Here is a 60,948-nt window from a genome sequence, read left to right on the forward strand (position 1 = left end):
TTTCAATTCTGATTCTGATTCTAATTTTTCCTTCTATGTTTTGAATCTATTACTGTATTTTGTGAAAAGATGTTCAATTGGTAGGTTTCCCCAAATACAACTATGATTTGCAAGCCCAAATTCCAGAAGCTTTGATATAATTCATTTAAAATAAAGAGTAATGAAGGTAGAGATCTAGCTACCTACATCTCATATGATATATTGTTTAGTATTCGCCTACTGGCATTGCGCTACCATAAAGTTCTCTATGAAATATTTGGTTGCATATATATATATACACATGTATTTATGAGTATGTATCCTTTTGTTTGGATAACCCTTCTTTTTAACATCTAACAAAAGACTTCGTAGAGTAGAACTAGGGTGCTCTTAAGCTTACCAAAGTTTTGGTGAGCTTAACTCTAAAACTCATCAAATCAATTTCAAATGACGAATCCGAACCGTTGAAACCCGCCTACCTTACGTGTGATGCATATACATGTGAAATTTTAAACATTTGAATTAATTTACTATAAAGTCAATGGGGTCTATTTTATTGAGGTTCTTAAGACAAAACGCAGCCAGGCCGTTCTTTGTCTAATTAACCCAGCGACACTATTCCACATTGTCAGAGTCCAAGTCACACCCAAGTTACACCCAGAATAGTTTAGATTGATTTTGTTAGATGTACCTCTTACGTTGCCCCCATATTTGTCTCCAAAAATTAGAAAAATCATAAAAATCCAACCCTTTGGAGATTTTTGAAGTCCTCCATATGAAAATTCATCGTATTTTAAGTAGAATGTCAGCATGAGTTTTATTTCAAGAAAATCATTGTCTATGTATAATGATCTTCAAGAAATTAGGGTTTCAGACCATTTATTTCACCAACTTTTAAATAATTTTCATGGCATTAAATTCCTTAGGTAAATTCCCAAATTTTTCGGGTTCAACAACTGTACTGAGGTTAGAAGTGTCAATGACTACTGTCCGTGTGGAGTGAATGTATTTTCATGTTTGTACATGTCTAAAATTAATTAGTCTTGTCTATATCATATCTTAATCTGTCAAGTATTAGTTTTACACATAATTGTTGGGCTGCCTTGTACCAGTAATTAGGTTCACTTAGGCAATACCACAAACACCTTGTGTGCAGCAAAAAAAACAGAATCGTACCAGTACTGGTACAGGCAGAAATCAGTACCAATTTTCAGCAAGAAAGTAAACTGAAAACAACTAAAAACATTCACACAAATTCTGAAAACAAAGACACTTTCAACTGATGAATATCAAGGTTTTATGCTTACAAACCATACACACACATTTTCATCATATGAGATAAACAAAGAGAGATAACTATAAGGCTTGTACCAGCTTTCTAAAACAACCTGTGTATTTCTCTCTTTTTCTTCATGTCTCTATTATCTTTTTCAAGAAGGACATACAAAACAAAGAGGAAGAGGCTAAACTTGTAGAATACGCTAGAACCTCCTGTAGGAAATATCAAGACACCTCAAATTCCTCTTTTACAAAATAGACCTTAGACTTAACAAAAATATCAATATAGCCCTCTCTCTACTAAATTGGAACTTTTTTCATAAACCATAATTGAAAAATGGATTCTTAGGGAACCAATATGATTACAACTTTTTTTTCAAAAATCATAAGAACCGTGGGAACGTCACGGTCTGGCATTTTTTTTTTCCAGACCGTGTGCTTCTCACGGTCTTGCCAAATTTTTTTTTTTTTTTTTTTTTTTTTTTTTTTTTTTTTTTTTTTTTTAAAACAGATTTTTTTTCAGACCGTGGGGTTCCCACGGTCTCAATTTTTTTTTTTTTTTTTTATAAAACAGAATTTTTTTTTAATTTTTTAATTTTTTGTATTAAAATATTAGAAATGTTGAATATGTTTCTTTGAAAATAGATGAAATACAATATAATTTGATTTATTAGAAATACTGCAATAAATAACCCGGATCAATATTTTTCAGGTCGGATTTTTTGCGGCTGTAAGAAAAATTAATATATTTATTTGTGTTATTAGAAAAAAATAAAAATGCTTAGATTCTGAGTTATTGATCCCGGTTCAAAAGTCACTTCTAGGTAATCCAGAAAATATTGTGATCCCTCTAGGACATTTAATTTATAAAAAGTTATATCTATTTTGAGAATTCTTTTTGAATAACAATTATTAAATAACTTAAAAAGTTATTATTATTTTCAAAAATATATACAACTTTTCATAAATTAAATTTACTAGAAAGATCACAATATTTTATAGATTACCTAGAAATGACTTTTGAACCGGGATCAATAACTCAGAATCTAAGCATTTTTATTTTTTTCTAATAACACATAAATAAATATATTAATTTTTCTTACAGCCGCGAAAAATCCGACCTGAAAAATATTGATCCGGGTTATTTATTGCAGTATTTCTAATAAATCAAATTATATTGTATTTCATCTATTTTCAAAGAAACATATTCAACATTTCTAATATTTTAATACAAAAAATTAAAAAATTAAAAAAAATTCTGTTTTATAAAAAAAAAAAAAAAAAAAAAAAAAAAAAAATTTGAGACCGTGGGAACCCCACGGTCTGAAAAAAAAATCTGTTTTTTTAAAAAAAAAAAAAAAAAAAATTTGGCAAGACCGTGAGAAGCACACGGTCTGGAAAAAAAAAAAATGCCAGACCGTGAGATTCCCACGGTTCTTATGGTTTTTGAAAAAAAAGTTGTAATCATATTGGTTCCCTAAGAATCCATTTTTCAATTATGGTTTATGAAAAAAATTCACTAAATTGACCCAAAATTAGCTCAAATCAATTGGGCTGAAATGAGGAGGGACCCAACAATAATGCACGAATAAGCGAATAATTAGATAACTTGTATAATCCAACCAAAAATATAGCAAATAAATAATTATACGTAAATATCATAAAACTATATTTTATAAAAAATATCATAAAATCATATAAAGTATTATATAAATTATTTTTGACATATTAATAAATATTATATTATTAAATGTACGAACATAAAATTATCATATTTGATTTGTATTTATCGATTAATTTTTAGAATAAACTATTATCTACTGATAAATATGATAAATACTTATTCACAAACGGGTGGTCCATATTCCCTCGTTGACCAGATATGTAAGTCAAGTCTTCCCATTCATTCCTCAAATCCTGTTCTAACTTCTAAGCCCCACTAATCTGCAACCTTGCACTCGATCTAACTCCAATTTGCTTCTGGTAATTCCTTTTGCTCATCATGGAGTTCGTAGCGTCAATATTTGAAAATGTCTTCCGTCCTTTGAAGGACCTTTTTACCAAAACCTATGGATATGTGGCATCCTCTCACTACTACATCAACGTTATGGAAGACGAGATGAACGAACTGAAGAGCAAGAGGGACGATGTAAGGAGGATGGTAGTTGCGGCCGAGCGCCAAGGCCTCGAGGCCATTAGCCAGGTAATTACAAGGAACATATATAATTAAATAGAAAATTGAGATTCTAGAGATTGAAAAATGTAGTGTATTGTAATCTAGCTAGGACTTTCTCATTTTCCCTCCTCTAGCATCCGCCCATGAATATGTCAAATTTTAACAAGGAAATTAATTATTTGTTTGCTAGGAATTTGGTATACAAGTTATCATAAATTTGTTTAGCATTGCTTGGGACAATAATGGCACCCACATTGACAGCCAATTATTTGGCAATTTTACTGTGTAGGTTAAATGGTGGCTGGAGAGCGTCGATAGGCTCGAGGATAAAGTGAGGTTGATCAAGGCTGAGTACGAGGTTGCCAGTATCCGCACTACGTACCTGCTCAGTAAGAAAGCTGATGAGACCACAGAAGAGGTGCGCACTTCGAAGGAGAGGACTTTTGCTAAAGTTGCTGATGAGCTCGTTCAGGTAATTTGTGCATCACTTTCCCAATCAGTACATAGATCAACCATTTTTTAAGAATCCGATATATAGATAATGTCATTTGGAGCATAGTTCAAAAAATCGGCTGATTCAACTCGGAATCAGACGGGACCGAGCCGATTTTTGCCCGATTCTCGAGTTTGTACGATTTTTTCCAAAAAAATCGGATGAACAGTGCTTGACTCGGCCGATTTTCCGATTTTTCGGCCGAGTTACACCGAGTTTTACTCCGAGTTAAGCCGATTCAAAGAAAAAATGACAGATTCGAACCAACCTGAACAGTCTCAACTGGCGGGGCTGTCGTGGGGTGACTTGGACCACATGGAGGCTTGACTTGGACCGAGTCTCAGCCGGCTGTGCTGGGGAGCAGGGGCGTTCCGATACCCATCAGACCACTTTTGGGTTCGATGGGTTTCCTCACCGTCAGATCTGTTTTAAAATTCGCACCCACAATTTTACATCTGCTTTAATATCCGTACACACGAATCCTAAAACAGATCTGACGGTGAGGAAATCCATCGAACACAAAAGTGGTCCGATGGACATCGGAACGCCCCTGCTCCCGCTGTGCTGTCGTAGATTGAGCAAACAATCGGCCGTAGAAAATATTTCAATCGGTGCCATTCGAATTTCAATTTGCGAAATGAAAAAATTTTAATCGGCAAAGGAGAGAGATGAGGCAATGGGATAGGGGACAAAAAGACGGAAACTTACAATCTGACCCCTCATCTTTTTACTATTTACTATTTTGCTACTTTACTCCAAAAGTAGTTGCAAAGGATGTTAAAATTCGGCTACATCTATTTTACTGCAACAGTAATTGAAAAAAAAATGGAATCTTTATATTCCCACCCGTGACATATATTACATCTATTTTTTTAGAATAGTTTTTTGAAATTTTGAAAATTTTGACTAAAGTAAAATTAAATGACTGATTTAACTAAAATTGCACGTTATGTTGTCGAAATGAACTAAACATTGCTCAAAAAATTATTCGCTAATAAATGACAATCTTTCTTTTATCGATAATTATTTTTAGGACATTTTCATTCTAACAGGCAATGCTATGTGATATATATTTTCAACGAAAGAAATTAAGCTAGTTTAATTGCTCAAGAAATTATTTTCAAGGCATTTCCAATCTTTCTTTCATTGATAATTATTTTCAACGCTATGTAATATATATAAACAATACACAAATTATGCTGCATTTCCACAAATGGTGTGACTTCTATATTTTTTTTACAAATTATTTTTATCAAGTTTTTTCTATTTTTTGGCTACAAAACAAGCTTCTGTCAAAAAAACCCGAGTTACTGATCTGATTCTTCCGATTCAGGCCGATTCATCCGATTCTGACTCGGCGGTCAAAAATCCGATTCCGATTCCGATTCCAATTTTTTGAACCATGATTTGGAGACTTTTTGGCTAAGATGCTGAATTGGGAATCTCTTTTCCAATTGTACTTTGTATGGATGCAACTACGTACAGCTCCAGGTGGATGTGTTGTAATATTGTCAGACCAATTTGTCGAAATTGTCACTGGGTACAACCATAGTAACAAGGTTCGCGTTTTATTCGCGAATAAAACGCAAATAAAACGCAAATAAAACGTTTTTTAGATATTACCGAATCGATTCGCGAATAAAACAGTTGACCGAACTTTTACCGATTTATTCGCGAACAAAACGCGAATAAAACGTTTTTTACGAATTATTCGTGTTTTATTCAAAAATTCGTTGCTCTGTAATCCGTGCTGTTGAGTTTTGAAATGAGGCTGATGCACCACGTGGGTCATTGGTGAGGCAGATTTTTTGAAATTTGAAAGACATGTGGATCCCACCATGTGGCTAAGTACTTATACTCACTTTAGATTTCATGTGGCAACTACTTTATGTACCGTAATTTGTTTTTTTTTTTTTTTTGCAATTCTTATAAATCAAGATCTCTGGTTTGGATTCAATGTACGATCCCGAATCATTCCCGAATTATACCCGAATTATACCCGAATCACGAATTTTTGACCTCGCCGAACCGAACCCGAATAATTCATTTGTTACTATGGGTACAACTACTTATAATTGATCACTTTATATTATCTAATTGAGCATAGTTCATATTCATGATTCTGAAACTCATAATTAGGATCGGAATTGGATGCTTGACTGTGGAATCGGAATCGGATGAATAAGCCGGAATCGGAAGAATCGAATCGGGAACTCAAATTTTTTGACAAAAGCTTGATTTGTAGCCAAAATATAGAAAAAAAATTGGTTAAAAAAAATTGGTAAAAAAAAAATATATAGACAAACGACTATACTCAAATAATCAACTAATTATTTAATATAATATAAGCATGACAAATAGAACACATCTTTTATGCAAGCTAGCTATAATTAATGCATAGAAAAACAAGATTACATTGGCAACATAAATATCTTGACAAGGTATATGTTAATTTGTTTTTCTAGTTCAAATTTTGTTTGCATAATTTGATTTTTTTTGTTTGATTTGAAATCATAGATTAACAACTGTCAGGAAAAAAAAAATAAAATAATCAAAGGACTCGGGCTTGACTCAGCCTGACTCAGACTGACTCGGCTTGAAAATCAGATAACTCGGCCGAGTCAAACACTGTTGAAGCGAGTTTTGATGAAAAAATCAGATGGGTAAGATCGAGACTTGGGTGAAACTTGGATCGGACCCGACTGATACCGAGTTGACTCGACCGAGTCAACTTGGACATGGCCAAGTTTCCAAACCATGAATCATATCATTAAATTAACAAGAATTATCTGAATGCAACATTTCAATTATTGTCTATACTGTTGGAGAGCATCCAAATGGACCTTTGGTATACCAAGGAACTCTAGATAATCAATGAAATTAGTGGATGTAGTATGGTCAGGATATAATCTCAGAAAAAAAAAATTATCAGAAACCTAAAGCTAAAATTGCGATTATTTATGCACATTATCAATTTCTATTTAGCTACCACTAATTTTTAACAATTGTTTATTTAAAAAAGGTTCGCTATGAAGAGATTCCGACAGTGCCTGTGGTCGGAATGGGCCCAATATTGGAGCAGCTTAAGTCATCCCTAGAGGATAATGCTATTGGCATCATCGGTATCTTCGGCATGGCCGGTGTTGGTAAGACTGCCTTACTAAGCAAGTTTAATAATGAGTATTTAGTGGCAGCTGAAGAAATCAACCTGGCTATCTATATCGAGGTAACTAAAAATTACGACCACAACGAGATTCAGGCGATCATTGGTGACCGGCTGGGACTGTCATGGAAAAAAAAAGGCCCCAAAGAGCGTGCAGCCATTTTGTACAAAATACTCAGCAAAATGAACTTTGTGATAATACTGGATGACCTTTGGGAGCCAATCAACTTACGGATGGTCGGCATCCCGGTGCCAAAGCTGCAGTCAAAGAGCAAAATATTCCTATCCACGCGAATTGAAGCTGTGTGTGATCGAATGGATGTGAAACGAAAGATAAAGTTTGATTGTTTACCAGGGGAACATGCATGGCAGCTGTTTCAAGAGAAGGTTGGGGATGCGCTAGCACATCCCAACTCGGAGATCCGTCGTCTGGCAAAGACCATAGCGATGAAGTGCGGGGGCCTCCCTCTTGCACTAATCACAGTAGGAAGGGCTATGGCAAGCAAGCGCACGCCTGAAGATTGGAAGCGGGCCATCACTGTGTTGAATATTGCACCATGGCAGCTTGTTGGAATGAAGAATGACTTGCTTGTGCCCCTCAGGCACAGCTATGACAACCTTCCAAATGAAAAGTTGAGATTCTGCCTCTCGTATTGCTCCTTATTTCCAGAAAATTGTTCAATTTTTAAGGAGTGGATCATTTGTTATGGTATCGGTGAGGGTGTCATTGATGACATGCACACTGAGATTACTGAGAGGCATGATCTCTTTAATGATCTTAAGACAGCCTCATTGTTAGAAAGTGAAGATGAGGGGCACTTCAAGATGCATCCCATGGTCCGTGCTATGGCCTTGTGGATTGCATCTGATGAAGGCACCAAGGAGACCAAATGGCTGGTACGTGCTGGTGTTGGCCTGAAGAAAGCCCTTGGGGCTGAAAAATGGAGGGAAGCTGAGAGGATTTCTTTCATGAATAATAACATTATTGAGCTGCATGAGCAGCCCAAATGCCCAGCCCTCAAAACTCTTATGCTCATGAACAACCCGGCACTGAAGAAGATATGTGATGGATTTTTCCAGCACATGCCAATTCTACGTGTGCTGGAGCTTGCAGGTACATCCATTACTGAGCTCCCATCAGGAATAGGGGCATTAGGTCAACTTCAATACTTAGATCTGAACAGAACAAAAATTAAAGTCCTACCAAGTGAGCTTGGAGAATTGGTCAATCTCAGATGGTTAGACCTCTCCATCATGCCACTAGAAACAATCCCAAAAGGAGTGTTGTGCCGTCTGACACAGCTTCAGGGTCTATCCATGTATCTCAGTTACGGTGACTGGAATGTTGGCACCAGTGGAAGTTGGGAAGAATTTCAGGAGCTAGAGAGCTTGCCACGGCTCAGTAATTTTGATGTCACAATCAAAACTATTGCCGCTTTGAATATGCTAGCCCAATCACATCTTCTTGCAGGGTCCATACATTGGCTTGTGATCAAATCTGCAGCTGGTTTGAAGACTCTCGAGCTTCCATCGAGTAACTTATGGAAAAACATGACTAAATTGAAGAGGGTTCGCCTATTGAATTGTGTTGATCTAAAGGAGGTGGTAATTAATGGAACTGATGTCCAGGAGGAGAATGATCCCAATATGTTGAGTAACATCATCGACTGCACAATTCCTGATGAGAACAAGTCAGTTCTTCCTGAATTGGAGTGCATCATCCTCCACTGGCTTCTAGAGGCAAAGATTATATACAAGGGAGGCTGCTTACAACAGCTCCGTTCACTTTACATCTGGTACTGTCCTGGGTTGGAATATCTGATCACTTGTGCAGATAATGAAGGTGAAGAGCCACTGGTCATTATCGAGGCTTTTCCGAAATTGAAGACGCTGGTACTAGAAGGATTGAATCAGCTTAAGAGCTTTAGCCATGCAAGAAACCGCCTCTCTTTTCCTTCTTTAGAAAGCCTCAAGGTGATTGAATGCCTCATGCTAAAGAAATTTGAGTTATCTGCTGAAAATTTGATGGAGATTCATGGAACAAATGAATGGTGGAATGCACTTGAATGGGATGATGATATGGAGGTCAAAGAGAGATTCAGGCCTCTATTCCAGCCTTTGCAGTGATTATGGAAGTGCTTTACTGCCCTTCTTTTATTTAGGAGGAAATTTTTTTTTTTTGCTTCAACTCTCTTTGAGTTGCTTCATTTTGCATGTTTGCATTATTGTAGTTGGTGCTATTTCAGTTCTCTTCTATTGATCCATTTGGAAGCTCGAGACAATGCTGTTGATATTTGAATCTGTTAGTGTTTTATGAAAATATGGTCAATTGGTAGTGTTTTCCCAAATACAACCATAATTTGCAAACCCAAATTCCTGAAGTTCTGATATAATTTGTTTTAATATAAAAAAAAATACTGTGTTCAATGAAGGTAACTAGAAACCCAAAAATTGGAATAAATACTGTTTAGTACTCATCCAATGGCATTGCTCTACCAGAAAGTCCTCCTATGAAATATTGTAATAGAAGGAAAAAATCGGCCGATTTGAACCGAAATCGGCCGCCGCCGATCCGATTTTGGACCGAGTTACTCGGTTTCCAATTTTTCAGTGAAAATCCGGTTCAAAACCGGCCGAATCAAGCAATTTGTCACTGATTCTTGACGTTTTAGAGCAGATTCTCACTGTTGAGCGTGATTCTTCAAAAGAAAGCGAAGGAATTTGATTGTTCAATGAGGCTGGAATGGGGCGAAATCGATTTTGACTCGGTCAAAAGTTGATTGAGAGAGATGAAGGTGCAGTCATCAGGGAGAAAGGAACTCGGGCAAGTTGATTGGGGACCCTCCTCTAATTATTATTTGACTGCTGCTGGAGCCCAGCTTATGGTCATTGCAGAAATTTTGTACTGGAGGTAAATAACCAATCTGGAATGGAGAGGTCATTACAGAAATTTTGTACTGTGGTCCACAGATTTCAAAAATATCATTATTAGCCTCTGACTAATTATAGAACTGTTGAAAAAACATAAATTGTTCCTATTTTTTCTCCTCTTTCTTTCACTACATTTCGATTGTTAATCGACACCTTCATTTTGGTATTTTTTATTTTGTGATATATTTTTTCCTATAACTGTTTATTTTTTATTTTTGGTTTCTATTTTTTTTTTATTCGTTTTTTATATTTTCTTTTTTAAGGGTCAACAAGCGGGTCTTAACATGTTTTGGACTAATTATTAATTTATAATTTTATTCCTATATTTTTAGTACAAAATAAGTTTCTGATAAAAAAAATCTCAGTTTCTGATCCGATTCGGCCGATTCTGACCGATTTATCCGATTCCAATTTTACGGTCAAATAATGGATTCCAATTCTGATTCTGATTTTTCCTTTTATGATATTGTTTGTTTATATCCAAACTTAATTATTGGGCCTTGGATTATGGGCCTTGAATTAACCAGTTTAAATTACATATTTTGGTTTATGTAAAACTTTTGGTTGAATTATGTTCGAAATTAGCCCGTTATAATCTGAAATAACTTCGGAAGTTAATTAAAAGTATTCTCAAAAACAGAGAATAAAATTTCAAAACAGTGAGAATTAAATCTTCTCAAAATCGATTTTATATATTCATCAAAGCATTTCATTGGGTTCTCAGAATCAAATTTTTTTTTTTTTTTTTGAGAGAGAATTTCCAGTGTGCCCATGTATGCTTTCGAAATAACTAATTTGCCCATGAAAAGATCACAATATCAAATATCCACATAAAAACTTAATATTTTATCCAATGCCCCCTTTTATTAATTTAATATTTTATTTAATGATTTAAATATAATTTGACAAATATAGTCTTTCATTTCAAAGCCTCCTCTCTCTTTTGTTGTATTACAATATTGTCATTTCCTTCCCAGTGATATGAAAACTTTGTTATTAGAATCTGTACATCGTCATGACCAAAAAAACGCCTTTCATCTAGCTGCATGCCTCTTTGAACCAGTTTTGATTTGTCTTTTTAATACCACTAGCAGGTTTTAATTTGATTTGTCTTGAATCTTACTGCTAGCTCTAGAAATTTATTAAGGTAAGGAATCCCTTGCTGCACGAACGATTTACAAGTAGTTGCGGAAAAAGTAATCGATTACAAATTCAATTTGACATGCGAGCTAGTTCCCAAGATAGTAGAAATACAAGTGTTGTATCCTTGGAGGGTCAATATATAAATCAACGTACTTAAGAAAGCTCTATTGAAAGAGCCTGGATAAAAATACTTCAATTCTGTCTTCTGGATTTGGAGTAGAGAGAAGAAGAGATTAATTTTCAGTGAAATGGGCTGTGTTCTTAATCTTTTGCTGTTGTTGAAAAGCAAGGATTGGTGTTGTTTTTTTGTGCCCCATGTATGTATCAATTGCACCTTATTCACAAATTCTGATATTCCAAAAAAGAAGAAGCTTAATCCAAAATTTATCAGCATGACAGCATGTACCAGTTCGGAGCGTGCGTCTTAACAGAATGATATATATAGTTGATTAGACTAATTGAGTAAACCTTGTCTAGAGCTGAAGGTTTAATTGCGGAACCCCATTTGCATCCTTTTCGGAGTTATTTGCTAATAGCACACAGTAATTTGTCATTCTTCAAATTTCCCACCGATCCTCTTTGAAAAATGAAGCCCGGTGTTGAACTAGTACTTCTTTGAGGTTTAATTAGTGCATGAAGGAACACCCGGCTCTAAACCATATTTATGTTGTCGTATGAAGCCTAAACTAAAATGGGCCGAGGCCCATGTCGCTAATTTCACGGAATGAATTTCCGAATGAAAATAAAAAGTGGAGATTGAGAGGGTCCAACCGAGTGAGTCTATGGTACTATGCATATTACGATTTGCTACCGTGCTACGGCTCTATATTAGAGTTTTCAAATTCTAACGGTCGATCCGAACCGTTCATCTTGTTCTCCATATTAATATGTGTTTGGAGACCAAATTTTACATTTTTTGAAATTTTTTTACTATTTTTTTAGATTCATTAAAAATCACTGTTTTTGGATGGTCCAGAATTTTCAGATCAAGTGATTTTCTAAATATCTAAAAAAATAGTAAAAAAATTTCAAAAAATGTAAAATTTGGTCTCCAAACACATATTAATATGGAGAACAAGATGAACGGTTCGGATCGACCGTTAGGATTTGAAAACTCTAATATAGAGCCGTAGCACGGTAACAACCCGTGATATGCATAGTACCATAGCCTCACTCGGGTCCAACCTGTGTGTCTTTTCTCTTGAACTTCAAGCTCATTTTAGAGTTTTTGCTCTCTTGTAACAATCCTTCGATACATGGAAATCGGAGATCTCATAGATTATTGTATGAAATTGTAAGAGAGTGTTACAGTGAATGTTAATGGCTTGATTATCTTCTTAATTGTATTTGTAAAGACTCTTTGATATAGTGAAGTTGTGCCGTGTGCTTCCGTAATTTTCTTCCGAAAAGATTTCCACGTAAAATCTTGTATCTCTCTTTTATTTTTTTGTGCTTAATTGCTTGTTTGTGTTGGCTTCTTGTTTAACTTTCATATTTCTTCATTTTGTCGGATATTGGTATATGCCTGCATAGTGTTCGATAAAATTACTCAAGCGCTTCCTCGTCTGAACCCAACAATTTACTCTATTAGTCAAACATATAATTAGTCAAGAGGTTTTTTTATTTAATGAAGGAAATCACCATGTTTTAATACGGCAAAGGAGAGAGGTTGCTTTGAAATAGAATGGTATATTTGTCAATTAAACTTTTAAAATATTTTAAATAAAATCTTAAATAAATAATAAGGTATATTGGAAAAAATGTTGGGTTTATGTGGGGATATTTTAAATTATGGTGTATTCATTGGTAAATTGGCTATCACTATAAGAATATGCCACAAAGTAAAAAGTAATTATTGTTAAGAATAAGTACAAATTCTTATAGTGTATTTCAAAAAATTATATGGATAAACCAGAATTTTTGTTTTCCTCTTGGCATCTGCTAATGAAGTAAAACTTCAAATATTTTATTGCAGAATAAATATTCTTCATCTAGTTGCCATCATTTATTAGAGAGAGATGTAAGAAAGTAAAATAGCAAGTTTGATATAGTAAATTAAAAAAAAATTCTCAGCTCTCCGTAATCTCCATTATCGAATATTATAGTATTCCAATTATAAAAAGCTTAAGAAAGTATAAATTTTGCTTTTTAGATTCATTAAAGAGTTAGATTTATTTAATTAACACGCCAAGCCCACTTGCAATTCTTAATTAATATATAAGAATATTTGCTTAATTATCTTGCGCAATCCTGCCTTTAATTTGATATTTATTTTTTCATGATGCATGGTTAAAATGCATCATTGGTTGTGTCCCAACCATACATTATATGGTTATCTTTGTTCTCAAAGTTTAAATTGTCGATCTGAAACGTTCAACATGATCTACATATTAAAGTGTGCTTAGAGACGACATTTTATATATTTTGGAAATATTTTACTATATTTTTAGATAGGTACAAAATCACTTCATCTGGACCATCCATAAATAATGATTTTGTACCTATCTAAAGAAATAGTAAAAAATTTTCAAGAAATAAAAAATTTGGTCTCTACATTTTAATATGGATATCACGTTGAGTGGTTAAAATCGACTATTTGAACTATGAAAATAGAGATAAGATGTAAGATATGGTTGAGCCACAATGGTGCATTTTAACACTACTATTTTTTTTTTCATTTGCATTGTAATTATTGGGGAAGCATCAATAATCAACTTTAATATCAGTTTTTTAGATTTCCAAATTACTTGTTGTGGTTCATGCATGTAAGACTTTTGTTCGAATTATTTTAGAAAACTGGACCGTTGGAATATCAAATAATTGCATAGTGATAAGTAAATTAGTGCTTGAAATAGACCTGTACACTTCTTTGAAAATTAAGAACTTAAAATTTGTAAGTAAATTTTGTAGGAGAAAAAGGTTCGTAAACTGATTTTGTGAGTAAGAATTGTCCTCCTATATTGAGTTGTTATATATAATTGAACACCAATTTGAAATCTTATATCAAAAAAAATATTGTTACAATTTTTTGGTGTTTTCATTTGCAATTATTATGTTCTACTTTCTAACTTGAAAAAACAATTCGAAAGTACAGAAAAAAAAATCGTTTTCCTTTAGCTAGATTTCATATATATATGATAGAATTCTCTAATTCTTTTATTGTTTTTTCGGCATTTTACAATGACTGGTATATTTCATTTAGTATATTTTCGTCTTATTACTTTAAAGTACACTAATTCTAACAAAATACAAATAGTTTCGAGTATATATATATTTTATATTTTGGAAATTTTGACTATTTGAATTATTTCTATTGTGTTTTTTTTTTTTCGCAATTTAACATGCATGGTAGTTGAAATTTAAAATCAAATGATGTTTTGCAGGATATTAATTGAAAATTAATATCAATTAAGAACACTGATTAAATCAGACACTCAAGAGATAGTTTACGTCAGTTTGAAGTTTCTTCGTCTTCGATCGTCTTCTCGGTAAAGATATCACCTGTCTTATCTTACTCCTCACCCTAGTCTCTATTTAGAACATATACATCAAACAAATATATGTACAAACAAGGGATACTTTAAAAATGAGAGAATTGTCTTAGAAAAAGTAAATAGAGATGCATTATACTAGAAAGACACAGATCGATGACGTGATTTTTTTTTGTATTTCTTTCATCACATACAGATTATACAATAAAATAGTGTTCAATTATTGAAGCATCTGATGACTCTAAATAAGACTATTAACTTTTATTATATAAAAATATACTTAGTTACTCTAATTCTACTTATTGTCAGATTACAAGCACATAATCCTACCGTGTAGTAGTGTTGGGTGTCGATCCACATGGATAGATCTTTAAATGATTAACAACGTGTACCAGTCTAGGTTCTCAGGTTTGATTGGTTTGTGTGCTAATAGTAATAGTAATAATAAATAATAGATAGATTGATTTTACAGTTTACTCTGGCTAGGTTATAGGTGGAGATGCTAATTGCTGTAAATTAGAAATAGGGAGCCTCTAGAGTTTTAGATATTATCCTTTTTAATTCAAAATATATTTATCGCACTCATGTTTACCCGCATGCGGTATAAACCACCTCCACAGACAGAGCTGCACTCCGGTACTATAATTTTCCATGGATGTTAGGGTTCAGTCTTATGCGTATTTGAAAGGTTCTCCGACTCTAAGATCGGCTTGTGGGGAACAATTCAGATTATCACGGGATGTAATATAATTGACTTACTCACACTAACCCAATTAATCACATTCCCCTATTACTCGGTACGTAATAACCCTAAACCATACTTATTATGAAGTAATAAATAAATTCCTAATTATGAATAAACATGTAATATTCTCATATCCTCCCAAGGGAGCTCACTGGGTTCTAACTCTAGTCTTTGAACCGCTGTCAAGCCTCGTTATCCGAAGTGCTTAGTACTTACTCGTATACATCTTTTACCGAATACGATAACCTTACACCTATTGGTATGTGGAGAACATTGGCATATAGTCGACAGAACTATGTGTGCAAGGGTAGATTCAATAACAATTCAAATGTAATAAAATCTCAAATAGACATAAAAGAAATATAAATATATAAAGAAATAATATAGAATTCAATACATCCAAACCCTAGAGATGAGAAACTTAGCTACTCAAAGCCATGACAAAATAAAATGAATAAAATAAGAAAGACATAACCATAACCTTTGAAGATTGAAGAACTCCTCTTTAGATGACGCCTTCTTCTCTCGCTTTGGACTTCAAGAGCTTTCTCTTCTCTACTTCAGAATTTGAACACTATTCTACTATAATTTCTGGATTTACACAACTAAAACATGCACACTAAATTCTATTGGGGATACTAAAGACATCTATTCTAATTTTGAGAGCTAGGAGAATTTTTTTTCTCTAAATACCGATTTTATCCTTCCACTTTTAATTTCTCTCTTATCCAATTAATTAAAATAAAATAAAGGAAAGTTTCCTCTGACCAAATAAAGGAACTGACCCATTTTTCTCTCTAACCCAAATAAAAGGAAAGTTCCCCGTGGTAAAACCGCCAGAATTTGATGGTGACAAAAATACTAGTGCTGGGATGCGCTGGTGCTAATTTTTTTTTATCGCCATATGTATATTTTATTGAACGAGTAACATACCTACCAAGAGAAAAAAAATCAGTCCCTACCAAACCAGATCGAACAGTATTACCATCCAAAATATCAAGAGTAAAATTCTTTGTTATGTAAACAATATGACAATTCAAAATAAAGAAAAAAACATTGTTTACAAACAAATTATTAGGCCTTGAATTTCAATTTTTTAACATGAACCACAATATGTTTGTTTACGTCCAAACTTAATTACTGGGCCTAGAATTACCAGTTTTCCAAAGCATATGTTGTTGTTCATGTATATCAAAACTAGACCGTTAAAAAATCATATCAAGAGTCAAATTCTTTGCTATGAATATAATATGAACATCGAAACCAAGGAAAGAAAGAACATTGTTTACAAAGGAGATTCTTGGGCCTTAATTAATATGTTCGTTTACTTCCAAAATTATTGGGCCTTGGATTATGGGCCTTAAACTAGTACTTTTCCAAATTGCATATTTTGGTAGATGTAAGATTTTTATATGAATTATTTCGGAAAAGGAGACCGTTAGAGTCTAAAATAACTTCGTAAGTTAATAAAAGTAAATCTTCTCAAATTCAGAGAATAAAATTACAAAACAGTTAGAATTAAATCTCCTCAAAATCGATTTTATTGCAGTATATATATTCTTCAAAGGATCGTTCATTGGGCTCTCAGAAAAGAAACCGTTTTTTCTTTTGGCATCTGGTAATGACTAAGGAAGTAAAACTTTAAAATATTTTATTGCAGTATATATATTCTTCATCTTTAAAATCGATTTATTTAATTAACACGCCAAGCCCACTTGCTTATCTGGCTAGATTTCCACATTACTAGTTTGGGTTCACGTAGGTAAGACTTTTGTTTGAATTATTTTCAAAAACTGGACTGTTGGAAAACAAATAATTTCATAGTTAAAAGTAAATTAGTGCTTGAACTAGACCTGTAGTTAAAGTGATTTAATTTGTTAGTAAGAATTGTCATCCTATATATATTGAGTTGTTATAATTGAACGCCAATTTGAAAGCTTATAAAAAAAAATCTTGCTCTAATTTTTTAGGTGTTATCATTTGCTTTTATTATGTTGTATAAACAATTTGAAAGTTAAAAAAATCGGTTTCCCATATTTTTTTGGGCACTTGACTTTCACTGATGATTTTTATTCCATATATTATATCTTATTACTTTAAAAGTAGACAAATTCTTACAAAATAGTGAAAATACTAATAGTTACTATTATATATTTTATTATGTATTCTTACAAAATAGTGAAAATAGTGCTAAAGCTCTTAAACTGAGGTGTTCCGTGCAGATACAACTCTTTCAATTTCGAAAATGCTTCCACAATGAACAGTGGCTCTTCACGTTTTGCTCATGTGATCAGATATTCCAACCCAGAACAGTACCAGATGGAAAGTGAAAGGAGCTGTTGTAAGCAACCTCCCTTGTATACAAGACATGAATAGGTCAGAAGCATAGGAAGTATTTTCCGACACTGAAGGGAATGCTTCCACAGTGAGCAGTGGCACTTCACGTTTTGCTCATGTGATCAGATATTCCAATTACCAAAATAGTGCAGATACAACAAATTCTTACAAAATAGTGCAGATACAACAAATTCTTTCAATTTCGTAAATGCTTCCACAATGAGCAGTGGCTCTTCACGTTTTGCTCATGTGATCAGATATTCCAATTACCCAGAACAGTACCAGATGGAAAGTGAACGGAGCTGTTGTAAGCAACCTCCCTTGTACGTATACAAGACATGAATAGGTCAGAAGCAAAGAATAAGTTTACTCCGAGAAAAGGATGCAATAGTTAAGGTGCAAATTTTAACGGTCAAATTTTAACTGCTGTAGGGCGGAGGTGTGAGGGAAACCTTTTTTATGGACTATATTATATATCCTCTCTCCGGAAGGGAAATTAATAATATGATTTGCACCTAGATAGTATATATGACACGTTTATCAAGTTCTTTCATTTTTAATTACAAATAGTGATCTGATTTAGATACAGTTAATTTGGTGAAATATGTAAATTTAAAATAGGTATCTAAATCAGGTCACTATTGGTAATTTAAAACAAAAGAAACTTGATAAACGTGTCATATATACTGTCTAGGTGCAAATTATATTATTGGTGATGGACCATGGTTGAGACGTCTGTGTCATATTATTGGTGATCGTTAATACGTCCGTGTCATATTAATTAGCCTTGTTTTACTCTGAATTTAAACAATCTACAAATTAAAGACAAGATGAAGAAGATAGATGAAAGAAATTAATTTCATTAGACATTATATAATAACCGCGAAATTAAAGTCTCTAACTTGTAATAGTTCAAAACATAATCAATATAACAAATATGTTTTGCTTATATCAGTACTAATATATTAGCAGAAAAAAAAAAACATCAAATAATTATTTCAGTTAGGATATCAATACCGCTATAACAAGTGCAATATCTTCTATCGGTACTCCACCAGTGACCGATAGAAGAAATATGTGTCCATCTCTTATTATTTCCTCGGGGCGCAACCGATAGAATAATCTTTCAACTTATTTACTAACTTGCCACAATTCCTTTAGTTTATCGACTTGAGACCAGGTTCTAGGTCTAAACCGCAATAAAATAGACGATATAAGATTCTATTTTTGTAGTAGTGTTTCGAGCATAGTGACAAATGAATTATTCAGCTTCGGTTCGGCGAGATCAAAAATTCGTGATTCGGGTATAATTCGGGTATAATTCGGAAATGATTCGGAATTATCCGGATCAGAAATCTCAGTCCTGAAAGGAAGCAAAAAAATAAAAAACCAAAAAAATAATTGTTCTTGGAAAAATTCAGGAAAAATTCGTGAATAATTCGTAAAATTCGGAAAAAGTTCATAAAATTCGGGAATTATTCGGGTTTAATTCGGTCAAAGTTCGGTCAACCGAATAATTCGGTGTTCGGTTTGGCATTACCCCAAAAAAGAATTAAACGGGTTTAATTCGGGTATAATTCGGGTATCTTGTCACTATGGTTTCGAGTACACAACCAGAAATTCCCAAAATTTTTATTAATATCCAAAAAAATAAATTAATTTCAAAAAGTACCCACGTTTTCGATTGATTTCGAAAACTAACCAAATCGATCGGTGGATTTTTCACCGGTTTCAATCAATTTTTCCGGTGATATAATCACCTGTCCATGCCCAAATCAGACATATGATAAAAATATTGTTTGAGATTCTCTTGAAGAAATATTCAACCATCTGATGTTCCTTATGTTTTAGTTGCATCTAAAACTATTTTTATTTAATTTCCAAGTTTATATATGAAATAACAAATATTAAACAGTGTAAGCAAAATATTCACATCTCTTACTTAAAAAAATAATAAAAATAATTGTTTAAGCAAAATATTTTACAAATAAGTCCAAATATAAGTTTTAGACTTTTTGTTATTAGCAACATAGGTATAAATACATTAACATAAAGTATAAAAAATCTTGAAAATATATATTAACATATTTAGGATGCTGGCAATGAATGTAATTATTACCCCTTTTAGGGTTAATTTAGGGTTATCGGCCAATAAACTTCTAGGATCTTCGGTGAAAAATAACCATAAAATAAAATAATATATATCTAATTTGAGTTCTTTGTAATGAAAATCAATATAGGGTTATCGGCGAATAAACTTCTAGGGTCTTCGGTGAAAAATAACCATAAAATAAAATAATACATATCTAATTTGAGTTCTTTGTAATGAAAATCAATATAGGGTTATCGGCGAATAAACTTCTAGGGTCTTCGGTGAAAAATAACCATAAAATAAAATAATACATATCTAATTGGACTTCTTTGTAATAAAAATTAATTTAGGGTTATCGGCGAATAAACTTATAGGGTCTTCGGTGAAAAATAACAATAAAATAAAATAATATATCTAATTTGACTTCTTTGTAATAAAAAATAATTTAGGGTTATCGGCGAATAAACTTCTTGTGTTTTCGGTGAAAAATAACCATAAAATAAAGATAAAATTGGTTATTTGCCACTCCAAAACCTTAAAATTTGAAAAATGTCACCCCGAAATTAGAAATCATCCTAATGTCACTCTAAACTTAGTTAATTTTTAATTTTGCCACTCAAAATAATTAATGACTAAAATACCCTCCCTATTTTTCAAACCTCCAATTCTCACCATTTCCATGGTGCCTCTACTCCTCTTCCCCAACCCAACCACCTCTTCTGATTCCCACATTTCCGGCATTATTTCCACAAAAGGCATAGATTTCGTGAAAGATCTCTTGGTAAACGAAGCAGTCAAGACCATGATGCCGCTGGAGCTGCCTGACATACAGAAAACCTCGCAAATCCCTTTGATCGGTTACGTGACTATGGCTGCCTCCGATCTGACACTCTATGAACTGAATGTGACGAGTTGAAGTGCAAATTTGGGGGATTCCAGGTGGAGATAGTGGCGTCTGAGGAGAGGAAGTGGATAGAAGAAGAGAATAGCTGACTGTGACACTCTTTCGCCATCAGAGGGAAAGAAGAAGAGAGTCGAATGGAGAGGAAGAGGACCAGTAGACCAAAGTTTTGTGATGGGGGGGTATTTTAGTCATTAATTATTTGGAGTGGCAAAATTACAAAATTAACTAAGTTTAGAGTGGCATTAGGTTGATTTCTAATTTCGGGGTGGCATTTTTCAAATTTTAACGTTTTGGAGTGGCAAATAACCAATTTCCTCTAAAATAAAATAATATATATCTAATTGGACTTCTTTATAATAAAAAATTATTTAGGGTTATCAGCGAATAAACTTCTACGGTCTTCGGTGAAAAATAATCATAAAATAAAATAATATATATCTAATTGGACTTCTTTGTAATAAAAATTAATTTACGATTATCGGCTAATAAACTTCTAGCGTCTTTGGTGAAAAATAATCAAAAAATAAAATAATATATATCTAAATTGACTTATTTGTAATAAAAATTAATTTAGGGTTTATTGACAAATAAACTTCTAAGGTCTTTGGTGAAAAATAACCATAAAATAAAATAATATATATCTAATCTGACTTCTTTGTAATAAAAATTAATTTAGGGTTATCGGCGAATAAACTTCTTAGGTCTTCAGTGAAACATAACTTTAAATAAAAAAATTATATATCTAATTGAACCTATTTGTAGTAAAAGTTAATTTAGGGTTATCGGCGAATAAACTTCTAGAGTCTTCGATGAAAAGTAACAATAAAATAAAATAATATATATCTAATTTGACTTCTTTGTAATAAAAATTAATTTAGGGTTATCGCCGAATAAACTTCTTGGGTCTTCGGTGAAAAATAACAATAAAATAAAATAATATATATCTAATTGGATTTCTTTGTAATAAAAATTAATTTATGATTATGGACGAATAAACTTCTAGGGTATTTTATTTGCCAATAACTTACAAATAAGAAAAAAAATAAACATGAAATTTAATTATGAGAATAACTTTTATGACCCATGACATCTAATTCATTTGAGAATATTACAGATCCACCGTACAAACTTTAGAGGCAATAGTTTAATGTTGTCGTCTCTATGCACATCAATCACATTTCTCCTCTCTGTCTCTCTAGGCAATAATATAAAATTGTTGTCTCTATGCACATGAATCACATTCCTCTCCTATCTCTCTCTCTCTCTAGGCAATAATATAAAATTGTTGTCTCTATGCACATGAATCACATTCCTCTCCTTCTCTAGGCAATAATATAAAATTGGTAAAAGAATTATAAATTTTTTTCACAGAAGACTCTAAATTAATTTTTATTACAATTGATCAAGTGATTTTCTTCCTATCTAAAAAAATAGTAAAAGAATTATAAAAAATGGAAAATTTGATTTGCAAGTATGTATTCATATGGAGATCATGTTGAACGGTTCAGATCGACCGTTAGAATTTTGAAAACTCATATATTGAGCCGTTTCACGGAGGCCCTCTATGCTACGCCTAGCACCGTAGCCATCTCCTTCATTTATATCCTTGTTTGTCACCTTTACAAACAGCACAAGTGGTTCCCATGATACCATCTAAACATGAATTTCAATATGTTCATATTTTATCATGAACTTGTAATCACACATATTTTTGATAAAAAGTCTGGAGTTATATCATTATACTTGAAAATATATTACTAGAGAGTTGCAGTACCAATAGCAGCATAGATGCACAGAAAATAAAAATGGTATGTGCCTAAATTGCATACTATAACGTAGCAGTGAATCTAAATCCACCCACTCCGTCTAACATTATTTTCAATTTTACGGTTCATAATATGCATGTAATCGAAAAAAAAACTTACGATATTAGTCAGATTGACATGTTGCCGATCTCTTTCGAGCTTAACTTTGTCAAGAAGAGATGGATGGTTTCTTAGTTCAGCCGAAAATGGAACAGAATAAGGAAGAACCCTAGCTGCAGGGGGTTTTGAAATGTGGATGTTCAATTCTCCTTTTCTATCGAATTATTGAAAAAAAATTATTGGATGAGACTCATTTAGAATTAGATTAAAAGCAAGTTATATATAGATTAAAACAAATATTTCTATATTGATTAGAAATAAAGTATTTTTTTTTATCTTTTTGTACATCAATTGAAAACGAAATAATTTATTTGCATACTTCTGAATTTAAAATTTTCAATGAATAATTTATTTGCATACTTCTCGCAAAACCGTATCGGTGATGATTAGAAGATGAAAAATAATTGTCAATAATTCCACGTCCATTAGCTTTCGGGGAAATTGGAAATTTTAAGTCGGTAAGAAATAATGTATTTCGCTTTCTTGAGTTTCGCTAGGTCTGGGTAAAGCATATTGAAGGAGTTCATTACTTGGTTCATCTTGGCTGTTTGGAGTTCATTGAGGTTCTATAACAGACAATTTTTTTTTTTTTTATTTATTGGCTGAAACCCGTAGGCATATATTATAAACATAAAAGTTTACAAGGCATACATATGCAACTTAGTACAAGAAAACCAATTATCACGCACCTCTATCAAAAAGGCTCCCTGATACAACAGAACCTCTCAGTACCTTACCAGTATACATACATCATGAAAAAACAAAAAAATCTAGCAACAAACAGGGAAGCCGGGGATAGAAATACAGAGCTGCAGAATTTGTATCGCATACATATCTATAAGAGACAATTGGTTAAAAAAAGGACTGAATTCATTGTTGGTTAATAGATAGAAATAAGGTAAAATGCTTTCATGGAAAAAAAATTCCTACTTTTATCTATCAATATTTTTTTACACTAAATTGTACGTGGTACATTTATTAATGCTTTTTCAGACAAGTTCACATCCTTCCCGGTACCCTAATAGGAAGATTTTACAATTAGTTATTCTCGACCGTTATTTTTAATTTGGCACGCATCTCAAAGCCCAATAATACTGCTCCTATTCTAGCCCGAATCTCAAAGAGACTGGTAGTTAATCTCAAACCGTCAAACCGTCAAGTGAAAGGAATCTTTTACAGGAGGATACTTTTCCTTTTCAGACTGTGCTTATGGGGTCCCTGCCGCTTGTGTGTCTCTGCGCTGGAGCCTGCAGTCTCTACTCTCAATTATCAAAGACCAACTTGTATGCCTTTTCAGACTATGTGGCATCATGTGTTTCCAGGATCTATTATGGCACATCACGGATTGGTGGTTGTATATGGCCTCTTATACCATAGTATAGGAATTTGTATCCTCGAGCTAACTCATATTCTGAGTTAAGATAACGGCCGTCCGATTTAAATTCACACGAATATTAAAGGAATCCTTGTGCTACAGGTGTGAGTAGTATTGACTCAGATTTTAATCGAACGGTCCTCTGAATTAACTCAAAAAGTTCATTAATGCGGATTCGTTGTATAGGACCTTAATTAATTTTTTTCTCTTTGTTGGTTATTTTTCATTACAATAAGAGTCAGACAAAACTCCTTTTCTATATTCAAGCAACTTAATTACAAATATAATACTTGAAATCTTTTTTATTTATAATACTGTATTCTTAACGATTTTGTAGTGATGATATCTTATTCTTATATATGAGCCATAACACTGGATCTAACAAATCAAGCACTGTTACAACTTACAATTGAATCTCTTGCAATTCACAAGTTGCAAATTACGTCGAAATTTTTATCTATAACATAAAAAATCAAAAAATCAAAATCAAAATTTCACCCATATCATTAGTTTCCTAAAATTTCAAAATATACTATGAGCGGTAACAAGGTCAATAGATCAGCCGGTCAAAGCCGTTCTCTACTCGGAAATATTATGATGCGGTGCGTATTGAAGAAATATCTAATTTAGATTAGGACGTAAACAATGACTGTTGGTCCCTAAGGCACTTAAATGGTGGGTGAATAGGACATTTTTAAACTTTTAATCTAATTAAGTTACAAGTCTCTAATGCGTCTTAAAGTTATTCTCAATAGAAACTCGAATAACTTGGTCCTAAAGTAAAATATGAAATAATAAAGTAATTAAATAGTAGACTTTAGAGACACTTCACATAAGAGTTATTTACGGAGTTCGGCACTAACGCCTACATCTCTGAGGCCTGCGACCTTCGAGATGGCACACTTTTCTTTACCCAATGAGAAATGTACAAGGTGGAACCAATGAGCCTTTACAATTTTCTGGGAAATCACACGGCCTGAGCACGGAATTGGCTCATGAGCTCAAGGATAACAAAGTGAGCAACAAAGGCTCTAAAGTAAAAGGTTGATCTCACAAGATCACTCTAAGAGTTTGTGTATTGGTTAAATAAGCTTGAGATTGATTGTATATATTGAAGTTGAAGTGTACAAGCAACCACGACTTTCTCTATATCTGGAAATTCGTAATATTGAAGTTGAGGGCGGCTAGAGTGATTCTTCAAATCTTAGTATTGCTTCTATTTATAGAGAGCTAATAAAAATGAAGTAATTGGGCTCTACCTTTATAACAGTTCTTGGACCATTATAAAGGTAGATCAACTTACGCTGCTTTGGATTGCCGAGAACCCTAATGGTAGATATTTTGTATAACGGTAGACGACCGTTGTAACAGTTACCATAACGGAAATCCTCTGGAACTCCGACTGTTCGGTGAAGGTTCCAACCGATTTAATCCATCACACATCGGTAGAGGATTTATTTATTCCATTACAACAATTCATGAACCGTTATAAAGGTAGGCCTCACTTAATTCATTCTCAAGTTTTTTTTTATCAATTTTACATATTAATTATCTTAATATTGAGATGATGCTCCTACTATCCAATGTCATGTGCTTCATGACTACATCCTTGATGTTGTATAGTGGTTTATTAATTCATAATTGATGTGTAATTATTGAATCTTTTGTTGTCATAAACATGCACAATATCTCAAGATGAAAAACTACAAAATTTAATTTATATATGTTTTACAAATCTAGTCAAATAGACAAGTAGATTATGGCTCAAGGCAACAATGACCACACCAGATCTAGACTGATTAAGGGCTTGTATATACAACTTGAAATTTGATGCACATATTCAATGACATGGGCCGTATTTCCAAAAAACTTTGTCATTAATTCAACAAGTTTGACTGAATGTTTTTTTTTATTAAGAGCATGCTTTTTTTAATGCATGGATGAAAATCTAAGAAATAATTAAGCAGTTTGAATACTTTGACTGCTTGGAGGCCGTATGAATTTTATTAAAGAGTCAAAACAGTAATAAAAGTTTTGTTGATTTATTAAAATTGGATTTAATATCATTTATTGTTTTGCATTTTCAAGGAGAGCATTTATCTCTTTTTTTTTTTACTTTAAATAGGTATGTAAACCTCTGTGTCAACCGCCTATATTCACAAATGATAGAGTGAATGATAAATAAGTTTTATTTGTTGTTTACTTGAGATTTCATGTTTTATAGTACTTTTTTTTTAGTACTTAATCGGTACATGAGCTTAACAGGTAAGATCATAACAGAACCGTTTTGCATCACATTATTAGCTGATCTCTATCCATGGACCAACTTAGATTTATTAGCTGACTCTAAAATATCAATTTTGTCTATATTATATTTGCCATGTGATACAAAAAATTATGTAAATCAATTTCTTAATAATCAGATTATCTATTTGAACAAAGTTTATAGTACCTATTCAGTTAGAATTACAGAAAATATAAACCAAATTTGTAAATAGAAATTTTTTACTACTAGCAGAGTTATGTTTTTATTACCCATAAAAAAAATATCCTTCAAGGTACAAGTTCGCTGAGTCTGATTTTGAGATTGACTTAGAAAGGAAAAATCAAAATCAAATACTAATTCCTAATGACTACATAATAAACAGCAGTCCATTCATGAAATGATGTATTTATGGTTTTAGTAGAAGAGGACACCATGATGATAACGAAGATGCAAGAAAGAAGGACACTATGATGTTCATAGCGGGCCCTTAATTTCAATAAGCAACAAATAAATGAATGTGAGTGTTTGATTAAAGCATACTCAGCCATTTTTATTAAAACCCAAAAAAAAAAGTTTTTACGAAAGTATCCCCAGTTCAGTTTTTTTTTTTCAAAACTACCTCAACTGCCCAGGGCACGGGCGGTCCACACTCCTACCTGACCGCCCGGGGCAAGGGTGGTCCATTAGGGACCTGACCGCCCCTCTGCTGGGCGGTCCTCTATTTTTTATATTATTTTAGAGAGAAAATATTTTCATTTAAATAATTTAGTTTTTATGTTTAGGTTGTATGACAAAAAATAACACATTTGATATATTTATGAGTGAGATGTCATAACTCTTTATAAGTTTGATTTGATTTGTCAGTTGGATATCACAAGTCTAGAAATAACAATAATTAGGGATTTGACCTTAATTCTTAGTAATTTATTTTATTCAAATATGCACAAGACAATATGGTTATTTTGCCTTAATGATGTTAACTTCTTCTTTTTTGTTTAGAGAATAATTGGAGGGCAAGAGAGAATAATTGAATTATTAAATTATTGTCAACATATATCATTTGCTTGAATAAGCAAACGCACACAATAAATAGTAAATGCATTATAAAATAATTTTATGAATAATTCTTGGATAATCCCTCAAGTTTTTGACTAAACAAAATACTAATCGTTGCATGTCTGCCGTTGATAGAAAACTTAAACTGAATTTTTGAGGTACTAGACAACATTTTTTTTGCAATTCTGATGCTTCGAATGCCCAAGGATTTTCCCCCAGGGGATTTTTCTCAGGCAAATCCAGATTCGTCTCGTTCCTCCCTTTCCGAAAAGTAGTAATACGCACAAATCTGACTTTTCTAGCCAAAGTTATGGCTGTTTAAAGTTTTTTTCAAATTTGAAATTTGGAAATTCATAACTAATTGTAAAAAAATCCAAATAAATTGAAATTCGTGTCAATTCTATGTATTTTTGAATGATCTACATGCTGATGTAATCATATTTGTAGTTTGGTCCCTATATCAGTTTACACTTGCTGATTTATCAGAAGAGGTTAAATTTGATGTTCTTAGTGCATTGCACTATACCAGTGGTCTTTGCTTAGTACTTGACTGCTGAGTTTGGACTTGGTACTATATCAGAGGTCAGTCTAAGGTGCTTTGTGTATGGACAGATATCTAATTTTAGGTTTGAACATATTTTAGTAGCGCTAAACTACTATTTTAGTACTAGAAATAAAGAGAAGAAGATCAAAACTCGAAGATATCATTTAATTAAATCTTTTGAAATATCAAGAAGCTGTCAGAGAGTGAAAATATTATTTTTTTAGGGTGTACATTTTTTACGGTGTACATTTAAACCCTAAATGCGGTCAGGTCCCTAGCTAGTGGACTGCTCATGCCCCGGGCGGTTAGGTAGGAGTGTGGACCGCCCGTGCCTCGAGTGGTTGGGGCAATTTTGAAAAAAAACCGAACTGGGGGTAATTTTTTAAAAACTTTTATTTTTTTAGGGTTTTAATAAAAATGGCCGAAGCATACTGCTAGTAAAATTATTGATGCTCGGATGCCTCTCTCCTACACTGCTAGTACTCAAATTCAAATTCAAAAAGATGTGTGTGTGTACTCGAATTCCCCCAAATTGAAGTCCATGCCATTTTGTGAATTAGATCATATATGCTCTACGTTTTTAGTTCTATTAACTTTGACGTCATGTAAACCTTTGATTAAAAAAAAAAAAAATAGTTTCATGAAAATTTCAGAAACTTTGGTTAGTCTATTATTTGGAAGCAGTACAACTTTATTAAATTTCCAGGGTTTATTATGTGGTTTTCGACTTGTAGTACTTTAATTTCAACAAAAAATAACTATTTTGTATTAAATTTTTTCTTCTTATATGTTATAGAAATAGTATTAGGATCCATTAATTAACAATCACTAGTACAGAATAACAAATTAGCCACGGTTAAAAATTTAAATCACTCACGGATTCGCCACCGTGACTCATGCTGGCGTTTGTAAAAGTACAGAGTAAACACCCACGGTTCCTTAACCGTGACTAGATTTTCCTTTACCCACGGTTGACTCCAGAACAAACGTGGATTTTCCTTTACCCATTTTCCTTTACCCACGGTTGACTAGATTTTTCTTCACGGTTGGAGCCGTGGGTAAAAGTGATCTACCTAAATTAGTTAAATAGCTGAGATACATAAACAATGTGAAATAGAAATATTGAAATAATTTAGGTTTTTTCATTTATTGAATTAAATTAACTTACAGAGAATATTAAATAATAAACACAACCCACATATCAAACAAGGGTTTGGTTGTGTCAAGTAAATACAAATCTATAAAAAAATTATAAATTAGTTCTGTACAAACCACCAAGAATTTTGAATATGTCATAAAGAAAGAAAAATTGAATACGGGACAAATTAGAGCAACTTTCTCCTAGACTAGTACTTCATTTATTTCGTCTTCCTATTGTTCCTCACATCCATATTTGCAACTTTCGTCTCAATAGAGTATGCCTTAGGAGAGTGTTTAGGGGCCCTGACCCGTTTTCACCACGCAATACATCCTTTGCTTTCTCTACAACCTAATAACCATGAAAGGTAGTACAATTTTAGTTGTGTCAACTTCCTTAGAAGAGTGTCTAGCCTCCAGTCTCACTCATAATGCACATACACCTGCGTTACGTCCCACAGGCCTTCAAATCTTATCAAACTCGATATCTAATTTTTATCAGTCAAGTTTTGCAATAAAAGAGAACACTTCTTTAGGGTACATCACTCTGAAGCTGAAGATTGTTTATGAAGTACTGATCATCCATTCCCTGGAAACGTACAAGAAATGTATTTATAAGTCTCAGGCATTAGTACTGCAGAAGTACTTTAGACAAGTTCATACTTTTGAAAGCACATAAAACCTTTCTTAAGTTGCAGGTTATACCCAAAAAATTTAAAAGAGTTCTGAAGGGCCCAAACAAGAAATAAACAATAACATGTAAGTTACCTTGTAACCGACTCTGTAGCTGTGTTCATAGTTGGGAGTTTGGCTCCCATCCCTTCTTTGCCGTGGAAAAGCAACTGACAAATGTTCTACTTCACTGTGATTACTACAAAAAAAGTTTCAATAAAAATAAATTTAACCCAAATCTCAAGTAACCCTACTTGACAGACCCCAAAATAATGCCACTGATGTAACCAAAAAAAGGTTGCCAAAATTGAGCACAACATTGCTTGATACTGGTAAGAATATGGTTAAGCCACACTCTCTAAAATCAATGCAAAAATAGATCATAGCAATAAAACTAACAATAAAAAATGAATATAATATTTAGACTTACATATTGAACCACTACTCATCATCAATTCTCTTTTAAATTCTTAGCAGACTCTTGGCTGAGCTTTCTCTTTGTATGCTACTTTACAACTCTCATCCCATCTCATCATAAACTGTTTTTTGTATTCATAACTAACTAAATTTTAAGTTAGTGTGTATACCATGATCCAGGACCAATTCATTTTCAATTTATGCTCTCTAGTATGCGGCCCTCCTTTACTAATGTATTTCAGAAAAGCCCTCAAGAAAAATAAAGGATAGTAATTAGTGTTAATTGTAGATTCAAAGAATAACTATTTACAAGAATGGAAATAAAAGGTACTTTAATTGATTGCTTACTGATTGTACTACTTCATGATTTTTGCACATGGAACAGCCTCCCTTCTCCCAATTTCTTGGTTGTACACTATGAACTTAAACACCCGAACACCCATTTGACATTAATTCATCTGATTGATTTGATATGGCTCTGACATGGGGTTTAACAAATCTGAAATTTAACAAGACAGACTTAATAGCTTAAAACAAGATTAATTAACACATGATAAACAATATTATATGTCAGCAAGATATGGCAGCAAACATAGTAAAAACAATCCATGTAAACCCTAGTCAATTGTCATATATGATACTAATTGTTTATAGCAGGAAGTACACATAATTGTTCATACCCCAACGATACTAATTGTTCATGCATTAAAAAATGTGTATTATCAGACTGGTACCATAGTACTGATCTAGATTAATATAAATTTTATTTAGAATTTTGAAGTACTGAGAGTTCAAGTATGAAATTAAATAACCAAGTAAAGATTGCTATACACAAAAACCTGCTACTTCATATGCATATGCTTAAAACAAAAGGCACCGATAAGTACTTGGATTCAAGACTATTACCTGTCCTGATAACAAGAAATCAAGAATAAGCTACAATGGAAAAAACAATCGTGGTGATTGAAACTGTTGTAAAGATGAAGATGAACTAAAAGAAATCCAACAGAGAGAATCGATACTGACCTAGAGAGACGGGGGCCGACGTTGTGCTGAGCGGCAGAGGGAGCGGAGGAGGGAGTGGGGGGGGGGGGGGGGGGGGGGGGGGGGGGGGCGAAGTTGCTGAGCGGAGGACAGAGGGAAGCCGAATTTGGACTGAGCGGCGGACAGAGAGGGGTGGATTTGGGTTGAGCGGAAGAGAGATCGACATTGGAAATCCTCGGAGAGAGAGAGAGAGTGGGAGGAAAATGAAAATATCGTCCAAGTGAGAGATGGAGCGAAAAGAAAACAGTACTAAGGAGATTTACGATTTACACCCTTTACCCACAGCTCTTTACCCACGCCTCCTCCAATCCCAGCCGTGGGTAAATAGCACCTTAACCCAGTCGTGGATAATATCAATCCTTTACTCACGGTTAAATTGTTTGAACTACAATAACCACGGTTCAACCGTGTAAACAAGTCATCTGACCATCACACTTCCTTATTTACCCACGGCTCACTAAAAAACTTTCGGAACCGTGGTTAATAACCTGTTAATAATTAATCTTTTTGTAGTAGTGAATGGACTAAAGTGACAATTTTAATTTTGCTTTCTCAAATAAAGCAAAAAAAATTAAAAATTAAAAAATTAAAAAATATATTTTTTATTTTGCTTATATAGATTGATTGTGGATTCTTCGTGTAATTTGAATATCATTCCATTTTTCACCAAATATCTTTAAATGTACACCGTAAAAAAAATAAAGTCATTCGATGAACAGTTAAAAATTATCAAATTTGTACATGGGTGTGAATTTTAGCCATATGTCACCAAAAATTAATAGTACTTTACATCATATATTTTTTTTTTATAAAAGACCCTTATATATGTTTTAGATATTATAAAATAGTCAATCAAGGATATTATACACCACAATTATTCATACACATACCTTGAAACATCAAATTACACCCTACATTTTTAAAGTCCATACATTATGGATATATTAAAATGTGCTCGCAGATCAAATTTTATATATTTTTTGAACTTTTCTACTATTTATTAAGTTAGGTACAAAAATTTAATGGTCTGAAAATATTGATTTTGTAAAATACTTAAAAAATAACAACTGTGTTGTATTGTATCTGAAGTTTAGAGTGGATAGAAGAAGAGAGTCGGATGGAGAGGAAGAGAACCAGTAGACCAAAGTTTTGTGAGTGGGAGGTATTTTAGTCATTAATTATTTGGAGTGACAAAATTACAAAATTAACTAAGTTTAGAGTGGCATTAGTATGGTTTCTAATTTCGGGGTGGCATTTTTCAAATTTTAACGTTTTGGAGTGGCAAATAACCAATTTTCCCTAAAATAAAATAATATATATCTAATTGGACTTCTTCATAATAAAAAAATATTTAGGGTTATCACCGAATAAACTTCAACAGTCTTCGGTGAAAAATAATCATAAAATAAAATAATATATATCTAATTGGACTTCTTTGTAATAAAAATTAATTTAGGATTATCGGTGAATAAACTTCTAGCGTCTTTGGTGAACAATAATTATAAAATAAAATAATATATATCTAAATTGACTTCTTTGTAATAAAAATTAATTTAGGATTTATTGACGAATAAACTTCTAAGGTCTTCGGTGAAAAATAACCATAAAATAAAATAATATATATCTAATCTGACTTCTTTGTAATAAAAATTAATTTAGGATTATCGGCGAATAAACTTATTAGGTCTTCAGTGAAAAATAACTATAAATTAAAAATATATATATCTAATTGAACTTCTTTGTAGTAAAAGTTAATTTAGGGTCATCGGCGAATAAACTTCTAGAGTCTTCCGTGGAAAGTATCAATAAAATAAAATAATATATATCTAATTTGACTTCTTTGTAATAAAAATTAATTTAGAGTTATCGCCGAATAAACTTTTTGGGTCTTCGGTGAAAAATAACAATAAAATAAAATAATATATATCTAATTGGATTTCTTTGTAATAAAAATTAATTTATAATTATCGACGAATAAATTTTTAGGATCTTTTATTTGCCAATAACTTACAAATAAGAAAAAAAAATAAACATGTAATTTTATTTTGGGAATAACTTTTATGACCCATGACATCTAATTCATTTGAGAATATTACAGATCCACCGTACAAACTTTAGAGGCAATAACTTAATGTTGTCGTCTCTATGCACATGAATCACATTCCTCTCCTCTTGTCTCTCTCTCTAGGTAATAATATAAAATTGTTGTCTCTATGCACATGAATCACATTCCTCTCCTCTCTCTCTCTCTAGGCAATAATATAAAATTGTTGTCTCTATGCACATGAATCACATTCCTCTCCTTTCTCTCTCTCTAGGCAATAATATAAAATTGGTAAAAGAATTATAAATTTTTTTCACAGAAGACTCTAAATTAATTTTTATTACAATTGATCAAGTGATTTTCTTCCTATCTAAAAAAATAGTAAAAGAATTATAAAAAATGGAAAATTTGATTTGCAAGTATATATTCATATGGAGATCATGTTGAACGGTTCAGATCGACCGTTAAGATTTTGAAAACTCAAATATTGAGCCGTTTCACGGAGGCCCTCTATGCTACGCCTAGCACCGTAGCCAACTCCTTCATTTATATCCTTGTTAATTTGTCACCTTTACAAACAGCACAAGTGGTTCCCATGATACCATCTAAACATGAATTTCATTTCAATATGTTCATATTTTATCATGAACTTGTAATCACAGATATTTTTGATAAAAAGTCTGGAGTTATATCATTATACTTGAAAATATATTACTAGAGAGTTGCAGTACCAATAGCAGCATAGATGCACAGAAAATAAAAATGGTATGTGCCTAAATTGCATACTATAACGTAGCAGTGAATCTAAATCCACCCACTCCGTCTAACATTATTTTCAATTTTACGGTTCATAATATGCATGTAATCGAAAAAAAAACTTACGATATTAGTCAGATTGACATGTTGCCGATCTCTTTCGAGCTTAACTTTGTCAAGAAGAGATGGATGGTTTCTTAGTTCAGCCGAAAATGGAACAGAATAAGGAAGAACCCTAGCTGCAGGGGGTTTTGAAATGTGGATGTTCAATTCTCCTTTTCTATCGAATTATTGAAAAAAAATTATTGGATGAGACTCATTTAGAATTAGATTAAAAGCAAGTTATATATAGATTAAAAGAAATCTACATGATATCACATTCATACCATTCATACATGACAAATCCTTCCTGTTGCATTCAATTATTATTTGTAACATGCATGAAAGATTAGATGAGAGCAAGTTCTAGATTAAAATAGTAAATGCAAGAACTAGATCAGTTTTTGAGTACAGGTCTACTTATCTATGACTTGAAAAACTTTTAACAATTTTGATATGCTGACCTTCTAATCATTTGAATCGGCAACTCCTGCATTAACGTACTGTTTGAGTTAATTTTTTCAGCCGTGTAATCATCATTTTTATCAATCCGATCCATGCCTATAACGCACGGGGTCGTTTATTAGTGAGGATTTAAATTGGACTGTCAAGATCTTAACTCAAAATTTGGGTCAACTCAGAGGATACGAACTCCAATCTCTCAGCTGGGAGCTCATTAGAACCAATTGGTGTTTAGAAATGCGGATGCTCAATTCTCCTTTCGTACTGAATTATTCATTGAATCCAATCTTTCTATATTGATTAGAAATAAGGTATTTTTTTTTATCTTTGTACATCAATTGAAAACGAAATAAATTATTTGCATACTTCTGAATTTAAAATTTTCAATGAATAATTAATTTGCATACTTCTCGCAAAACCGTATCGGTGATGATTAGAAGATGGAAAATAATCGTCAATGATTCCACGTCCATTAGCTGTTGCGGAAAGTGCAAATTTTAAGTCGGTAAGAAATAATGTATTTCGCTTTCTTGAGTTGAGCTAGGTCTGGGTAAAGCTTGTTGAAGGAGTTCATTACTTGCTTCATCTTGGCTGTTTGGAGTTGATTGAGGTTCTATAAGAGACAATTGGTAAAAAAAGGACTGAATTCATTGTAGGGTAAAAGATAGAAATAAGGTAAAATGTTTTCATGGAAAAAAAATCTCTACTTTTATCTATCAATATTTTTTTACACTAAATTGTACTGGTACATTTATTAATGCATTTTCAGACGAGTTCACATCCTTCCCGGTACCGTAACAGGAAGTTTTTACAATTAGTTAATCTCGACCGTTATTTAATTTGGCACACATCTCAAAGCCCAATAATACTCTCCTATTCTAGCCTTATTCTCAAAAGATTGGGAGTTAATCTCAAAGCGTCAAACCGTCAAGTGAAAGGATCAACTTGTATGCCTTTTCGGACTGTGGCATCATGTGTTTTCAGGATCTATTATAGCACATCACGCATTGGTGGTTGTATATGGCCTCTTATACCATAGTATAGGAATTTGTTTTTGAGTAAGAATAGGAGTCGTGCTCCTATTTTATTAACCGCAATTGGTTACATTGTTTGTTGAGGGTTGTGAGAAATAACCCTCTGATGGATGTACATGTGATTGCAAAAAAAAAAAAAACCTAGAACATAACAGAAACATAATGATCTTCTTAATCATCTCAATCTTCTTTGATTTGTATAATTCCACTGGGTTTTAACTTCTTCTGTCAATTCTTCAACCGACTTTGAACGCTCTCTGAACAATCTTGTACAGCGCTCCCTCCATAGTATAAACAAAGTGATGAGCACTAATTCTCTGAGTAGTATAGGAATTTGTATCCTCGAGCTAACTCATATTCTAAGTTAAGATAACGGCCGTCCGATTTAAATTCACACGAATATTAAAGGAATCCTTGTGCTACAGGTGTGAGCAGTATTGACTCAGATTTTCATCGAACGGTCCTCTGAATTAACTCAAAAAGTTCATTAATGCGGATTCGTAGTATCGGACCTTAATTAATTTTTTTCTCTTTGTTGGTTATTTTTCACTATAATAAGAGTCAGACAAAACTTCTTTTCTATATTCAAGCAACTTAATTACAAATATAACACTTGAAATCTTTTTTATTTATAATAGTGTATGCTTAGCATTTTTGTAGTGATGATATCTTATTCTTCTGAGCCATAACACTGGATCTAACAATTAACAAATCAAGCACTGTTACAATTGAATCTCTTGCAATTCGCAAGTTGCAAATTACGTCGAAATTTTTATCTATAACATAAAAAATCAAAAAATCAAAATCAAAATTTCACCCATATCATTAATTAGTTTCCTAAAATTTCAAAATATACTATGAGCGGTAACAAGGTCAATAGATCAGCCGGTCAAAGCCGTTCTCTACTCGGAAACATTATGATGCGGTGTGTATTGAAGAAATATCTAATTTAGATTCGGACGTAAACAATCACAACAAGAACGAGACACCTTTCGCGAGGATAAAAAAGTGACTTTTTGCGACGGACTACTCTCATTCTTCAGCTTTTTCTTTTTGCGACGGTACTTTTCGCGAGGGAGTACCGTCATAAATTTGCTTTTTCTCTCGCAAAAAGTATCTACATTGTTGTAGTGAATGACTCGGAAACATTATGATGTGTGTGTGTACTCGAATTCCTCCAAATTGAAGTCCATTTTGTGAATTGGATCATATATGCTCTACGTTTTTAGTTCTATTAACTTTGACGTCATGTAAACCTTTGATTAAAAAAAAAAATAGTTTCATGAAAATTTCAGAAACTTTGGTTAGTCTATTATTTGGAGGCAGTACAACTTTATTAAATTTCCAGGGATTATTATGTGGTTTTCGACTTGTAGTACTTTAATTTCAACAAAAAATAACTATTTTGTATTAAAAAATTTCTTCTTATATATTATAGAAATAGTATTAGGATCCATTAATTAACAATTGACTAAAGTGACAATTTTAATTTTGCTTTCTCAAATAAAGCAAAAAAATTAAAAAATATATTTTTTATTTTTTATTTTCCTTATAGATTGATTGTGGATTCTTCATGTAATTTGAATATCATTTCATTTTTCGCCAAATATCTTTAAATGTACACAGTAAAAAAATTTAAGTCATTCGATGAACAGTTAAAAATTATCAAATTTGTACATCGGTGTGAATTTTAGCCATATGTCACCAAAAATTAATAGCACTTTACATCATATATATTTTTTTTATAAAAGACCATTATATATGTTTTAGATATTATAAAATAGTCAATCAAGGATATTATACACTACAATTATTCATACACATACCTTGAAACATTAAAATATTACACCCTACATTTTTAAAGTCCATACATGGTGGATATATTAAAATATGCTTGCAGATCAAATTTTATATTTTTTTTAACTTTTCTACTATTTATTAAGTTGGGTACAAAAATTTAATGGTCTAAAAATATTGATTTTGTAAAATACTTAAAAATTAACAACTGTGCTGTACTGTATCTGAAGTATTTTTGAAACTGAATTTGAATATTTTCTTTTTCTGAATTTCCATACAATCCGTTTTAGATAAAATCCGATGCTAGCCATGGGCGAGAGGGCAAAGAGGCCAAAGAACTGGAAGGCCAGCAGAGCAGAGTGGAGGTTGCCCAGCCTATAGGGAAAACAAGTGGAAATTATTTTTGATTCACTACATAAAAATTCTTAAAGAATTAGAAGCGGATGAGGTAACACTGTATAAGTAATGGTGGTGTCCAATCTTATTATCAATAGCTAGATCCGGCCACAATAGGCAGGTTTAATGCATGTGCTATATATCTTTCTTATGGAAATAAATCTTCTACAATCCTCATGAGTGAATAGTAACCCTACAATTCCTCCTTTTTCGAATCCAACCGTCTATCTTTTTTGAAGAACGAATCTCAAAGTAACTTTTTCATAACTTTTATGTGCACACATCTCGAAACAATTCAACGGTTGGATTCAGAAAAGGAGGAATTGTAGGGTTACTATTCACTCATGAATGATTGCAGCAGATTTATTTCCCTTTCTTATAACTTCTTTATTAAAAAAATAATATTTAATTAATAATCAAACAAAAGGAGGAGATCGATGTATGTGCTATATATATAGGAGCACTTGCAATGTGTTTTGCCCAAGGAAAGAAAAGGGTTAAGGATCCATCGTTACAATAGTGAAGCTTAGAAAATAAACAAATTCTCTTCATATAGCTAGGTGGGAAGATGAATAGTGAAGAACAGAAAACATGCCCCGCTGTTTGCAACAGTGAGAAGCAGGAGGGTTTTGCTCGCAGGTTTGTTAAGTATGAGCCGACTGCGTGGAGTCCTGACACTTTCATCACTCACACAGCCCCTATTCAGGTATACCACCATACATTAATCTCTATATTTTCCCATGAAAATCAACTCCTAAGTTCTAGTTTGCTGTTGGGTGCCTTGGATATACTGGTTGTTTCATAATATACAGAGAGTAGTTCTACTTCGCTGAAAAGAAAAGATATTTAACTGCTTTAAAATTTCTTTATTATCAATAACTATTGTAAATTTAAAATGTAATCAAAAGAGTGCTTAAATTGTATTTAAAATATCCAAGATTGATGGCAAACAATATATACGAAAGTGGAGTAGGTCTGATGGACAAAATACCTATTTAAGATCCATGCGCACAAAAATTCCTTCTTTTTCAAGACGGTCATGGAGCCCATCGAGCCTAAAGTAGGTCCGATCGGCATCAGACAGACTCCATAATCTATATATAGTTGGTCAACAATGAAAGACAGTTTTAGATTTTCCACGCTAGCTTTATTTCCTGTTTACAATTGAAACAGTACTAAATTACCCAAGGCAAATTTCTTGAATATTTTTCACAAAGCTCTTATTTGTACAAGACGAGTGTAATTAATACATCACATTTGGTTTTGCAGAAGTCCAAAGAGTGGATCGAAGCAAGGATAAGGGAGCTAAAAGAGGAAGTTAGAGCAATGCTTGGGTCCACCATTGACAGTGTGGAGATGGTGAATTTAATTGATACAATTGAACACCTTGGCATAGGTTACCACTTTAAGAGCGACATTTATGATGCATTAAGCCATCTTCATGATGCTAAACTAGTTAATTGTGATCTTCATCATGTTGCAACTCGCTTCCGACTACTCAGGCAACACGGGTTTAATGCGTCTTCAGGTAATATACAATTAATTTCATCGAAAGTCATCTTTCGTATCAACTATTGTTTCATATCAACCTTTTAAGAAAACAACATATCTTAAATAGATGAACTCCTGAATCTATTTTCTTAAAATCATGTTTTAGTTTTTTAAATCATATATAGTTGCCAATTGTTCAATGATTTTTTTCTTTTGTTTATGAAGTTGTATCTGGAGACGTAGTTAGGAGTGGGAGGGAATTGTCACATATTGGACTCATGTGGCTCCGCCTCTTATCTCCAGACATTTAATTAATCACTTAAGCTGACTATTTACTGTGTTTAAACATTTACAGATGTATTTCTCAATTTCAAAGATGATCAAGGAAACTTTGCCGAGAACATAACCAATGACCCGAAAGGATTGCTAAGCCTGTATAACGCAGGGTATCTTGCGACTCCTGGTGAGGAAATACTTGTTGATGCAATTTCTTTTGCTAGGGGCCATCTCTTACTAATGCTCCATGATTTGAGATCCCCACTAAAGAAACAAGTATTGCGCGCACTAAAAATGCCGTTGCATAAGTTGCTGGTGAGAGTGGAGGCAAGGTTTTATATTGAAGAATATGATGAGGAGGAAAACCGAAACGAAATATTACTTGAGCTTGCAAAATTGGACTTTAATACATGCCAAACTCTTCATTTGGAAGAGATGAAGACGCTTTCTCTGTGAGTTCAATATATAATTAATCCTTGTAAAACTATTCAATATGGAGTAGGCTAGAATCTGCTTTATCACCATGGAAACAATTGCTTACCAACGGGGAATTTGGGATAACTATATCCGTGGACTTACCCACGGAATCAGACATTTCCTTAGCCACGGTTTAAAACTAAATGCATATATTTAAGCTGCAAATTTCTTTAGATCAAACTTCACAAATCAGTCCTTCCATTACATGCATGCGTATATATATGAATATGTGTGTGTGCATATATATATATATAAAGAGAGAGAGAGAGGGGGATTGGCTAATATCAAAATGTTTGTTCCTACACCATAGAACAAACGCTTTGGTGTTGACATTTTTAAAGTCCAAACAGTCGATTCAAACCGTTCAATATTCAATCTATATTAAAATGTGCTTGGAGACCAATTTTTACATTTTTTTTTGAATTTTTTACTATTTATTAAGTCAGTTTTAAAATCGGTGTTTTCAATGATCCACAAATTTTTCATTGTTTATTAAAATCAGCAATTTTAAAATTGACTTAACAATTAGTAAAAAAATTCAAAAAATCTAAAATTATTGTCTCCAAGTACATATTAATATAGAGATCAAATCTAAGGGTTTGGAAATACCATTTGGACTTTAAAAATAAAAAAAATACCAATTGATTGCACCATGGCTACCGAACAAACATTTTGATATTAGCCAACCTCTATATATATAATCCAGCTAAATTGCTCCAGAAGCACTTCTGCCGAAGTACTTACGGATCCGGTTTTAAAGTTACATGTTCTAAAGTTCGACCTATGTAGTTCAATAAATTGGTTTTATAGTAAACACGTAGAATACTGATTTTTATATTTTTTTGGAATTTTTTAGCTATATTTTATGTCTTGAAAGGTGGCCTCTTTTTGGCATAAAAATAAAAGTCCATATAACAATATTGTTCTCATATGTTTATATAAGTAGAGTAGCTAACCTCCCTGTATATATAAGTCCATAGTGTCTTTACAATGTAAACCTACGTACTTAATAAGTTTCGATATAACCAAATATACTTTCTTAGTTAAATATAGTGTTTCATTTCATTATTACTAAACAGCTTCACTAAAAGTTTTAATACCTATTAGTGAACATAGATTAATAATACAAATATGGTTATATACATGTTGCAGATGGTGGAAGAACCTAAATATTGGCGAGAATCTAAAATATGGACGGGAGCGTTTATTAGAGGTATATATGCTATGGAGTTTCGGACAATATTTTGAGGCCGATCAGTATAGCCGTGCACGGAAAATGATTGCCAAGTTGTATGCGTTGCTAACAGTTGTGGATGACACTTTTGATGTGCACGGCACATATGAAGAATGCAAGCTTCTAAATGAGGCAATACAGAGGCAAGTTATTTATATATTTTACCTGTGATATGTTTTCTTCATTAGCTAAAATTAATGAACTGTAATCTGGGTACTATGTATATATATTGTCGTCCAATGGTGATATTCTAACAGAAACATATCGTTCAAATGACTCTAGCGGAATGTATTTTATCATTAGTTGCTGAAATTATAATGGTAACCAAAATTTTCTTTTGAATGATCTCTCAGACCTAAACCAAAGTTAGAACTTGAAAGCGTCAGATTTAAATCGGGATGAAGATGAGAATCACATCTGCAATTAATTGATAAAGATAATATCATCCGTATGAAAAGTTGTTATTATTGGAACTAACAGACAGTGGGATATGTAGAAATAGAATCTGGAGTCCTTAACTAAAACAAAAATCAAGGAAGAACATCCACCCCCGTCAACTTTTTTGTAAAAAAAGAAAAAGAAAAACGAGCTATATATATTTCAAATTGCACAGTTTCTTTATGATAAAGAATGACTGAGAATAATATCCCCAATATAATTGTTATTTATTTATTGCTAGGTAGCATGTGCTGGAAGAAAATTTTGATAACACAAAATGAACAGGTGAAAAAACTAGTTTTTATTGATGTAGCGATAAATCTTCAAAAGTATTTTTGTGAAAAAGGAGAAAAAAATTCCAATGTTTGTTTTTCCGTTAAGTAAAAAATATAGATGTTTTATGTTATAAATATAAAATAACATTATATATATTTAAGATAAGCTTGGACATTTGTCATCATAAGTTTTTGGAGATGCTTCATAATTAACTTGCTGAATTATTAATTAAGAGAAAATACTTCATAATTAACGGAATTATTAATTAACTTGCTGAATTATTTACTAATAACATTATATATATTTAGTGAAACTAATGTCAGTACTGGGATAACTTCCTTGTAGGTGGGATGAAAAGGCAGTGAATTTACTACCGATGTACTTGAGGAACTTATGTCACCAATTCATTAAGACAGTTAATAGTTTTGATGATGAATTAGAGCCTAGTGAGAAGTACCGTTTGCCGTACATTATCAAGTCGGTATGATACCATGTTTTTCTCATTATGGTGAACTATTCATATTTAATTATATTATTTATTTATGTGGATTATTAATAATTAATAAATAACATATCAAGTTTAAAATTTTTAGGAGTGCAGACTCCAGAGGTGTTAATTTTTTTTAACTTAATACCTCATTAATGTATACTTTCTGTTTGATAATTATTTTCATCCTGACTTTTCGAATATATATCTTATTTTCTGGATTTTAAAGTTGTAATGCATTTTACATTTATATAATAGACGCAGATACTTATTGACGGTTACATGCAAGAAGTGGAGTGGCGTGTGAGTGGGTATGTACCATCCTTCTATGAGCGCAAAAAACCCGCATTAGATGAACATGTTGGCTTCCTCGTGGTTGGTTTTCCTTTATTAGGAACTCCAGGGGAACTCATCACCAAAGAGGTCTTTCAGTGGCTCTATACTTTCCCAGATGTCACCATGGATTGCATGAGAATTGTTAGATACATCGACGATGTAATAGGTCATGAGGTACCAAAATGACCTAATTATACTAAACATTATTTAGTAATTGATTTGGTGTGCTATAAATTGAAAAGTCATTTGGTATACGACCAGCAGCTGGGGAAGAGTAGGAAATAGATATTCATTTTGTTGTTTGGTTATCTATTGGTTTTAGTATTTCAGACTCAATTGCTCTAGTCGAATTAGACATAAATATATATAGTCTCGTGGGAACCAACTGAGTATCTACCTCAGATAAAATATTTAAGAATCCAGAAAAGGGATTCATGATTTATGGTAAGAACAAAAATCAAGCTATTGGAAAAGTGCAATCAATTCAAACTGGAAAATTGAATGCATTGATTAAAAAAACTAAAGTTTTTACTAAGTTATAGTTCTAGCTTCACAATTTTTTTTCATTTGATGCTTGCAGCGTGAGACTAAGTCTGGGCAAGGGCCAACAACATTTGAGTGCTACAAAATCGAACATAAATTAACAAATGAAGAAACAACTGCGAAGTTCCAGTCGTTTTGCGAAGATGCATGGAAGAGAGTAAACCATGCATGCCTTCACCCAGCTGATGTTCCCATGACAGTATTTGAGATACTTGTTAATCAGTGCAGACAAATGGAGACCTTTTATGTTTACTTCAATGATGCATTTAACAAACCCAGCAATATTAAAAAAATAAGTTCTCTGCTTCTGCTGGAACCCTTCGCTCTTTAAATAAGTCAACCGCATGCTATTACCAGTCTGGATGACTCTCATGCAGAGAATGAAATAAATAGGTTATTTGCTAGTAGTTGTTAAAGAATAAACTCAAACACAGTCAGATTTTGAGGCAATATAAAATAAGTTGAAGTGGCAAGTGTAGGCCATCCTGGGTATATTAATTATGTTTTTCACTTGTTTTCTAGTCTAGTTTCAGTTGGTTCTGGTATTATGTCGTTTGGAGTTCTCTATAAGTTAAGGCAGTTTTAGTAACCAAGTGTCAGGTTTAAGTGTTGTTGTTTAGAATTATGTTTTACATTTATCTTTGTACGAATTTTAAGAGTTTACTTTAATGGTAAGAGTCTATTAATAGAGTTATATTCTGTTATGGATGTAAGAGAAGAAAATATGTTTAAGAATAAATAGAAAGAAATTGTGTTCTTGTTTTTCTTCCTTAAATTGTCTTTTTTTTAATCAGTAGCTACGTCTTATATGTACTCTATACTTATATATGTTAAGTTAATTTTAACAGATAACAGACAAATAATAAATAATTATTAAATAATTTGATAATTTGTATAATTGTGGGGTACAAAATTGTTATATGTCCAGACCTCGGATGTTTCCCTTTAGATATTATGCCTGCCTCTTAGAAATTGGGAGAGGGAAGGCCTCATGGAGACATGGGAGCTTAGAACGTTTCTGCTTCTTTTGGGTTTACCCTTGATGGCCTACTGTTCATGATTAGTTGTCAAGAGAGTTTATTGATTGTGAAGACGTTTAACTCCTGACAGGTGCAAGTCTCACAGTTAATTATATCAATACACTTTTCAGGTCTTATTGAAGACTTCATTATAGGATTTAGGCCTATTTTCAAGGGAACTGAATAGTAAAGCTAAAGGGGGTGCTCATGTGTAAATATTGATCGTGTTCCATTGGTTTTCATAGGTGTGTGTATCTATGTGTGTTTAAATATGCCATGATGCATGCATGATATGGGAAATATAGTATTCTATTCAATCAGTGCATAGGTATGTTAAATTATTTGTTTATTCCTCATTAAATTGAAGGGTGTAGATCTAGTTTGAATCCATGAGGTACAAAAGGAGGGATACATTGGTCATTTGGGATTTTGATCATGTCTTTGGCATCAAGTCAAGAGTAACCAAGTCATTTAAAAGTTAACCACGTTGGATAATAAAATCATTATTGGGTTAAGGCTCACTGCAGGGGGAATTTGGCCATTTGGTAGCTTGAATTAATTTAAATTATATAAGAATTGGCTTTGAGTCATATAGAATTGAATTTGGGTTGATTTGGGATTGACTCGAGTTGATTTAGACTTAGAATGAGAAAGTTATATGTAAAAATGACTTGGAAGGGCATTTTTGAGCATTTTAATAGGCAATGCCTGAGTTACACAGATATTGAGAGAAATCTGTGTTTTCATATTTGTACAAAACATACACAGTTTCTAAACTATTAACGGTGTATAGATGACTCAAGTCGTACACGGTTCAGTATTAACAACCCATGTACAAATATTGGTGACTTTAGAACACGGTTGGATTTTAAATAATCGTGTGGGTATGTGTGAACTTTTTTTTGTGCAAGGGCCTCCTCCTATTGCACACTGTTAATGTGCAATTTTTTCTCATCCATATATGATATGTTGTGTATGGTCGCGTTTTATGTACTAGTGACTAAACAAAGTTTATACAATTTGCAAGGCCTGAGAGTTGTACAATGAACAGGTCTAACAACTGGACGCCATTAATTAGGTAACACCGTAACAGAAATACCCACAGCTGCAAGATATGAATAGGTCAGAAGCAAACAATAATTTCATTCCGAGAAAAAGGAAGCAAAAGCGCATCAAGTCCAGTGCAGCCAAAGACATCAAAAGTCAAATTCTTAGCTCTGCATACAAATATGAACATCCAAACCAACGAAAGAACATTGTAAATGTTTACAACGAGATTATTGGGCCTTTGAATAGTTGAAGTACCACCTTTTTTACAAAGAACCACAATATGTTTGTTTACAACCAAACTTAATTATTGGGCCTTGGATTATGGGCCTTGAATTAACCAGTTTAAATTACATATTTTGGTTTATGTGAGACATTTGTTTGAATTATTTTCGAAATTAGCCCGTTAAAATCTCAAATAATTTCGTAAGTTTATGAAAAGTAAATCTACTGAAAAACAGAATAATATTTCAAAGCAGTGAGAATTATATCTTCTCAACATCGATTTTATTGCAGTATATATATTCGTCAAAAGCAGTTCATTGGGTTCTCAGAAAAGAAACTGCTTTTTTTTTTTTAGATAATTTCTAGTATGCCCAAGTATCCAATAACACCTTTTATTTAGTGATTTTAAAATGTAATTTGACAAATATACTCTTTCATTTCAAAGCCTCCTCTCTCGTTTGTTGTATTACATTATTGTCATTTGAAAACTTTGTGATTAGAATCAGTACATCGTCATGACCAAAAAAAACGCCTTTCATCTAGCTGCATGCCTCTTTGAACAAGTTTTGGTTTGTCTTTTTAATAATTAATACTACTAGCAGGATTTAATTAGATTTTTCTTGAATCTTAGCGCTAGCTCTTAATATGTATTAAGATAAGGAATCCCTTGCTGCTCAGACGGTTTGCAGGTAGATGCAGAAAAAGTAACCCATTACGAATTCAATTTGATGTGTGAGCTAGTCCCAACATGGTTCCGGAAATCGGAATTGGATTTTTAGCCGCCGAGTCAGAATCGGATGAATCGGTCAGAATCAGAAGAATCGGATCGGTAACTCGGGTATTTGTGACAGAAGTCTTGTTTTGTAGCTAAAAAATAGGAAAAAATTGATAAAAATAATTTGTAAAAAAACTATGTTAATTAAGACAATATTACACTCACATAATCCACTAATTATATAATTTATTATAAACATTACAAATAGAACATACTTTTATTGCTAGAAGCTATGCCGAGCTAGCTGGATCATCTCATTGTCCTCTGTATTAAAATACGAATGTGGATATTGTAGAATAAAAAAACTGTAGAGTCACATGCACAAGAAAAAACAATCTGTACAGTCACATGCACTACTAATTGTCTTAGAATTAATCAACAAAATCAATTCTTCTTTATTCGGAAAATGAAAAAAAAAAAGTAAAAAAGTAAAATGTAGAGAGGCCATATGTAAATTTTCATTTCTCTGTTCCCTTCCGACATCTCATTTCTCCCATATCATTTCTGTCTTTTTTTTTTTTTTTTTTTTTTTTTTTTGAGAGGTAAAACCCGTAGGTGCTTTGATTGAAGTAATAAAGGGTTTACATGATAAAAAAATTACAATACTTAAAAAGCAGTAATTGAAAATAAAAGTCTAAATTAACTGCGGACATGTAAGTCCCTAAATTAAGCAGTCACTACAAGCTAACTACTCAAAAATAAAAAGCTCCGTTCCCTAAGTAAAAAGGTCCCTGTCTTTCATCCATCTCTTTTGTTGCAATTTCTCCACCATCCAGGGGCCAAGTTGAATAAAACCCCTCTCTCTTTCTGTCTTCACTTCCGACTCAAAAACCAATTCCCCCATCGCGACTCTCTCTTTCCTTCTGACTCAGCTCAGCACTAACCTCTGCGCAATAATGGAGATTTCTCTTCTCCTCAGCACTGACCCCTGCGCGACTCAGCTTGTTTCCCTGCGCGACACAGCCGGCCGCTCTCTTCTCTTCTCCTCAGCCGGCCGACCTCTTCTCTTCTCCTCAGCACAACTCAGCCTACGAGAATCGGACAAAACTTGCACAGGTTAGTGAGAATCGGACAAAACTCGGCTGACTCGGCACTGTTCATCCGAGTTTTTCCGAGAAACTCGCACAGGCGCGAGAATCGAGTAAAACTCGGCCCGGTCAGGTCCGATTCCGAGTTGAATCGGCCAAGTTGACACGGAATCGGCCGATTTCTGGAACCATGTATTGGTCATCTCTTATTTCACACCGATAGAAGTGGATAAATGAAATGGCAATATCCTAGCATGCTATGCATAGCATAGAGCTCCTCCATGCAACGCCTTAGATTTTGACTTTTCAAAACCCTAACAGTCAATCCGAACCGTTCATCTTGTTCTCCATATTAATATGTATTTGGAGACCAAATTTTACATTTTTTGGAATTTTTTTACTATTTCTTTAGATTTATTGAAAATCGCTGTTTTTTTATGGTCCAGATTTGCTGAAAACAGCGATTTTCAATAAATCTTAAGAAATAGTAAAACAATTCCAAAAAATATAAAATTTGGTCCGCAAACACATATTAATATGGAGAACAAGATGAACGGTTCGGATCGACCGTTAGGATTTTGAAAAGTCGAATCCAAGGCGTTGCATGGAGGAGCTCTATGCTATGCATAGCATGCTGCTAGCATATTCGAAATGAAATGGGTCAATATTATTTCAGGATAAGTAGAACTGATGAAACAAAAGGATATATTGATAATATTTTGCTGTAAAACAAATGTAATTACAAAGAGTTGAAAAGTATTATATCTAAAAAAATAAAATTGAAGAAGAAAATATGTGTGATCTTTCCAATATGATGTATATTATGCATGAGAAAAGATAATTCACAAGTTATAACTTACAAGGTTACTTCCAAGATAATTCACAATTCACTGGATATAAATGATAATTTCAAACATGTGTCGCTCTCAGTAATCAACATGCCAGCTAACTTTACATTTTACTCATTTAATTATTTCCTTTTATGTTAAATGTGCTGATACTAGAGATATATAGAAATTATAAAAAAAATGAGAGTATTAAATATATAAGAGCAAGGGTAAATTAGATATTATAATGTAAAAAAATATCTTAGCTTTCAAAATCATAATAGATGCCCTCAATATATATAGCACTCTCAAATTCTATTACATGAGGGGTTTATATAGTATTCCTAAAGAGTGCAGCCATGAAGGTTATGGAGGCTATCTTTAGTATTTTGTGGCTATTATTAGCCTCTCATGCCATAAATAACATGCCAATTAAAGACAGTTCTTCTAGAAGGTTGCTGCTCAATGGCTGAGATTTAATCCAACTAAGACAGTCCACGGATCCAATACGTATGCTCTGCAGCCTAGACGTCCAACCCGCATGCGAGGTCCTCATGCTGCATGGCACTTGACATAGCTGATTTTTCTGTGTTTTTCACCATATTGCATGTTGTGCATTTCATGCATGTGAGGTGTTACATGCTCCATGTGATACCCTATTTTGACGTTTCCTTAAGAATTGGCTTAAATATGATATTTTTGCTCTGTTTTCGGCCTAAACATGCAAATATAGCATAAAAAACACATTTGCGGTAAATAATTCAGAAAAAATACTACTTTGCATACATTTTTTCACCATTTTTTCGTAGTTAGAAGTAGTGATTTTAGCTATATAAATTGGCGTTATCAGCATCATATACGTTCTTTTAATAAATGGCCATATACAATTAGGTGTAATTGTACATGGTTTAATTGTTAATAAAGAATTACGTATGAATGTTAGAGTACATTTATATACATGATCTTTTTTATTAAAACCTATGTATGATTGTTGGAGCCAGGGGCGGACCCAGCATAGACCAGGGGGGGCAACCGCCCCCCTGGATTTCGAGTTTTAGTGATGATTTATCGATATTGATCGACTTTGTCCCCCCTGGAAATTTTTTTGCCCCTGTCTGAGTGATTGATTTGTAATTTAGGTTATATTTAGTGTTAAAATCAAAATAAATTTCTTGAATTATGATTCATAATTAGAATTTTAAGTTAATACATTAGAAATGACAAGTCAGAGCATTGAAAAATATAAGTCAAAACATTGTTTTTTTATCGAGTACCCAATTAGTTAATGAGTTTAAATCCAATAAGCTATTTTAACCCAATTCGATATTTTTTTGCCCTCCCCTGATGAAAATCTTGGCTTCGCCCCTAATTGGAGCTCTTTTCAAGAAGTGCGATTTTTTGCTTTGGACACGGATTTAAAGAACATTTTAAGAAAACGTGTATGTTTTAGAATGTATGGTTAGTGTTTTTGTAGTAGTGTACAATGTATATCTTTTAAAAAATAATAATTAATTGGTAGACTTTTGAAATAGGTAAATATTTTTAGTAGTAGTGTAGAATGTATGGGCCCGTTTGCCGGCAAACAATTGTAATAGAGAAATAGTGAGGAAAAGTGAAATTTCAAATAGGCTTCAATTATTCACTATTTCGGTTGTGTTTGATTAATGGTAGAAGAGTGGAATTAATAGTGGAAGAGTATTAGTAAACTGGCTAAATCTACAGCTATTATGGTGTTATGTGAAATTAATTAAAGTGATTTCCCACATACATCCATGATCATCCATACCCAAATTCCAGAAGTTATGATGTAATTCGTTTAAAATAAAATAAAAAATACTGATGTAATTCGTTTAAAATAAAAAAATAGATATCTACCTGCATATCTTATGAAATATTGTTTAGTACTCGTCCAATGACATTTCTCTACCGTAAAGTTCTCTTATGAAATATTGTTTGTATACATGTGTATTTGTAAGTATATGCATCTTTTTCTTGTTCTTCTCTTTTAACACCTAACAGAAGACTTACAAGCTAAATTTCTTGAATATCTAATATGTTGGAAATTTCTGAAGGATACAACAATAGAGAAGAAATTTTTTGCTGAAATTACCTTGTATTGCTTCCTTACTTCGGATACAAAGTACATCTGAATTTATAGCTAAACATTAATCTAAATCTGGAACTTATAAATTTAGTACCCACTACCTATCCTTCTATTACAAATAGAACCTACATAACTAATTATAGAACCTACTAACTCCTACACGCTCCATGACTAATTATAGCACTCCAAATATAAAGGGCTAAGTTTAGACCAACTCTCAACAGAATTCTATATTTGGAAAGCTAATTTTGGATCAACTTTCAACATAATATACCTCAATTCGGCAAGAAACGGAGTCCTTTTGCAATGAAACCAGCTCAATCAGAAAGTTTAAAGACATAAAATATCATAATTATAATTGGTTCGGAAGTTTTAACTGGGCTATTTCGACCAGAAGTCCAATCAAATTAATGAACTGATTTTTGAAATGTGGACTGAAACGGGACTATTCAGAACACGCAAATATATATGTTTGCTGTGAGCCAGGCTAAATATCTTATGATAGTATGTACTTTCTTGGTCAATATCTACTATGATCAACTAAACAAAGTTCATACAATTTCCAAGGCCTGAGAGTTATATATACAATGAATAGGCCCAACAACTGGACGCCATAAATAGGTAAGACCGTAAAAAACTAGCCACAGGTGCAAGACTTGAATAGGTCAGAAGCAAAGAATAACAATACTCCGAGAAAAGGAAAAATAATTACATCAACCGGCAACAAGGGATTAAGCCTCCCTAAAGTTTAATCTGTTTTCTTTAGCTTTCTTAGCTGCTTAATACTGCTGTATATCGATTCCTTAGCATGGATTATGATTACCTATTTTAGCCTCCTTTTGCCTGAATCTTAGTCCTTTGTTCGGGCCTTCAGGTACCCTCTATCCCTTATTTTAGTTTCTTTAGTTTTCAGTTTTCACTCCATGGATTAAGATAACTGAACATCGGATCTTTAGCATTCCTTCAGCCCTTAATCCTTCACTATTATGATTACCTCGTTACCATCCAAAATTCCAAGTGTTCAATTCTTTGCTATGAAAACAATATGACAATCCAAAATAAAGAAAAAAACATTGTTTACAAGGAAATTATTAGGCCTTGAATTTCGACCCGTTAACATGAACCACAATATGTTTGTTTACGTCCAAACTTAATTATTGGGCCTATAATTACCAGTTTTCCAAAACATATATTGTGGTTCATATCAAAACTAGACCGTTAAATAATCATATCAAGAGTCAAATTCTTTGCTATGAATATAATATGGACATGACCATAAAAAAAAAGAAAAAAAAAAGAAAAAAAGAAGAAAAAGATATGAACATTGATCCAAACCAAGGAAAGAAAGAACATTGTTTACAAAGGAGATTCTTGGGCCTTAATTAATATGTTCGTTTACTTCCAAACTAGTTTATTGGGCCTTGGATTATGGGCCTTAAATTAGTAGTTTCCCAAATTACATATTTTGGTTGATGTAAGATTTTTATGTGAATTATTTTGGGAAAGTAGACCGTTAGAGTCTAAAATAACTTCGTAAGTTAATAAAAAAGTAAATCTTCTCAAATTCAAAAGAATAAAATTACAAAGCAGTGAGAATTAAATCTTCTCAAAATCGATTTTATTGCAGTATATATATTCTTCGTCTTTTCTTATATATATAGTTGTCATCATTTATTAGAGAGAAATAAAAGTAAAATGGCAAATTTGATATAAAAAAAAAATTAAAAAAATACATGAGAATATGGGGACTAACTTTTATGACCCATGACATCTAATTCATCTGAGAATATGCTGAAGAGAGTCACAGCTTTGAGCTCTTGGATAATTCCTGGATAAATAATTCAAAAAATTACAGAGTAAAACTATTACAGATCCACCGTACAAACTCTAGAGACAATATTTTAATGTTGTTGTCTCTATCCACATGAATCACATTCTCCTCTCTCTCTCTCTAGAGGCAATAATATAAAATTGGTAAAAGAATTATAAAAAAAAATTCACCGTAGACCCTAAATTAATTTTTATTACAATTGATCAAGTGATTTTCTACCTATCTAAAAAAATGTAAAATTTGATTTGCAAGTACATATTCAAATAGAGATCATGTTGAACGGTTCGACTCGATTGTTAGATTTTTGAAAACTCAAATATTGAGCCGTTGCACGGAGACTCTCTATGCTACGCATAGCACCGTAACCAAGTCCATATATGTCCTTGTTTGTCACCCTTACAAACCCGATTTTTTTATTTATATCCAAAAAATAAATTAAATTTTAAAAAATAACCGAACCGGTCATCAAATTTGAAATCTACCCAAACCGGTTAACCGTTAACCGGACCAAATTTCCGGTTAACGGTTAACCGGACCCTTTGAAATAGTCATGAAATTTAAGTATGGGAAAAAAATAAGAAAAAAAATAAACCGACTCGATTGTTAAATTTTATTTGCCAATAACTTACAAATAAGAAAAAAAATAAACATGAAATTTAATTATGGGAATAACTTTTATGACCCATGACATCTAATTCATTTGAGAATATTACAGATCCACCGTACAAACTTTAGAGGCAATAATTTAATGTTGTCGTCTCTATGCACATCAATGACATTTCTCCTCTCTGTCTCTCTAGGCAATAATATAAAATTGTTTTCTCTGTGCACATGAATCACATTCCTCTCCTCTCTCTCTCTCTCTAGGCAATAATATAAAATTGTTGTCTCTATGCACATGAATCACATTCCTCTCCTTTCTCTCTATCTAGGCAATAATATAAAATTGGTAAAAGAATTATAAATTTTTTTCACAGAAGACTCTAAATTAATTTTTATTACAATTGATCAAGTGATTTTCTTCCTATCTAAAAAAATAGTAAAAGAATTATAAAAAATGGAAAATTTGATTTGCAAGTATGTATTCATATGGAGATCATGTTGAATGGTTCAGATCGACCGTTAGAATTTTGAAAACTCAAATATTGAGCCGTTTCACGGAGGCCCTCTATGCTACGCCTAGCACCGTAGCCAACTCCTTCATTTATATCCTTGTTTGTCACCTTTACAAACAGCACAAGTGGTTCCCATGATACCATCTAAACATGAATTTCAATATGTTCATATTTTATCATGAACTTGTAATCACACATATTTTTGATAAAAAGTCTGGAGTTATATCATTATACTTGAAAATATATTACTAGAGAGTTGCAGTACCAATAGCAGCATAGATGCACAGAAAATAAATCTGGTATGTGCCTAAATTGCATACTATAACGTAGCAGTGAATCTAAATCCACCCACTCAGTCTAACATTATTTTCAATTTTACGGTTCATAATATGCATGTAATCGAAAAAAAACTTGCGATATTAGTCAGATTGACATGTTGCCAATCTCTTTGGAGCTTAACTTTGTCAAGAAGAAGAGATAGATGGTTTCTTAGTTCAGCCAAAAATGGAACAGAATAAGGAAGAACCCTAGCTGCAGGGGGTTTTGAAATGTGGATGTTCAATTCTCCTTTTCTATCGAATTATTGAAAAAAAATTATTGGATGAGACTCATTTAGAATTAGATTAAAAGCAAGTTATATATAGATTAAAATAAATCTACATGATATCACATTCGCACCATTCATACATGACAAATCCTTTCTGTTGCATTCAATTATTATTTGTAACATGCATGAAAGATTAGATGAGAGCAAGTTCTAGATTAGAATAGTAAATGCAGGAACTAGATCTGTTTTGGAGTACAGGTCTACTTATCTATGACTTGAAAAACTTTTAACAATTTTGATATACCAACCTTCTAATCATTTGAATCGGCAACTCCTGCATTAACGTACTGTTTGAGTTAAATTTTTCAGTCGTGTAATCAGCATTTTTATCAATCCGATCCATGCCTATAATTCGCGGGGTCTTTTATTAGTGAGGATTTAAATTGGACTGTCAAGATCTTAACTCAAAATTTGAGTCAACTCAGAGGATACGAACTCCAATCTCTCAGCTGGGAGTTCATTAGAACCAATTGGTGTTTAGAAATGCGGATGCTCAATTGTCCTTTCGTACTGAATTATTCATTGAATCCAATCTTTCTATATTGATTAGAAATAAGGTATTTTTTTTATCTTTGTACATCAATTGAAAACGAAATAATTTATTTGCATAGTTCTGAATTTAAAATTTTCAATGAATAATTTATTTGCATACTTCTCGCAAAACCGTATCGGTGATGATTAGAAGATGGAAAATAATCGTCAATAATTCCACGTCCATTAGATTTCGGGGAAATTGGAAATTGGAAATTTTAAGTCGGTAAGAAATAATGTATTTCGCTTTCTTGAGTTTCTCTAGGTCTGGGTAAAGCATATTGAAGGAATTCATTACTTGGTTCATCTTGGCTGTTTGGAGTTCATTGAGGTTCTATAAGAGACAATTTTTTATTTTTTTATTTATTGGCTGAAACCCGTAGGCATATATTATAAACATAAAAGTTTACAAGGCATACATATGCAACTTAGTACAAGAAAACCAATTATCACGCACCTCTATCAAAAAGGCTCCCTGATACAACAGAACATCTCAGTACCTTACCAGTATACATACATCATGAAAAAACAAAAAAATCTAGCAACAAACAGGGAAGCCGGGGATAGAAATACTGAGCTGCAGAATTTGTATCGCATACATATCTATAAGAGACAATTGGTTAAAAAAAGGACTGAATTCATTGTTGGTTAATAGATAGAAATAAGGTAAAATGCTTTCATGGAAAAAAAATTCCTACTTTTATCTATCAATATTTTTTTACACTAAATTGTACGTGGTACATTTATTAATGCTTTTTCAGACAAGTTCACATCCTTCCCGGTACCCTAATAGGAAGATTTTACAATTAGTTATTCTCGACCGTTATTTTTAATTTGGCACGCATCTCAAAGCCCAATAATACTGCTCCTATTCTAGCCCGAATCTCAAAGAGACTGGTAGTTAATCTCAAACCGTCAAACCGTCAAGTGAAAGGAATCTTTTACAGGAGGATACTTTTCCTTTTCAGACTGTGCTTATGGGGTCCCTGCCGCTTGTGTGTCTCTGCGCTGGAGCCTGCAGTCTCTACTCTCAATTATCAAAGACCAACTTGTATGCCTTTTCAGACTATGTGGCATCATGTGTTTCCAGGATCTATTATGGCACATCACGGATTGGTGGTTGTATATGGCCTCTTATACCATAGTATAGGAATTTGTATCCTCGAGCTAACTCATATTTTGAGTTAAGATAACGGCCGTCCGGTTTAAATTCACACGAATATTAAAGGAATCCTTGTGCTACAGGTGCACGTGTGAGCAGTATTGACTCAGATTTTAATCGAACGGTCCTCTGAATTAACTCAAAAAGTTCATTAATGCGGATTCGTAGTATCGGACCTTAATTATTTTTTTTCTCTTTGTTTGGTTATTTTTCATTACAATAAGAGTCAGACAAAACTCCTTTTCTATATTCAAGCAACTTAATTACAAATATAATGCTTGAAATCTTTTTTATTTATAATAGTGTATGCTTAGCGTTTTTGTAGTGATGATATGTTATTCTTCTTAGCCATAACACTGGATCTAACAAATTAAACACGGTTATAATTGGATCTCTTGCAATTCGCAAGTTGCAAATTACGTCAAAATTTTTATCTATAACATAAAAAATCAAAAAAATCAAAATCAAAATTTCACCCATATCATCAGTTTCCTAAAATTTCAAAATATACTATGAGCGGTAACAAGGTCAATAGATCAGACTCAACCGACTCGTCAACAAATTTAGCCGGTCAAAGCCGTCCTCTACTCGGAAACATTATGATGCGGTGCGTATTGAAGAAATATCTAATTTAGATTCGGAAGTAAACGACTGTTGGTTCCAAAGGCAGTTAGAGGGTGGGTGAATAGGGCATCATTAAACTATTAACCTAAGTTACAAGTCTCTAATGCGTCTTAGAGTTATTCTTGACGGAAACTCGAATAATTTGGTCCTAAACTAAAATATAAAATAATAAAGTCATTAACAAGTAGAGTTTAGAGACACTTCACACAATAGTTGTTTACGGAGTTCGGCAATAACGCCTACGTCTCCGGGGTCCACGACCTTTGAGATGACTTGCTTTTCTTACCCAATGAGAAAGGTACAACGTGGAACTAGTGAGCCCTTACAATTTTCTGAGAAGTCATATGGCTTGAGCATGGAATTGGCTCACGAGCTCAAGGATGACAAAGTGAGCAACAAAGGCTCCGAAGTAAAATATTGATATCGCAGGATCACTCTAAGAGTTTGTATATTGGTTGAATAAACTTGAGATTGATTGTGTATATTGAAGTTGAAGTTCACAAGCAACAACGATTTTCTCTATATCTGAGATTCGTAATATTGAACTTGGAGATAGCTAGAGTGATTTTTCAAATCTTAGTATTGATTCTATTTATAGAGAGCTGATAAAAATGAAGTAATTGGGCTCTACCTTTATAATGGTTCTTGGACCGTTATAACGGTAGGTCAACTTACATTGCTTTGGATCGCTGAGAACCCTAACGGTAGACGACCGTTGTAACAGTTCCCATAATGAAAATCCTCTGGAACTCCGACCGTTCAGTGACGGTTCCAACCGATTTAATCCGTCACACATCAGTAGAGGATTTATTTATTATGTTACAACAATTCCTGAACCGTTATAAAGGTAGACCTCACTTAATTCATTCTCAAGTTTTTTTTTACCAATTTTACAGATTAATTATTCTAATCTTGAGATGATGCTTCTGCTGTCCAATATATTGTGCTTCATGACTACATTTTTGATGTGTAATTATTGAATCTTTTGTTGTCATAAACCCGCACAATGTCTCAAGATGGAAAACTGTAAAATTCAATTTATATTTATTTTGCAAATCTAGTCAAACAGACAAGTAAATTATGGTGCAAGGCAACAATGACCAAACCAGATCTAGAATGATTAAGGGCTTGTATATTAGTATATACAACTTGAAATTTGATTCACATATTCAATGACATTGGCCGTATTTCCAAAAAAAATTGTAATTAATTCAACAAGTTTGACTGAATGTTTTTTTTTTAATTAAGAGCATGCTTTTTTTAATGCATGGATGAAAATCTAAGGATCTGCATGATAGTCTTCTAAGAAATAATTAAGCAGTTTGAATACTTTGACTGCTTGGAGACCGTATGAATTTTATTAAAGAGTCAAAATAGTAATAAAAGTTTTGTTGATTTATTAAAATTGGATTTAATATCATTTCTTGTTTTGCATTTTCAAGGAGAGCATTTATCTCTCGTTTTTTTTTTTGCTCTTTAAATAGGTATGTAAACCTCTGTGTCTCCCGCCTATATGCACAAATGATAGAGTGAATGAAATAGAAAGTTTTATTTGTTGTTTACTTGAGATTTCATCTTTTATAGTATTTTTTTTCTATTAGTACTTAATCGGTACATGAGCTTATACAGGTAAGATTGTAACAGAACCGTTTTACATCACATTATTAGCTGATCTCTATCCACGGACCAACTTAGATTTATTAGCTGGCTCTAAAATATCAATTTTGTCTGTATTATATTTGCCATGTGATACAAAAAATTATGTAAATCAGTTTCTTAATAATCATATAATTATCTATTTTAACAAAGTTTATAGTACCTATTCAGTTAGAATTAAAGAAAATATAAACCAAATTTGTAAATAGAGATTTTTTACTACTAGCAGAATTATTGTTTTATTACCCATAAAAAAAATATCCTTCCAAGTTACAAGTTCGCTGAGTCTGATTTTTGAGATTGACTTAGAAAGCAAGAATCAAAATTAAATACTTCCTAATGACCACATAATAAACAACAGTCCATTCATGAAATGATATTGTATTTATGCTTTTAGCAAAAGAGGACACCATGATCATAACCAAGAAGCAAGAAAGAAGGACATCATGTGTTGATAGCGGGCCCTTGATTTCAATAAGCAACAAAGAAATGAATGTGCGTGTTTGATTAAAGCATACTCGGCCATTTTTATTAAAACCCTAAAATTTTTTTTTTTACAAAAATACCCCCAGTTCGGTTTTTTTTATTCAAAACTGCCTCAACTGCCCGGGGCACAGGCGGTCCACACTCCTACCTGACCGCTCGAGGCAAGGGCAGTCCACTAGGGACCTGACCGCCCCTCTGCTGGGTGGTCCTCTATTTTTCTTTTTGAGAGATAATATTTTTATTTAAATAATTTAGTTTTTTTTGTTTAGGGTGTATGCCAAAAAATATAACACATTTGATTTGATTTCTCAGTTTGATATCACAAGTGTAGAAATAACACTAATTAGGGACTTGATCTTGATTCTTAATAATTTATTTTATTCAAATATGCACAAGAAAATATGGTTAGATTGCCTTAATAATGTTAACTTCTTTTTTTTTTAGAGAATAATTGGAGAGTAAGAGAGAATAATTGAATTATTTGATTATTGTCAACATATAACATTTGCTTGAATAAGCAAACATACACAATAAATAGTAAATATATTTTAAAATAATTTTATGGATAATTCTTGGATAAATCTCTCAAGTTTTTGACTAAACAAAATACAGATTGTTGCATTTCTACCATTGATAGAAAACTTAAACTAAATTTTGAGGCACTAAACAACGTTTTTTTCGCAATTATGATGCTTCGGATGCCCGGAGATTTTCCTCGGACAAAATCTAGATCCATCTTGTCACTCCCTTTTCCGAAAAGTGGTAATACGCACAAATCCAACTTTCCTAGCCAAAGTTATGACTGTTTAAAGTTTTTTTCAAAATTTAAACTTTGGAAATTCATAACTATTTGTAGAAAAAATCCAAATAAATTGAAATTTGTGTCAATTCTGTGTATTTTTAAATGCTCTACATGCTGGTCTAATAATATTTGCAGTTTGGTTCATATATCAGTTCAGACTTGTTGATTAACTAGAAGATGTCAAATTTGATGTTTTTAGTGCATTGCACTATACTAGTGGCCTTTGCTTAGTTCTTGGTTACTGAGTTTGGACTTGACACCATACCAGAGGTCAGTCTAGAGTGCTTTTTGTAAGGATAGAGATCTAATTTAAGGTTTTAACATATTTTAGTAGCGCTAAACTACTGTTTTAGTACCAGAAATAAAGAGAAGAAAATCAAAGATACAAGACATCATTTAATTAAATTTTTTTAAATATCAACAAGTTGTCAAAGAATGAAAATAATTTTTTTTTATGGTGTACATTTAAACCTAAATGCGGTCAGGTCCCTAGCTAGTGGACTGCCCATGCCCCGGGTGGTCAGGTAGGAGTGTGGATTGCCCGTGCCCCGGGCGGTTGGGGAAGTTTTGAAAAAAAACCGAACTGGGGATACTTTTGTAAAAACTTTTATTTTTTTAGGATTTTAATAAAAATGGCCGAAGCATACTGCCAGTACTCAAATTATTGATGCTCGGGTCCCTCTCTCCTACATTGCTAGTACTCAAATTCAAATTCAAAAAGATGTGTGTTAGTACTCGAATTCCCCCAAATTGAAGTCCATTATGTGAATTGGATCATACATGCTCTACGTTTTTAGTTCTATTAACTTTGACTTCATGTAAACCTTTGATAAAAAAAAAATTAGTTTCATGAAAATTTCAGAAACTTTGGTTAGTCTATTATTTGGAAGCAGTACAACTTTATTAAATTTTCATGGATTATTATGTGGTTTTCGACTTGTAGTACTTTAATTTCAACAAAAAATAACTATTTTGTATTATATTTTTTCTTCTTATATATTATAGAAATAATATTAGGATCCATTAATTAACAATGGACTAAAGTGACAATTTTAATTTTGCTTTGTCAAATAAAGCAAAAAATTTAAAAAATATATTTCTTATTTTTTATTTTCCTTATAGATTGATTGTGGATTCTTCGTGTAATTTGAATATCATTCCATTTTTCACCAAATATCTTTAAATGTACACCGTAAAAAAAATTAAGTCATTCGATGAACAGTTAAAAATTATCAAATTTGTACATGGGTGTGAATTTTAGCCATATGTCACAAAAAATTAATAGTACTTCATATCATATATTTTTTATAAAAGACCCTTATATATGTTTTAGATATTATAAAATAGTCAATCAAGGATATTATACACCCTACATTTTTCAAGTCCAAATAGTCTATCCAAACCGTTTAACATGACAAATATATTAAAATGTGCTTGCAGATCAAATTTTACATTTTTTTTGAACTTTTTTACTATTTATTAAGTTGGGTAGAAAAATTTAATGGTCTAAAAATATCGATTTTGTAAAATACTTAATAAATATCAACTGTGCTGTACTGTATTTGAAGTATTTTTGGAATTGAATGTGAATATTTTCCTTTTCTGAAGTTCCATACAATCCGTTTTAGATAAAATCCGATGCTAGCCATGGGCGAGAGGGCAAAGAGGGGGTAGGCATATTGACACCACACACATTTATATTAACATAACATCTTTAATAAAATTTAATGTATGGACAATTTTAACCTTCTTTAAATGTTTTGCTGATTACCATATTTTTTCATAATATAATTAA

General features: G+C 32.6%; 2 protein-coding genes and 1 long non-coding RNA gene across 3 annotated transcripts; 2 read left to right on the forward strand and 1 right to left on the reverse strand.

The window, feature by feature from the left end:
• The first annotated feature begins 3,194 nt into the window (after positions 1-3,194).
• On the forward strand, positions 3,195-9,462 carry LOC144545867 (disease resistance protein RPS2-like). Its single transcript, XM_078294436.1, has 3 exons — positions 3,195-3,460; positions 3,723-3,905; positions 6,949-9,462. The coding sequence occupies exons 1-3, from the start codon at positions 3,260-3,262 to the stop codon at positions 9,214-9,216; spliced, it is 2,652 nt and encodes an 883-aa protein (XP_078150562.1). The 5' UTR covers positions 3,195-3,259; the 3' UTR covers positions 9,217-9,462.
• A 19,552-nt stretch (positions 9,463-29,014) lies between these two features.
• LOC144545992 (uncharacterized) lies at positions 29,015-31,205 on the reverse strand. Its single transcript, XR_013508658.1, has 2 exons — positions 29,804-31,205; positions 29,015-29,624 (listed from the first exon to the last, which is right to left on the reverse strand). It is a non-coding gene; the product is annotated as an uncharacterized LOC144545992 (long non-coding RNA).
• A 7,040-nt stretch (positions 31,206-38,245) lies between these two features.
• On the forward strand, positions 38,246-44,057 carry LOC144545862 (alpha-humulene synthase-like). Its single transcript, XM_078294429.1, has 7 exons — positions 38,246-38,462; positions 39,026-39,284; positions 39,603-39,975; positions 41,153-41,377; positions 42,294-42,429; positions 42,694-42,945; positions 43,352-44,057. The coding sequence occupies exons 1-7, from the start codon at positions 38,325-38,327 to the stop codon at positions 43,643-43,645; spliced, it is 1,677 nt and encodes a 558-aa protein (XP_078150555.1). The 5' UTR covers positions 38,246-38,324; the 3' UTR covers positions 43,646-44,057.
• Positions 44,058-60,948: the final 16,891 nt, after the last annotated feature.

This window comes from Carex rostrata, chromosome 28 (genome assembly GCF_964058835.1).
Source record: "Carex rostrata chromosome 28, lpCarRost1.2, whole genome shotgun sequence".
Classification (NCBI taxonomy): domain Eukaryota; kingdom Viridiplantae; phylum Streptophyta; class Magnoliopsida; order Poales; family Cyperaceae; genus Carex; species Carex rostrata.

What these genes read in the sequence shown, in the direction of transcription:
- LOC144545867 (XM_078294436.1), top strand. Translation starts at nt 3,260, where the DNA reads ATGGAGTTCGTAGCGTCAATATTTGAAAATGTCTTCCGTCCTTTGAAG. An exon ending in GCCTCGAGGCCATTAGCCAG is followed by an intron (nt 3,461 to 3,722) that starts GTAATTACAAGG and finishes TTTACTGTGTAG; the next exon opens with GTTAAATGGTGGCTGGAGAG. An exon ending in TTGCTGATGAGCTCGTTCAG is followed by an intron (nt 3,906 to 6,948) that starts GTAATTTGTGCA and finishes TATTTAAAAAAG; the next exon opens with GTTCGCTATGAAGAGATTCC.
- LOC144545862 (XM_078294429.1), top strand. Translation starts at nt 38,325, where the DNA reads ATGAATAGTGAAGAACAGAAAACATGCCCCGCTGTTTGCAACAGTGAG. An exon ending in CGGGTTTAATGCGTCTTCAG is followed by an intron (nt 39,285 to 39,602) that starts GTAATATACAAT and finishes AAACATTTACAG; the next exon opens with ATGTATTTCTCAATTTCAAA. An exon ending in TGCCGTACATTATCAAGTCG is followed by an intron (nt 42,430 to 42,693) that starts GTATGATACCAT and finishes TTTATATAATAG; the next exon opens with ACGCAGATACTTATTGACGG.